Genomic DNA, 71257 nt, shown 5'->3' on the forward strand with positions numbered 1-71257 from the left:
GCCCTGTCCTGCTGACCTCTCTCTGTCTCAGCAGAGCCTTATAATAACGATGGCCATAAATCTTTAAGTGGGCTCCATCCTCCATCTCTTTCTGCAAAAAGCCCTGCACACATTTATCAGGTCCTTAAAGATGCTCAGGGACCATGGACTTGTCCTTGATCCACCCCATCATGGGCCTTGGGCATCCCGCTTAGCTATCCTGGGCTTCCTTCGAATCATGTCACCAGTGGCATCACATGGCAGAGTGTGCGCGGGGCACAAAAGCGTGTGGTTGAAATGGGAGGGGAGATGGGTGTCATTTGGGGCTCAGATTTGGACTGGAATGATCCCCCATTCCCACTCAAGGACCACCCAACTTTTTGTTGCCACATCTCATCCTCCATGGAAGAGGAAGCTCACTCTTTTCATCTAGGTTTCGCGGTGTATCAATGAGGGGTAAATAAAGAGTCACAGAGAAATGCCAGAGTGGGTTTAACAGGCAGCTATGTCACCTGTTTTTCATAATCTGCTGAGAATTAAATGAAGCTCGCATTTTTCTGGCCACTCTCACACTTTGATATCTGTGGGCAAGCGTTCCTTTACAGGCACGGAATACATTATATGATGTCAATAACAAATTGTATATGAAGAAAAATGGAATGCTTTCAGAACATTTTCTTTTGGCTTTGTCCATGATTAGATTATACTAAATTATAGAGTACGGGTATCAAGCAATTACTCTTTGCTTTTAACTATTCAATTTCACGGCAAATCCACGTAGCTCAGTAATTATAAAATCACACGGATGTGGTTACTGAGAAAATACCTCATCATCTCTATCTTCTGAAGCTAAGTTCAGGTTGCCCTATAATTTACCTGTGGTCCTGTTAAGTGCAAAGTACATTCCAGATGAAGACAGCGTAATCTGTAGGTCTCCCTAATTGCCAGGTATCTGGAGAGAGCCTTGCAGGTTTTACTAGATAAACCTCAGCAAGAAGTGAGGAGGCATGGTGTCCTCGCCCTGCTGGCTACTCCAGGTCTCTGATTCCGGTTGGTTTCTGCTCAGGTCATTCTAGAGCTTTAACCAGGATCGTATCTCTCTTTTCTTCTGCTTTATGAAAACTTGGACTTTTCCTCTTGGCTCACTTCACAGAGTCCTCCCAACCCCCTGATTTTAATTTCTTCCAAGTCTGTGCATGTCCTGTAAGCAATTGAGGCCACAGTCCAGGAAACTAGAGAAGCTCATTGGTGAAAAAGAATTATTTGAACTGACTGTGAGAAATCGAACAGTGGCAGAAGGAGGAAAACCAAAGAAAGGAGCCGACATATCTAAACACCCAGCGGGGACACTGTGCATACAGATGTAGGTGGTAGCTGGGGCCCTGTTGCAACTCATTACGGAGGAGCACATCAGAGGCTGCGGGGTGAGGGCAGGGGAAGCTGGGCTGCAGTGTGGGCTTTGAATAGGTGTTCTCTGCAGAACGGACAGCGCCCTCACCCTTCCCAGGCACTGTAGTCGCTGAACCAACTCCCATTTTAAGAAATGCATGTCACCTGGGATGAAATCTCCTAGGGGTCCTAGTTCCCTCCATGCCACCTCTTTCAACGCTGGTATTTAACTCCTGGAGTTCCTGGCTTGTGCAAACGGTTAATGCTCTTGGCTGCTAACTGAAAGATTGGAGGTTCAAGTCTACCCCGAGGTACCTCAGAAGAAAGATTTGGAGATCTACTTCCCAAAAATTAGCTATTGAAAACTCTGTGGGGCACAATTCTATTCTGGCACACACGGGGGTAGCTGGGTAGACGCAACAGCAACTGGGAAGAGGGCAGTGGTGGTTCAGTGGTGGAATCCTCGCCTTCCCTGCGGGAGAGCTGGGTTCCATCCCTGACCAACACACCTCGTGCACAGCTACCACCTGTCTATTAGCGGAGGCTTGCATGTTGTTATGATGCTGAATAGATTTCAGTGGAGCTTCCAGACTAAAGCAGACTAGGAAGAAAGGCCTGGCGATCTACTTCCGAAAATCAACCAACAGAAACCCCGTGGATCACAGCAGTCTGATCTGCAAATGATCGTGGGGATAGCGCAGGATCAAATAGCATTTCATTTTGTGCATGGGGTCTCCATTAGTCAGGGGCCAACTCGGCTCCCAGGATCTTAGGGCAAATTCCCCAGACAGTGCCAGGGCGCAAGCCTCAGATATACGCACCCCCTGCTGCTGATAGGGGAAGGTAGTCACACTATGAGGGAACATTGGGCCAAGGGTGAGAGGAGGACACAAAATCTGTATTTGCCACGTGGAAAGGGGCTGTTTTTCTGCTCCTTGGTGTGTGTTACAGAGAGTGGAATGGACTGGCATGGTAGAACTTACAAGGGTGAGGAGAAGTCTTGGATTCAGGGCCTCCCAATCGCACACGTCATAGATTCTGTTTTTGCCTCTTTGGCTCCCCAGGTGCCTCGCTGCAGCCCTCTCCATTTATTACCCGGCGTCTTGGCAGTGTTTCCCAAGAACCTGCAGCTGTGCTTGGGCTTATCGGTATGTGCATGGGGAACACATGTGACCGTGCAGCGGGTCAGGCTGGGTGTTCCTCAGGAGCAGCCACAGCACCCCAAAAGGGGGTTCTTACTAAGGGTTAGGGTCTTGTCCCGATAACTCCTTCCTGTGACTAAGTCCTCACAGTGGTTGGGGTGGGTGGAAAGACAAAATGGCCATGGTGTCTAATTGTTAGTAACCTATGGATGGAGGAAGCCATGGTTCCTATATGGCTGCAGTTTATAAATAAATAAACATTCATTAATGTTAAATTAAATTAGAATGAAATCTCCCATCCAGTTTTGTTTAGAAGGCAGAAACAAGTGGGTTGGCTAGGTAATTTTGCTGCGGATGCTGGAGCATGTAGTCACAAGGTGATAATGATAATTGTAATTTACTCTTTGCTGGTGCCACTGTCCCCAGCTCTCCAGGCGGATATTACCACCTTGCTTTTGCAAAGGCTCATTGAGGTTAAAGGGCTGGTTGGAAGTTACTCAGTAAGGGGCTGAGTGCAGAGGCCTTAAAAATCCTCTGGCCCGTTGGACCTAGAGCTTGTCAGTAGACAGAGAATGGACCAGGATGCAGGAGACCTGAATTTCAGTCCTTACTCTACCTCTGACTCAGAGTGTGGAAAAAAAAATCCATCACTCTGGTCCTCTGTTTTCTCACCTGCAGTGAGAACTCTTCCAATTTGATGGGTCTAACATAGTACTTATAGGTGCCCTGGTGGTGCAGTGGTTAAGTGCTCGGCTGCTAACCTAAAGGTTGGCAGTTTGAACCTACCCAGAAAGATCTGGCAATCCGCTTCTGTAAAGATTACAGCCAAGAAAACTCTTTGGGGCAGTTCTATTCTGTCACATGGGGTCGCTACAAGTTGGAATCGACCTGACGGCACCCGACAATGACAACAATGTAATATTTGAACTTAGAACTTACAAAAGGCTCTCGTTTGGTTAATATATGCACCATTGATGACCAGCTCCCTCTGTGCTTTTTTTCCCTTTTTCTTGTGACCGGAGCTTACTCTTGGGAAATTAACATATTAAATGAAAGAATCCTTTCTGTACATTTCGTGCTTTATTTACTGCAGGGGGATTGGCTTTGGAGAGGGTGTTTTCCTTCCCAGTTGAGCTGATGGGCTGTGCAGATATCTGGGCAGGGGCTCCCAGTTCAGTCCACCTTCTTCCTGGAGCAGGGTTCGTCACTCAGCTGCTGGGGAAGAAAAAGCAAAGGTTTGGAGATCAGTGGTGTCAGCTGCCCGCTTATGAAAAAAAAAAAAAAACCTCCCCCTAAAACCTGCCCGCGGATCCGAGGGAGGAGGGGGCACGCAGGGCAGGCTGTGGGGTGGGGAAGGCAGGAGTTTCTGTTAGGCTTCTAGAAGCTCTACCTCTGGCTTTCTCTGTAGCCTGGGGCAAGTCATTTAACCTCCCGGTTCCTCCATCTCCAACACTCTCTCTGTGTCTCTCTCCTCTCCTCCTGGGACTGTGAGAAGTAATTAGTGGCTGTTTGTCAGACAAGATCTAGCTTTGCACAGTAATTCGGGCAGACCTTGAACGGGGCAAGGCCAGCTGGGGCTCAGGACTTTGGTCTGCAGGATGGGATGGAAGAACAGAGGCTTTTGTGGCTGGATTGCAGTAAAGGCAACCACTCAGTCATGGTGATGCTTAGGGAGGGATGGAAATATCTGGAGCTTGGAGGGAGGGAGGCTGGAGGGTAGTCATTGATTTTGTTGTGGCCCTCTGCCAGAGGCATTTGGGGGTCAGACGTGAGCCATTGAGGCAGGGACTTATGAGACGCCCGTTGCTGGCCATTAGAGCCAGCGGTGCTCTGTGACTAGGCTCCCCTCAGAGGAGGGAAGGGTGCCCCACTGGAGAAGACGGCTTAATGTTCTCAAATGTAAAGCAGAAAAACAAATCGCTGTCCCTAAACCCTGCTCAGATGGCGCTCCTAGAATATCAATACCAGGGTGGGCAGAGGACACCCCACCCCCATACCATTTGGGTAGACAGCAGCATCTCACTCAGCAGCCCTTCCAGGGCGGCCTGGTACTTTTCCAGCTGCCTGGAGTCCATCCTCATTCCAATTTCCACAGGAGCAGTCAGCTGTGAAATAAGGCAGAGTTAAAGAAGAAGGGAGAGGCACAGAGAGGGCTTTTAACCCCTGGTGGCAAAAGGGGCCCGCTGGCCACACTACCCTGCCTACCCCACTCTTCTGGCTCCTCCGGGGATCCTGGCACCTCCCCTCAGTTCTAACCAGAAGGCCAGACCTTGGCCATCCAGAGGGAGCCTCTGAGACCTGCTGGGAGGATAAACAAGCCTCTCCTGTGGAGGAAGCTGTGTCTGAAGGGGTGCACTCACCACAATATCAGCTAACGTTGTGGAGCCTTATTACGTGCCAGGCATCCTTCTAAGTGCTTTACATATATGAAGCCTCTCAATGACCCTACGTGGTAGGGACAATTAGTGTCCCCATTTTGCAGATAAGGAAACTGAGGCACAACAAGATCAAGTAACTTGCTCAAGGTCACACTGGTAGTAAGTAGAAGAGGGAGTAGATGCTAAACCCAGAGGGCTTGACCCCAGGGTCTGTGCTGACGACCATCAGGCTATACTATCTCTTGCACTGAGGGGACGCTGTCGAGACCCTAGAGGAGCTGAGCTGTCTGGATGCTCCACACCAAGGGAGTTTGCTGCAGCCTTGAGGCAGAGCCAGGTGGGGCTGACTGGTGTTGCAGTCACCCCGCCAGAGCCTCCCAGGGCAAATGTCTTGCTGTACAATACGGATGGCTGACTGTGTCAGAGGAGCCCCAGCTCCCACTCCTCCACCTCCCACCAGTTCCCTGCATGTGGGAAATGGGCCTGGGCCTGTACACTAGACCTGAAGGGGCTAGGGATGCCTGAAGAGCAAGCAGCTGCAGAGGTGTTCTCAGCTGGATGTTGTGGCTGGTTCGAGTCCTGGCTGTGCCATTCCCTTGGTGTGGCAATGCCTCAGTCTCCTCACTTTGAAATGAGGCTGCGTCACTGGATGGCCCCTAAGGGACCTCCCAGCCCTGTTCTAGGTTCATGGTCCTGGGGAGGTCCAAGCTTCCCGGAGACGGATGCTGTATCATGTGCCATTGAGACCTTGGCATTAGTGACGCAAACTCTATCTCTGGTACATCTAGAGGATAGTTCTGAGTAAGCGCCACTCTTGCCAACTGTATGACTCACTACCAGCTCTCTCCTGGTGAGCCTGAGGAGGCCTTAGTGGATGTGAGGAAGAAAAAGAACCCCACACTGCTAAGGTTACCCTCTGGGCTGTACACCTGACCTCTGACCTTGCTATATTTATAGACAGCAGTAGCCACCTGAAGAGGGTGGGGGAAGATCCCTGGCCCGGGTGTAGATGGCAGGTGGGAATCATGGAATCCAGGCTCGGTTCTGCTGTGACTACTGTGTGACCTTGGGCAAGGCCCTGGCCCTCTCTGATGTCAGTCTCCTTACCTCCCCTGCCCTTGACGTGGAAGTGTCTGCTCTCAGTCCTGGGGCCTCTCCTCTTATACACCCACACCCACCCCCCCCCAGGGATCTCACCCAGTCTTGTCTTTAAATTCCATCTAATCACTGGTGACTCCCACACTTATGTCCCTGGCCCCAACCTCTCTTAACTCCAGATTTGTGTATTTGCCTGCCTGTGCAATGTCTTCATGTGGGTGCCCAATAGGCATCTCCCAGTTCATGGGTCCAGTCTGACCTCCCGATCGTCTTCCCACTGATCTGCTCCCACTGCAGTCTTCACTGTCTCAGTGAAGAGAAAATTCATCCCGGCAGGTGTTCCAGCCAAAAATCCTAAAGTCATTTTTCACTTTTCTCTACACCCAATCTTTCCACAAATTCTGTGGGCTTCTCTATTTCTAAAAAGAGTTTCAGATTCTGACCGCTTCGCCCGCCTCCACCATGACAACCCTGGGCCAAGCCACTGTCTCTCTGTCTTGGATGATGCAGCAGTCTCCTCAGGGGTCCCCCTAACCCTGCCTTTGCCTTTTCAATCTGTTCTAGATACAGCAGCTGGGGAACTCCCTTTAAAATGTGAATCAGATCATGTTTCTCCTTTTCAAAAGCCTCCAAAGGCTCCCACCTCAGCAGAGTGGAAGTAAAGTCTTGGCAGTGACCTATGAAGTCCATAGTCTGGCCTCAACCCCCCACCCCCCACTCTTTCCCTGTGGTATCCTCTGCTCCAGCCACTCCAGCCCCTGCACTGTTCACTGAATATACAAGGCCTCTTCTGCCTCAGGGCCTTCGTACTGGCAGTTCTTTCCCCTGGGACTGTCTTCCCCAGACACCCTGTGGTCACTCCTTCTCTCTCTTTAGGTCTTTGTGTGAATACTGTTTTCTTATAATGACTCTCCGATAACCCTATTTAAAATTCTGATCAATCCCATCTCCTTTCCTTGCTTTATTTTCCTCCATAACCTCTATCATATATATACCCCGTGGCTGTTGCTGTCAAGTCGATTCCGACTCATAGCGACCGTATAGGACAGAGGAGAAATGTGCCATAGAGTTTCCAAAGAGCACCTGATGGATTTGAACTGCCGACCTTTTGGTTAGTAGCCGTAGCACTTAACTGCTACACCACCAGGGTTTCCATATATATATATATAATTTTTTTAAATATATATTTATATATATATACAGAGTTTGCTTATTGACCTTATTTGCGATCTGTCTCTCCCACCAGAGTGTGAGCAGGAGTTTTTTTTTGTTCACTGCTCTATCCCCAGTGCCTTGCACGCAGTAATCAGTTGCCATCTAGTCAATTCTGACTCATGGCAGCCCCACATGTGTCAGAGTAGAACTGTGCTCCATAGGGCTTTCAATGGCTGATTTTTCGGAAGTGGATCTCCAGGCTTTTCTTCTGAGATGCCTCTGGGTGGACTCAAACCTCCAGCCTTTGCGTTAGCAGCTGAGCATGCTAATCATCTGCATACTCAGGGACTCCTTTGCACATGGTAGGAGCTCAATAAATATTCGGTGTGGATAAATGAGTCTGTGAAATTAAAGGGCTGGATTGGATGACCTCAACCTCCCTCCAGAGCTGACAATCTATGCCTCCTAACCCTCAATGGATGACCCATTCCCTGAGTCTTGACACCTGTAGGTGTCTCCCTGGGTTCCTATTTTGGAGGAGAGGAACTGGCAGCTCTCTCTCCTGGAGGGCTGCAGCTGCCTCCTGATTGGTCTGCCTCCACTTTGTGCTGCTTGAGATTGTTCTAAGTCAGATCAGGTCACTTTCCAGATGTCTTGCCTAACCCCCCGGCCCTGCCTGAAGTGGGCCTGCTGACCTCCCCTCACCCTTTCTCAATACACCCTAGCCACTAGGGCCTCAAACCCCCAGGTGCATCCTGGGCAGGCCCTTTGGTTTGCTCTCCTTCTTTCCTCCAGCACTTGCATGGATGGCTCCTTCTCACCATCAGGTTTCAAATCCAATATCACCTCTTCCTAGAGGCCTTCCCTGACCCCTCCCCAGCCAAAGTGGCACCTGCCCCCCGCCCCCCCAACAATCACTCTGTATTGACTGCCCTACTTGGGGCCTGCAATAATCTACTTGTCTTCTCATTGGTGCTCATCTCTCCCTTCTAGGATAGAGCTCGTTGCCTGAATGCCTTGTTCATTGCTATATTCTAGAACATTCCATGGCTGCAGTTGGCAGGCCCTGCCTCCTTGCTTGGTAGGGAGAACCAACCTTCCACCGAGTTTTTCTGCACTGTTCCCAGGATGGCTGCTTACCTTGATAACTTTGCTTTCTTCTTCCTGCATGGACTCTGCCGGGTCCAGAGACCTCGCCTTCTCAGACCTCTGCTGCACACTCAGCAATTTCTTTTGCCCATTGTTCCGCTCCCTTTCCTAGGGGTGTATCATAAAACCAAAACCAAAACCAAAACAAACAAAACACCGCAACAAAAGAAAAAAACAAACTTGTTGCCATCAAGTTCATTCCAACTCATATTACGCCCATGTGTTATACAGCAGAACTGAGCTCCATAGTGTTTTCTTGGCTGTAATCCTTACAGAAGCTGATTGCCAGACCTGTTTTCTGTGGCACCACTAGGTGGGTTCTAACTGCCAATCTTAGTTGAGTGCAAACCAATAAAACTGCACAAAACCTACCTTCCCTCGACCTGCCCAGTTGGCTCCAGTCCATCTCTACCAGGGGTGTTAAGTATCTGAGCATCTCACAGACCAAAACAGCCCCTCCTCCCCAGCTGCCTCTTCCATGAGGAGGCTCAGAGCCCTGGTGGCTTAGGAGTGGCCCTTGGAATTGTCCACCAAGAGGTCAACTTGAAGAGGAATCCATTCCTCTGTAGTTAAAACATCACACTCAGATCGTTACTGTTAATTAAGTTAAAATGCTAAAAATATCGGCCGCCCTTCATGCATATAAAGTATGAAAATGTGTTTTTCTTAGCAGAGAGCCTATAAAAAAGGTGGCAAGACAGCATAGCCTGTGAGGGCGCCATGGGGTGGCCCGGGAACTTGGAGTTCCCAGGAGGTGATTTATAACAGGTGAGACAGGGAGATGAATTATGGAGGAAGGAGTTTGCAGCTTTGTAAAAATCCTGGTGCCTGGCAATTATGAGGAGAAAAAGCTTACAGCAGATTAATGCAAAGTGTCCTCTGGTTGCCGTTTTGTTAGTTTACATTCTACTGAGTTTGACTGTTGCTGTCCAGCCCTGAAACTCGCCTGGTATCCTGCTTGCAGGTCTCCTGCGATCACACACACCCAATGTCTTTGGTTTCTCAACGACACTCTTGGGATTGGGCTCTTGGCAGGCCCCGATACATGGTGATTCTAGAACAATCGGTCATCTCCTTGGAAGAACGTAGGGTGGGGGTACATCTAGAAGGCCTGCTGCAGCATCACCTCTATCAGTTTCCATTTCTGCCCCTGAAGAAGGCAAGCTGGGTTCATCCTGGCCTCTGCTAAGGGTTCTGTTCCTGGGTATCTGGAAACCTTCCCTGTGCATAGAGTGGGCAGATAGGGAGAGGCTCTATCCAGGGGCCACGGTAGAGCCTCCCAGCAGAGCCAATTTAGTGTATTTGTCCCTATTGGAGCCTTGGTCTCAGATAGATCAGGAAAGTCCTGTTTCCTCATTGCCTTGTGTTAGAGAGAACTGAATGTCTGCACAGACTCTCCGAATCCCTTGAAGTCCAGCATTAAAGGCACCAGGAAGGCAGATCTGGTAGTCCAGTTTTAGCTAGGCCCCACTGCCTGAGTTCCATTAAACCTGTTGCCGTCAAGTCATTCCAACTCATGATGACCGCATGTGTTACAGAGGAGAACTGCTCCGTAGAGTTTTCTTGACTATAATGTTTATGAAGCAAATTGCCAGGGCTTTCTTCTGTGGAGCAGCTGGGTGAGTTCCAACCACCAACCTTTAGGTTAGTAGTTGAGCGCAAACCGTTTGTGCCACCCAGGGACCTTTGTTGTTGTTGTTAGTTGCTGCCTAGTCAATTTCAACTCGTGGCGATCCCATGTGTGACAGAGCAGAACTGCTCTGAGGGTTTTTTTTTTTTTTTTTTGCCTGTAATCTTAACAGAAGCAAATCGCCAGGCCTTTTCTTCTGAGGTACTGCTGGGTGGGTTCGAACCAACAACCTTTCAGTTAACAGTCCAGTTCAAACTCTTAGTGTTGCCTAAGAACCTCCAGGGACCTTCCAAACCCACACCAAACCTATTGCCATCAAGTCAGTTCCGACTCAAGGTGACTCGATAGGACAGAGTAGAACTGCCCCATGGGGTTTCCAAGGAGCACCTTGGTGAGTTAGAACTGCCATCCTTTCGGTTGGCAGCCATAGCTCTGAACCACTATGCCACCTTAGGCCCATCTTATTTCCTTTCGGTCTCAAAAGAGGGTGGCTATGCCACTACTGCGTGAAAACCACTTTCTTTCCCACTTCGCAGGGTTTGCTCCCATCACTTCCTCCCACCTTGTCCCTTGAGGCCCCCAGCTCAAGTTTCACCTTTTCCCTGAGGGCTTCTAAACAAGCTCCAGCTCACAATGATTTACCCCTCCTCTGAGCCCAGAGCTTATGATCGGCATCCCTTAAAAAAACTTATTGGGCAATTAATCATGTCCTGCCTTGTGACGTCTTTCTTTTGTCTCCTATTGTTGGTTAATTCTTCCAATGTTTGTGTCTGCTCGCTGAACGCAAGAGGAGGGTCTTAGATTTCTGTGTATGCTGTGGCCCAGGGTGGCACCTTCTACAGCAGAAATGCTCAGTAATAAATATTTATGTGCTTGTTAATTGAAAATTTCCTCCAAAGGATGGGCAGGGGTGGGGAAAAGCTGACACTTAATGGGAGCCACTGACATCTTTGAGTGGTGCTAGGGAAGGAGTGGAGGTGGCTACAGAGATGGCTGGAGCTCAGGGTTACCCTGGGCCCTGGCTTTTTCATGCTGCCCTTGGTGTTGCTGGCACCATTAATTAAATGTGGTTTTACTGAGATAACCCTTTTGCTTGAGTGAGACCAGCACCACGTCAGTGCTGAGCAGGGCTGTGAGTCACATCTGCCATGTCTGGGAAGGTGGACAGCCGGGGTGGTTTCTTACCTGCATCCTCCGGATTTCGCTGTAGGTGAAGATAGGAACAAAGGCTTCCATCTGGGAGGCGAGCATGGCAACCACGTGCACCACCAGCAGGGCAGCCACAGCCTTTTGGGACACCATCCTGGAGCTGGACAATGACAAGGGGCCCTGTCACCAAGTTTAGGGTGCCGAGATGGACAGCGATGCACTCAGAGGCAGGAAGGAGCCCTCAGTTCTGGTCCACGCCCCACCTGAAGCTGTGTGGTCTTGATCAAGCCACCGAGCCTCTCTGACTTGAGCCTGGTGTTGGGCTTTCCCAGGTAAACGCCACGTACCCTCTGCCCTGAACTGTGACAGTGGGTCGCTACCCTGGGGCAGGCCACCCAGCACTCTGCCACACACCAGAGGAGGATTGTTCTACTTGTCGGTCCTTCTCTTTGTTATAGGTGAGGTTTTCTGGGGTCAGATGGACTCATGAGGCTGCAGGGACCTCATTTCTCAAAGAACTCCTAGATTATTAGCAGAATCTTGACCCAAGAGCTAGGGAACCCTCCCTGCTCCCTGAGCCAATTAGGACATTGAAAGGGAGTGGGCCAGGCCCAGGTGACCCCCAGTTCTACCTGGGAGCATCAGGCCAAGACCCTGGGAGTATAGAGGAAAAGGCTGAGACTCTGCCCATTTGGAGGCAGATCCAGTGGAAAAACTCAGCTTGGAGCAGCATCCAAGAGCTGATAGCGGGGTCCCACCCCTGGGGAGGGGGCTCACTGGCCCTGGAACAAGCCCCGCCTCCCCTCCCCCCAAGCTCCAGCATGTCTACCTGCCTGTTGGCTGCCTTTCAGAAATAACTGGGATGGTGCATCTTCCCTACCAGCCCATGAGACCTGGAAATACTGTAAGTGCTGGCAGGGAGCCAGCGTACGTGGGGCTCTCCTGCATCCTGAGAAGTGTGGTGTCTCTGAAAAGGCCAGCAGGAAGGTGGGCTACAGAGGGCTTTTGGGGCTCAGGTCCTGCGAGGGACCAGGTGGGCATGGTGACTGCAGGGAGGCAGAGACTTGAAGAGGGGGTCAGTTGGGTGGGCTTTGGGACAGGATCGGGATGGCTCTGTGGGGGGTCATAGCCTGGCTAGGTGCTAGCCTTGGTTAATCCCTTACATTGCTGTAGGACATTCTATTCCTAGGTCCTCTCCCATGCCATTCTCATGCCCACCTGGGAGCAAGTGACATCTGGGGAGAGGAGAAACCTGAGGCAGGGAAGGGACTCATTGAAGGAACTGGGGTCTGGAACCCTGGCCTTCTGAGGTGCTTTCCCAGTACCCCACACTATGTTGCATCTGCCCACCTCCCCTCCCAAGATGGAGGAGGGTGTAGCAGGGGAACCAACATTCCTGCATCACACTGGGCGGACTTCTGAGCACAGGGGCCTGGACCCCTGAGCGGGGAGGAGAGGCCAGGGGTGGCCTCTGCTGCCTGGGGCTAGGGGTGATTACAGGGTCTTCAGATAAAGAGCTTCCCTCAGGCGGCCTGGATGTTGTTGGTGAGAAAGGGTCCTGTTCTGGCCTGGCACCCTAGTTTCTCTGCAGGCCCAGCCCCAGCCCCTGCTTTGGAACGAATCTTCTAGGGCTGTGTGCTTGTGTTCTGCCTCTCTGCCAGGCCTGCTTCCTCGGCCACCTCTGCCTTCCTCAGAAACCACCTCAGCCAGGCAGGATGCTCACTCTGCCTTCTTGCTGCTCTTGTTCTCTCTCTCTCACCCACTCTCTCTTCCTCCTCTCTTCCTGCTTTCTCTCTCCATCTCCATGGACAAGAGCACAACAGCTTAGACAGCCAAAGCTCCAGCAGGCCTGGAAGGATAACCCGCCCACCGAAGACCACCTCCCAGGAAGCCTAGGACCTGTACAGGCCCCTGGGAGGATCTTGAGCTGAACAGAGGATGGGGTGGGTGAGCCCCGAATCCCCGTGCTTCCCCTCTTGCTCCCATCTCTCCCCAGCAGTCTTTGGGGCCCCACTTTCCCTCTCAGCGGTGGCGGATATGTCATATTTACGGTGTCCCATTTCCTTCACGGAGATGCTATAGATCTCTTTTCATTCTGGGGTTCACGTTTAATTCACTCCACAAGAATCAATAAAAACTTTAAATAAAAAAGGGCAAAATCCAATTGCAGCTCATTTTCTTGATCCGACTGGCAGTTGGTGTATCACCTACACACATTTGTGTCTGGTGAGCTCGGAGTGGGAGAGGGGCTTTTCATCGTGCGAGGAGGCACTACCCTCCCTCTTTCATTATCGGGGATGGGGCTACAGCCCTCAAGTGCTCAGCTCTGGATAAGGTGCCATCTCTCTGTCCTTCTTTGCCATGTATGTCTCTAGGGACCAGGTTTTTCTTCTTAACTTTCTGGAGCAAAGCCATCATGCCCGCGGGGGTCCTGCATGGATACTGAACCCTGGCTTGGGTTCCTGGCCTGCAGTCCACAGCACCAGACCCACCCCAAATAGCCTCCCCTTTGCCAGGAACTACACCCGCCTCCTCCTCTCTGCAGCCTCCATGCCTCAGGGCAGCCCTGCGTTGCTGAATACATACAGCTTTAGAATAGGCAGCTTCCACTGCACTATTAACCTGAAGGTTGGCAGTAAGAACTCACCCAGAGGCACCACAGACCATTAGGCCTGGTGATCTCCTTCTGTAAAAGATTACAGCAGAGAAAACTGTATGGAGCAGTTCTACTCCGTAACATATGGGGTCGCCATGAGTTAGAAATGACTTGACAGCGACGGCTTTGGTTTTAACCTACCACCACCGATAGCTGATTCTGACTCATGTTGACCCCATGTGTGTTCCATAGGCTTTCCAGTGGCTGATTTTTTGGAAGCAGGTTGCCAGGCCTTTCTTCCCAGGTGTTAGCCATTTGCACCACCCACAGACTCCAGCTTTAACCTAAAAAACCTGTTCCTGTAGAGTAGCTTCAGACTCATGGTGACCCCATGTGTTACAGAGTAGAACAGCTCCACAGGGTTTTCTTGGCTGTAACCTTTACAGAAGCACATTGCCAGACCTTTCTTCTGTGGTGCTACTGGCTGAGTTTGAAACCACAAACCTTTAGGCAGTAGTCAAGGCCAAATGGTTTGGACCACCCAGGGATCCCAGTTTTAACTTACTCCTCTGGAATCAACTTGGGGCTATCAGTCTGGGCCCAGCCATGTATTTGCAAGTGGCAGAGGGGGACAGGAGCAGGCCAACTCACCCCAGAGATCTCTGGACCCCAGTGCTCAGGCTTGCACCCTTGTTCTGCTTCCGGGGTCATGCTAACAATCCCCCCCGCCCCCCGCCCCCTTCTTCAGCTACTTACAGTGTAAGCGTGGTTTGAGAGGGCCTGGAGAATATTCTCTCTCTGCTTCTCTGCAGGTATCTGGCTAGTCTAATGGGCCCTTATATATCTCCCATCCTCACTTTGGAGCCCATTAACCTTTGGCCGCACGTTTGTGGGCTCTGGGTGGGGGAGCTTGGATTCTTGGAGCTCACGGAAACAGCTGTGGACCAAGCTGTGGGCTTCTAGGGCTTTCCTGGAAGGCCTCCATGTGCGACAGCCAGGTTTCGGTGGAAGCCAGACCCCACTCAGAGAGCACCTTCTTGTCCACTTAAAACCCCGCTGCTGCTCAGAAGATCTTTTTTTAAAAAAATTTTTTATTGTACTTTATTATTAATACTATTTTCATTGTGCTTTAAGTTAAAGTTTACAATTCAAGTTAGTTTCTCATACAAAAATTTATATACACATTGTCATGTCAGCCTAGTTGCTCTCCCTATGACAGCACACTCCTTTCCACCCTGAATTTTCCGTGGAACCAGCTCCTGTCCCTTTTTGCTTTCTCAGAGGATCTTTTTAACAAAACACTTTTCTTTTTTGTTACTTAAATATATGATGTTGTTGAGTGTCTCTGAGGCCAACTCTTCAGTGATCAAATTCTCTGTCAGCCTGTCACAGCGCTGTGTTAGGAAGATAACTTCTCTTCAGCCTTCCCCCTGAAGCCCCTCTCAAAAAAGACTCAGGAGTGTGGCAGTGTTTCAATTGTTTAATGAAAAGATGAGTGAGTCCAGACCCAGAGCTGTGCAACTCTGGAGGGAGGGAGCCAAGGAAGTACACCAGGTGTGGCGGTGTATAAGGTCCTAAATAGCTGACGGGACAGTTATCCAGGAACCATTTCATGGTAATTGTGTGATTTAAACAGTACATTTAAAAGATCTGAAGAGGGAAGAGGTGGCTGTGACCGGGAGTCTAATGGCTTGCTGCTACTGCTGGTGGCTGCTGTTCAGGGTGCTTGTCCGTGTCTCAGATATCACCCAGATGCTTGGTGCACATGGTCTAATCCAATCTCAGCAACACCATGAGGATGGTACTGTCCTTCCCCCATTTTTCAGTTAAGGAAATTGAGGTGTGACTCTACAGGAAGGCTTCTTCATATGAGGGTCAAGGTTGGACATGGTCAGGTGTGGTGGAGAGTGGGGATGTTGCCAGGTTTGCAGAGAATGGCACAGAGGATGTGAGATGCCACAGAAGGCCACCTGCGTGGGATGGGAGCTGGCCAGCATCCTAGTCTCCTAGAGCTGCTGTGACAAAATGCCACAGAATGGGTGGATTCTAGGAACAGGAATGTATTGTTCCATAGTTCTAGAGGCTGGGAGTCTAAGATCCAGGTGTTGGCTGGGTTGATTGCTTCTGGGGCTTTGAGGGAGAATCTGTTCCATGCCTCTCTCTCAGCTTCTTTTGGCCCCTGGAATTCCTTGACTTGCAGTTGCAATGCCACTTAAAGTCCTTCCTCTGTCTCTCTGTCTCTTCTCGTTTATAAGGACACCAGTTGTCTTAGTCACCTAGTGCTGCTGTAACAGAAATACCACAAGTGGATGGCTTCAATAAACATAAGTTTATTCTCTCACAGTCTAGTAGGCTGGAAGTCTGAATTCTGGGCATCAGCTCCAGGGGAAGGCTTTCTCTTTCTGTTGGATCTGGAGGAAGGTCCTTGTCATCAGTCTTCCTCTTGTCTAGGGGATTTTCCTTGCAGGAACCCTGGGTCCAAAGGATGCGCTCTGCTCCCGGTGCTACTTTCTTGGTGGTGTGAGGTCCTCTTGACTCTCTGCTTGCTTCTCTGTTTTATATCTCAAAAGAGATTGACTTAAAATACAGTCTAATCTTGTAGGTTGAGTCCTGCCTCATTAACATAACTGCCTTTAATCCTGCCTCATTAATATCATAGAGGTAGGATTTACAACACATAGGAAAATCACATCAGATGACAAAATGGTGGACAATCACACAATACTGGGAATCATGGCCTAGCTAAGTTGACACACATTTTTGGAGGGCACAATTCAGTCCAAAACACCAGTCATATAGGATTAGGACTTACCCTACTCTTGTATAACCTTCATGTTAACCTAACTGGTAACGTCTTCAAAGGCCCTATCTCCAAGCAGGGTCACATTCACAGGTACAGGGATTAGGACTTCAATATACCTTTTTGTGGGACACAATTCAATCTATAAAAGAGGCAGTGGTAGAATTCTTGCCTTCCGTGTGGGAGATCTGGATTCTATTCCTGGCCAATGCACCTAACACACAGCTGCCACCTGTCTGTCAGTGGAGGCTGGGTGTTGCTATGATGCTGAATAGGTGTCAGCAGAGCTTCCAGACTAAGATGGACTAGGAAGGAAGGCCTGGTCATCTACTTCCAAAAATCAACCAATGAAAACCCTATGGATCACGATGGTCCAATCTACAACCGATCATGAGGATGGCTCAGGTTTCATCCTGTTGTGCATGGGGTTGCCATGAGTCAGGGGCTGACTCAACAGTAGCTCACAGCAACAATGATTCAATCCATAAGAGTGAGTCTGTGACCTAAGTGTGGGAGCCCTTAGAAATCAAGCAGGACGATTACATTTCATGTGGGAGGAGATCGAGGGTCTTCATGGTACCTTGAAGGGAATAATATGATGAAAGTGCTAGCCTGAAAGGTCCCTCAATGGCAGGGTGCAGGCACTGGGGCAGGGAGAGGCTGGGGGCTGGGAAACCAGTGAGAAGGCAGCTGGGGCAGTCCAAGTGTGGAGTCAGTAGGGTCTGGGCTGTGTAGCGGCCATTTCCCCAGGTCAACCATGTTGACCAATAGTGCCTTCCACAAAAGTGGCCCCAAACATCCACATGGGGACTGTATCTTGCCCAGGAACCCCTTCCCTGTCAGTCGATTGGTCTTCCCTGGCTTTTTCCCTCAGAAAGAAACAAATGCTTGCAGTGTTTCAAACCAAACACAAATAACCTCTCAGGTCCCTACTCAGCAAGGCGTAAGGGCAACAGCCGGCTGCTCAGTGTCCTCACTTCCTACCAGCAGGGTCTCTATGCTCAACTCTCCACTCTCCGATCCCGAGGTTAGAACACTTCCAGGAGACTGGGTCAGTGACTGCTATTTAGATATGCATGTTGTGTCTCTGCGGTCCTCGAGATCTATCTCAGAGGAATTAGAGCTTGAAAAGCCAGGGTTTGGAGCTCATTGCCTTCCCTTAACCTTGGGCTGGATTCACTCAACATCTTGGAGTCTCATTGCCCCAGTTACAGGCCTAGAAAAGGACAAGTTCGGTAAAGTAGAGGGTTAGCAAAAATGAGGGAATCCGTCCCTCAGATGGACTGACACCATAGCTGCAACAATGGGCTCAACCATACCAAAGATCATGAAGATGGTGTAGGAACAGGCAATGTTTTGCTCTGTTGCACATAAGGTCACCATGAGTTGGAGCCGACTTGATTGCAACTAACAATAACCTTGGGCCTGAGTCACTCAACATCTTGGAGTCTCATTGCCCCAGTTTCAAGAAGGGATTTTGAGGCGAGGTCATAGACCTTATACTACCATATACTCATTGCTGTCGAGTCGATTCCAACTCATAACAACCTCATAGGACAGAGTAGAGCTGCCCCATAGGGTTTCCAAGGAGTGACTGGTGGATTTGAACTGCTGACCTTTTGGTTAGCAGCCATACCTCACCATAGTTTTTAACCACCAGGGCTCTCTTAGCAGGGGCAAAATAGTGCGAGGGTCGTGAAGCAGCCCACTGGCTTCCAAGGCTCCTGTGAGGCTCCATTCACACCGTGGACTAGTACAGCCTGCGTGGTTAACATCTGCATCTTCAACACCAAGACCAGGGCAGGCAAAACATGGCCTGTAGACCAAATTCAGAACGCCGTCTGTTTTTGTATGGCCCATGAGTAAAGAACAAGTTTTTATATTTTTTAATGGATGAAAAAAAATCAAAAGAAGAATATTTAGTGATATGGATTTATATGAAATTCGAATTTTTGTGTCTATAAATAAAGTTTTATCAGCACACAACCATGCTCATTCATTTACATATTATCTATGGCTGCTTTCAGGCTACAATGGCAGAGCTGAGTAGTTGTGGTAGTTGTGACAGAGACTTGATAGCCTATAAAGCCAAAAATATTATCTGAACTTTTATAGAAAAAGTTTGCTGACTCCTGACATTGACAGTGTCTAGAGCATGGTAGGTACTCAATATGTAATAAATGACAGTCAGACGCCACACACATCAGCTTCTTTAAATCTCACAACAACCCTACGAAGTCAGTATAGTTATTACCCCATTTTACATGTGGTAAAACCGAGGCCCAGAGAGGTGAAACAACTGGTTCAAGGCCACACAACTATTGAAATACCCAGATCAAACTCAGGCAGCCTGGCTTCAGAATCCAAGCTTTTAACTACTACCCTTTTTTTTTTTTTTGGTCTCTCAACATTTGATGTGTGAACATATGGATGTCTGCAGCTGGGAAAGGTACAGATTCTACAGAGCAGCCTTTCTGCCCCTAAGCCATTGCTAGGTGAGTTGTCTGAGCATGCCACAGTCTGAGCTGACCAGTTGGGGTAACTGCAGTTTGTCTCGTGTGTTCTTAGGTTTGGAGAAGCCAAGCCTGGACTGAGAGGAGGACTGCAGATGGCGGACCAGCTCTATCTGAGCACAAGAGGAAATGCCAAGCTGCTCCCTGGTCCCCAGGGCCCCTTCCACATCAGGGCTCTGAGCTCCGTGCCCTGCCTCTGATGGGCTAGCCTGGGCTCTGGTCCAGAGACGCCTTCAAGACATTCCATCTGAGAAATGATTAGGAGTCTCTGAACCCAAGACAGGCTGCAGTGAGGGATGGGGAGACAGGAAGTGCTGGAAACAGTAAATAACCCGGGATCAATTTTCTGGGCGTGAATAACATTATCCTGAGTCTCTCCCATGATTCTGTATTTCTGATCCAAGCAATTTACAGTATTGGAGTCTCATATCTGCAGTTTGGTGTGGAAAGAAGGCAAATCAGACTTCACAATGAGCTATTCCTTGTAATGAGGGGAATTTAGACCAGTGGGGGCTGCCAGGCCTGCTGTTGGGAAAACAAACAGCTTAGCCACTGTAAAAATGGTGTGGCGGGGGTGTCTGACCTCCTCTCTCTTCACGAGGGGAAGGAGAATCAAGATCAACAGCCCAAAGCTGATTCCTATGAGGTGGAAGTCAGACATGCCTCCTCTCTCCAACCTTTTTACCAGTTCTGACACTAGCCACTCCATCCACGACACTCTCTACATCTCTGCTGTGTTTGAAAATTTGTTGCAGTGGCCACGCAGAACTCACAGACCATGCTCACAGTTATGGGGTTTATTAGTGAAGTACCAGCTTACAATTCAGGATCAGGAAGGACTCAGGATACAGTTCTTCAATTAGGACAGCCTCTTCTCAGCCCCTTCTCTGGCCCTTGGCCCCTCAGCCCCTCGGGTCTCTTGGGTTGGCCTGGCCTCTGCCCTGCTCAGGCAGGTGTTACAAAGCTCTTTAACTCCACTGATAAGCGCTCAGAGGCACCTCACTCTGCCTGTAAGTCCTGGCCAGGAGGTGCTCAGCTTTCTCTTTTTTGTGGGTCCACTGACACACCCACTGTAACTACCTTGCTCTGTGGGCCGGGAAGTCCACTGCGTCATCTTGTGCCTATCTACTGGTTCTGCTACTGCTGCTTCTCACCATCTCCTGGGTCTAGGAGGCTCTTAGCTCAGGGATCCTGGGTCCAAAGGACGTGCTCAACTCCCATTTCTTCTTCTTGGTGGTAGTTATATCCCCCCTTTCTGCCTCTGGGATGACTCATTTTAAGCCTAGCAGAATGGTAAAACTGACCAATCCCTTCATTAGGGTTCCATACACCTTATTTGTATGGTCTCATCAAGTCACTTGGTGGGAGTTACAAGACCATGGCAAGGAAGTCCATATAAAAGCGATTCATCAGATGGTAGCAGCCCAAACCACTAGGATGGAAAGGCATCCCCTTCGTCCCCTCTTGGCTACAGGTCTTGTAGGTTGGCCATTTAGGAAACCTCCTGCCAGGAACATATCTTCTCTTCCATTTTCGTCAGGCTGCTTTGGTCCTCGATGTGCGTTTGCCATAGTCACTGTCCGTACTTCAGAAATGGGGAGATAGGTGGATAACAAGCCTAATAACAACTGCTTTGTCTTTACCATGTACTTTGTCTATCCCTACAAATGCTCAATTAGTGGCTGCTTCTCCTGCTAGAAACTGGATAAAAATAAAAGGAAGGCCTGCCCTAATGTTCTTTATTTTCCAAATGAGAATTGTCCACGGATATGCGGCGGCTGAGGCAGAAGGGAGGAATAAACACCTCACCGAAGTCTGGGAGTAGTTCACAAAACCCAGAGGAAATGGCTCAAACCACACGTAGGCACTTGATTGCCTCTTTCCCCCGTGTTGGGCAGAGGTATTAGCGGTTTAGCTCTCTTTTCCTTGCGACCTTGAAAATATTGTTTGCTGGGGCACTGCCATAACGTCTTCATTAATGGCCTGGAACAGGGAGGCAACGGCGTGTTAATTAAATTTGCAGATGATACTAAATTGGGAGATGTAGCCAACATCAGAGAGGACAGAGACCTAACACTTAGAAGACATGGGGAGGTTAGAACTACCAGCTGGAAATGGGCAGGTGAAGCTGCTAGACACGTGTCACTGAGGCCCTGAGGACACAGGGTGGAGGAGGTGGGTGGGAAGGAGGGGGCCATGAAGAAGGAAAGCTGCAACTGGGGGCACTGTGCACCTGGGGGAGGCATGGCAGCTCAGACACTGCCTTGTTTTCCAGATGATTCCACAAAGAGGAGGAGGATGGGGGCTAAAGAAAGGCAGAGTTCAGACAAGCCAAAATAGCCCAAGGATTGCTGGGGATGCCAAAGCCGAAAGTAGAAAAATGAAAAATGAAAGGTTTCAAAAGGTTGGCTTGCCCAGAACGCTGGTAAGGATGAAACGTACATCACTCATGTTAAGCGAAGGCCAAGGAGAGGCAAAGAGCCCAGCTTCTCAAGTGTGGGGGGCGGGGATAGTTGTTGCTAGGCCTTCATGTTTAAGGTCCCTGACGTCTGTCACTGAGCTGGAGGTGTGTGGCTGGGCTCGTGATCAAAAATACCAGTTGATGATGATGACATTTAAAAGTAGGTCAAGCGGAGCACTGAGAAAGGTATTTTAGGCAACAATTGTGCCCTGGCCCTGGGGACACAAGCTTTGTTGACCCACGAGGTATTTTTATTCTTTTCCTTCTATGGCTCAGGGTCTTTTTTTTAACTCACAAATGATTCAGTGAAAAGTGATACACAGCAGAAGTCATACACCCAGAGCCCCAAGATGTAGAAATAGCACAAGTGGAGAGGAAAACACAGAGAGACACAGGGTCTGTCGTGGGTTGAATTGTGTCCCCCCAAAATATGTGTCAACTTGGTTACACCATGATTCCCGGTATCGAGTGATGGTCTACCATTTTGTCATTTGATGAGATTTCCCTATGTGTTGCAAATCCTATTACTATGATGTAATGAGATGGACTAATGGCAGTTACATGATGAGACCTACAAGATTAGGTAGTGTCTTAAGCCAATCTCTTTTGAGTTATAAAAGAGAGAAGTGAGCAGAGAGACATAGAGACCTCATACCACCAAGAAAGCAGTGCCGGGAGCAGAGCACGTCCTTTGGACCTGAGGTTCCTGTGCTGAGATGCTCCCAGACCAAGGGAAGACTGATGCATCACAAGGACCTTTCTCCAGAGCCGACAGAGAGAGAAAGCCTTCCCCTGGAGCTGGTGCCCTGAATTCAGACTTCTAGCCTACTGGACTGTGAGAGAATAAACTTCTGTTTGTTAAAGCCATCCACTTGTGGTGTTTCTGTTAGAGCAGCACTAGGTGACTAAGACGGGGCCCATCCAGAATTAATTTCCAGTTTGTTGAGCTTCTTGTTTTTGTGTTATATCTGCTCCTCAAATTAACGTTCCCACATCTCCAATCTCCTGTTGAGCCCACTCAGTGAGTGCAGCAACCTGGACCTGAAACAATCCGATAAAATGCTTTCCTTTTCATTTCAGCCTCATAGACTATTGACAGTGCACATGCAATTTGGGGGCTCCGCTGAGTTTTATAATCGCATCCCTGCCGACTTCCTGGTTGATATTTCTCTGGGCGGTTCAAATACTCCTAGAAATGTCCCAGGCACCGACTTGTTTCTGGGTTCCCTTTCTATTTATGGGGGTTTATCACAAAAGCTGCTGCTATAAAACTTCAAGAAGAGGCCACATAACTTTTCTTCCAGGGACCAGGTGCCGGTGCTAAGAGCAGGGTTTATGTGTTCATCTTCTGTGTTCACTGTTCCTTCTGTGAGCTGGGTTGGTGACACTAGGTCTCCTTTTAATTAAGTTTTAAAGATACATATTTATATTTTTGTGGTGATGATGGATGTGTGTGAAGAGGAAGCAGGTGGCTTTGGAAGTGACAAGTTAATTATAAGGAAATGTTGGCATCTCACAAGCCAGAGTATCTCCTTCCTCTTCTACCCCTTCAGGGCAGGCAGCTCCAGGTCCTGGACATGAGGGCATGAGGCGCTAGAACAAGGAGGCAGGGACAGCTGACGCATTTTCATAAATGATGAAGGAAGTCTGCAGTTGAAAAAAGTTTGGCCTTTCATGTTTAAGAAGGAGAGAAGTCTTGGTAGAAGTTTTACGCCGTGTGGATGGGAGCCAAAGTCATTTCAAATGTCAGCCTAACCCAGGATAGATTCAGGTAAAGGACGCTAGCTGTCCAAACTTTTCTCTTCCATTGCATCAGTGAGCCTCTCTCGTTGACTTCCCTACATCTCCTGGGATGAAGGCTTTGGATTTGGGGGGCTGCCAGCAGCTGCTAATGGGGTCATCTGGCTGTATGCAGCCTCTGGGGCTGTGGCAGTTACACAGGCCTCCTCCCACCAGTGGTCCAAGGCTAGGACTGAGTGCCGGGTGGGTCTGGGGAAATGTGAGGGCTGGTGGAGGGAGGAAGGCGAGTCCACCCATGAATTGAACTGGATTATTTGCTACTAGTCTGGAGTTCAGGGGCCATCTATAGCTCCAGCTCCCTGGGAAGCTCAGACCCCAACTCCTTTATAGATGCCTGGTTTGCTACCATAAGTGAACATGTCCCTCATTTCCTGAATCCTTGTGGTCCTTCATGTGCCACATTAAGTGAAATATGTGGAAAATGGGGAGGCCCACCATGAGTCAGAGCCAATTCAACAGCAATTTACAACAATAACCAGGTCTCAGGTAAGACAGTAGGGTGAACAGGAGGCATGATCTTGTTCACACCACAGAATCAAGGACGTGGGCAGGGTGGATTTGAAGAGAGTGGTTTAGATAGTGGCAAGCCTCGGCTTACTCTTACCTAGAACCAAAACAAGGAGGAGCCTTGTGGTGGTGCAAATGATTAAAGTGCTCGACTGCTAACTGAAAGTTTGGAGGTTCAAGTCCACCCAGATGTACCTCTGAAGAAAGGCCTGGAGATCTACTTCAGAAAAATCAGCCACTGAAAACCCCGTGGAGCATAGTTTTACTCTGACACACATGGGGTTGCCATGCATGGAAATCCACTCCATGGTAACTTAAAAAAAAAAAAAAACAACTACCCAAAACAAACAAACAAAAAAAACCCAAGGGAGAACTGCCCAGAGCAGCTCTGAAGACAGGGGGCACTAGAGCTCACCCTCGCCTCCCTTGGCAGCATTCATCCCTTTTTTTTCTTCTTTGCTTCTTAGAATGAGGTTTTTCTTGAAAGAGCAAACACGTTATTTGGAAACTGCAGCCAAAAAACACTGCAGGACTTTGAGAGAATATCCCCAGCTCTCAGGCAAGACCCAATCAAAGAGATAATTCGTTTAATCATTATTCACCTGGGCCCCATCTCATGAATGTTTCACTGTCAGAACGGAATCCCACCCCAAAGAAAAGCTCTCTTCAGAGAAGATTTGCAGTTGCTCTTTGTAATAAGGAGAGAAAAAAGCGGAATTTATTTAAGATAGACACGTGTAAGCTCCCAAGGGACAGGAGGCATAAACTGCAAGAACAGCTCCAATCAAACTTGAATCCTCCTGGTTTAGGATTTTACTAAGGAGGATGAAAAAGGAAAGGGAACTGAGTCTCCCCACTCACTTCCAAGTCACATTAAAGCAGTCAGCTTGTGACAGGAAGATTACCTGCAAGAGGGCTTTATTTGATGTACAAAGGGTTAACGTCATTTTAGCAGATTAGAATTTCTTTGGATCTCTTAGGAGTGGGAAGCAAATCTGGGGATTTCACATGAAGGAATGTGCACGAACCCTTTTGAAACACTGGAAACAAAAATGGCCAGATTTGCTTTGTGTTGAACACAACTGGCTTCCACGTGAGTTTTATTGTTCTCATTTTGGGGATGGTTTTGCTGGGCTGTAGAAAGGTAATGGGTTGGGGGGCAGGTAGGACTGACTATGTTTAGTTCAGGTCAGTGTGTAGAAGCAACATCCAATGAACCAATCAATGACTAATTAATGATCACCTACCAATTTTTTTTTTACCCAGTGTTCAAGGTGCCTGGGTGGCACAAATAATTTGTGCTTGACTATTCACCTAAAGGTTGGTGGTTCAAATCCAGCCAGCAGTGTTGCAGAAGAAAGGCCTGGCGATCTGCTTCCATAAAGATTACAGCCAAGAAAACCCTATGGAGCAGTTCCAGTCTGTAACACATGCATGTGGGGCTGCCCTGAGTTGAAATAGACTCAATGGCAATGGTTTTTTGTTTGTTTGTTTGTTTACTCAGTGTTCAGCTCTGTGCTAGACGGTGGGCAGGAGGCAGGGTAGACACTGATGTTTTAAGGCTGATCCATCCTGGCTTGAGCACATGCTCTGGTTGAGAATGAAGGATGAACAGCCAGGAATCAAGGCTGAATACCATGCTCTGGAGGACTCCAGAGAAGAGAACATCCTTCAGTTCAGAGTCATCAGGCAGGGCTTCCGAGAGGCGCATGGATAAGCAGAATTTGGCTACGTGGCGGGAAGGCATGAAAGCCTCAGAAACTTTCTCCACCCCTCAGCCCCCCCTTCTCCCTTTCTTCCTCTTTCTCTTCCTTTGGTGCCACGTCCCTTTTTCCTCAGCACCTCCCCACGCCCCTCCTCTGCCCTTCCCAGAGACTGAGGACACATTTCAGGCCAGCTTAAAAAAAAAAAAAAATTTTTTTTTTAAATTCTTGCTTCAATTGCCTTTCCATGCAGGGCACTGAGAATGGTTGATTACCAGGCAACTGGGCCTGGCAGTGACATTCCTTTTCCCATGCCTCTTCAAACTGCAGTAAAAGGGACGTGTCCTTTGGCCCTGTAGAGTGAGGTTTTCTTAGGCTGGGCACACCGCTCTCCAGCTTCCAGCCTGCAGGCGCATGGTGTTCTTTGAGCCAGTGTGCGCTGTCCGCGGTGCTGAAGGCCGCCGGCTGCTCTGGTTGACCAGGCTCCCTGGCCACCTTGGGCGCTCATTCCTGCAGCTTTGGAATTTGGAGGGCTGAATAATTTAAACGAATAGACTTGGACATATCTCCCTTTCCTCTCAGGTTAGCAAAACATCCCCTGCTGCGTCTCTGGAATGATTGCCCCTCATTCAAGTGTACTCAGCTTCTTGGGGTTGGGCAGTCCTGCTGGGATCCGGGAGGACAAGGCATTTGGGAAGATGGGAGGAGAGTGGGGCCGACTCTGCAGTGGGTGGGCTTCTATTAGCCCTCAACAGAGGGAGTCCTGAAAAGAAGGATTCAGCCCTAGCAGCTACTCCCAGCCCTTCTCCTCCTCCTCTAAGCCTCTGACCTTCTCAGGCCTATATGGGGGAGGGGATGTTCAATCCACTTGGCCAGCATTTTACCTCAAAGCTTATGATGGTGGGCCCAGCACTGTGCCAAGGAGAAGGCCCAGGTTTGCACTTTGTCCTAAAAGAATCTCAACGCTGGCTCAGTGAGGCCAGACTCCCCCAGATAAAAGCTTCACACGGGAAGCTACAAGGGCAAACACTGTGGTGGGAAGAGAACTCACTGAAGGATGAAACAGCCTGGGTACGTGTTAGCCAGGCAGGAGGTCATCAAGGGCTTCCTTTGTCCTCCAGTGCACAAGCTGCCTTCCCGAGGTCCTGCAAGACTCCTTCAGGCCTGTGTCTGGCTCAGGTACCAGAGGGGCACCACTGCCTCGCCTTTCCTGCCACTACTTAGCTCCACCTGGCTGGCTGCCTCTCCAGGTTTCTACCAGCCTCTCTAAACAGCCTTTGCTCAGACCTCATCTCACAGCCTAGCATTGAGTAGGTGCATCAGATGGGCCCCTCTCCCCAGACATCAGCCACCTCTTTCTTTCTCCTGGGTACTTAGTCCCCTTGGGTTCCTCCTTTGTCTTGCAGATCCATGGTCATAAGTCAACGACCAGGGGACTGAGTGATGGTGCCTTGGGACACAAAAATATAGTCCACATCCTGGAGGGCTAAAGTCTCTCTAGGGAAAGTAGGGCAGGAGGGCCACTTCCCCTCCAGAAGGCCACATCTCGTTGACAAATTCCCTGAGACCACCACTAGAGGTCTTATTGAATGGTGGGTGGGGTTGGGGAAGTAAATGCAATTTTGATGGTGGGGGGGGTGTTGAGACAACAGAGTTTCCTCCCGAGCCATACCGTATAAGCTGGAGGGGGAGAGACTATGGGAGCCCAGGGGCCAGAGGAGGGTTCAGAGGGAGCTATGCGGGGAATAGAAACTCAGGAGCCAGAAGAATGGGAGTGCTGATGGTAAAACTCACAGCCCGGCATTGCTGTGAGGGACCTGCTCCCTGCTCCAGGAAAGTGGGGCCTGGCTGGGGGGGCCCATCACTACAATGCCATTGTCAGAGCAGGTGTGACAAGCTCCACCCGGCCCTCCTGATTTCATCTCTGGCATTTCAATTTGCTGATTTAACATTTCCCCACAATGCAGGATTGGTTCCCCCCACCCCCAACATGGTTTCCTAGGTTTTGTCTCTTCATTGTTTTTCTTCTTGAAAGAATAAAGCCAAAGACAGGCACCTGTCTTTTATGCTCTTGGCTGTAATTTTGCAGCTGTTGGTGGTGAAGGAGGTAGAGGAGGAGCACAGAGGTGCGTTTGGGAGATGGGACACAGAGGAATAGGGTTCCTGTGCCTGTGAGGATGAGTCCTGCCTCTGGGAGAACCCCTCCTTCACAGATGCTAAGCCTGGGGAAGGGTGCTCCCTGAGGTGGGAACATCCTCACCCCAAGCCCCTCCGACAACATCTGGGGCTCCGTGGATGTCCTGGCCCAGAGCCTGGGTTGGGGTCACCCACCTTGGCTAACGGGAGCGTGATCCAGGCAGTGGCCATATGTGAGTGGCCACCCTCACCTCCTCTCGCCCCTCCCTCAGGGAAAGTGGATGCAGCAGAAAGATTATGGCCAGCTAGGTTCAGGGTGCACTGGTCCTCTTTGAGAGGCACTACCCAATGGAAGACTACAGAGGCAGGAAAGAGTTTGGCCATGTTCTAGAAACTGACAAGTCAGCATGGTATGGAATGAGCAGTGGGCACAGAAGGTAAGGAAGGCCAGTGGAGGAGGTAAGGTTGAAAAGGAGAAGGGAGCTGAATAACACAAGGCTCTGAAGGCCATGTGAGGATATTTATCATGCTTTTGGCTGCCCAGCATTCACACTTGCTCCCAAGTGGGGCCCAGATCCCCTTTCCCTCCTTCTGCCTTGGCTAGGGTATGGCACATGACCTGGCTTGACTGATTGCTCACTCCCACCCTGGATTTTGAATCTCAAGGGGTCAAAGATGGAAGGAACATCAGGCTCAACCTCAGTGGCAATGAGAGGTGCGGGGTCTAGCAGCCTTGGCATCTCCTGCCCAGGAAGTTCCTGCTGAAAGACACTTCTTGCCTGTTTTCCAAGCCTCGTGTTCCCTGCCATCAATTCTGAGGGCCTCAGCATCCTCTAGCAGAGCCCTCTTTTGTTCAAGACAGCCAGAAGCAGATGCTCTACACACAAATTAGTGCATTCTGATTAACCCTGGGAAGGATTTTTAGATACTGAAGGAATGTCATTGAAGCCTTCAAGGCAGAAAAGGGCATGAGCTGAATTATGTTTTTAAAAGATTGCTCAGAGTGCTGTGTGGACAGTGGATTGTGGGAAACCAAGAAAAGAAGCAGGGACACCAGTTGGGAGGCCATTAGCAAGATGAGAGATGATGGTGGCAATGGAAAGCGAGGATCCAAGGTATACTCTTGGAAATGGGCTTGGTGATAAATTGGACGCATGGAAAAACACATCAAGATGGTGCTTGGGTTTCTGGCTTGGGCACTGTGTGTGTGGACAGTGAGGGTATGTACTGAGCTGGAGAAGACAGAGGAAGGGACAGGTATATGCTGAGCCCATTGCCGTCAAGTCGATTCTGACTCATAGCGACCCAAAACGACAGAGTAGAACTGCCCGGTAGGGTTTCCAAGGCTGTAAATCTTTACAGCAGCAGACTGCCGCATCCTTCTCCTGTGGAGCAGCTGGTGAGTTTGAACCGCCAACATTTTGGTTAGCAGCTGAGGGCTTAACCACCGTACCACCAGGGCTCCTGGTATATATCGAAGGAGATAGAACCGACAGTTCAATTTTTGGCATTTTAAAATGTGAACTGTTGTATCAGTGAGGGTCTGTCATGGATTGAATTATCTCCCCCCCCCAAATGTGTGTATCAATTTGATTGGGCCATGATTCTCAGTATTGTGTGATCCTGCCTCTATGATGTTAATGAGGGAGGATAGGCAGCAGTTGTGTTAATGAGGCAGGACTCAGTCTACAAGATTGGATTGTGTTTTGAGGCAACTTCTTGAGATATAAAAGAAAAAAGTGAGCAGAGAGACAGAGGGAGCTCATACCACCAAGAAAGCAGTCCCAGGAGCAGAGGTCCTTTGGACCTGGGCTCCCTGTGCAGACAAGCTCCTAGCCTGGGGGAAGACTGATGAGAAGGCCAACAGAGAGAGAAAGTCTTCCCCTGGAGCTGACACCCTGAATTTGGACTTTTAGCCTACTTTACTGTGAAGAAATAAATTTCTCTTTGTTAAAGCTATCCACTTGTGTTATTTCTGTTATAGCAGCACTAGGTGACTAAGACAGGGTCTGAGCAGAAAAACAGAACTTTTGCCAGGTGGTTCAACAGAAGGAATATAACACATAGAACCCAGCTAGGGAGGGCCTGGAGGAGCTAAAACAGGAGATGGAGAAACAATTCAGAAATTGCCAGTGGCAGGAATTTCCTCTCATGCTAGGATGGAGCTATAAAGGAAAGAGGCAGTGTTATCAGAGCCCAGAAGCGGGGCAGCTCAGTGGGACCTGGGATATGGAGAGGGGGCTGCCCAAGGGGTTATGTGGCCAACTGCCCGCCTGAAAACTGAAACTCTGGAGGATGAACAATCCCTGCGGGAGCTGAGGCCACAGCAGAGATGTGGCCACTGCCAGATAAATAGCCATTGCCAGTGATACTATCTAAAACAGAGACAGAGAGAGAGGAAGAAATACCCTGGCTTCTCTTCTTCTCCCTCCCACCAGTCTCCAGCCAGTGGCTCCCATTGGCTGAACCTGACAGGAAGCCAGTAGGCAAGGAGCCTGGGAAATGAAATTTGCAGAGGGAAGCCACTGTGATACAGAACAGAGTAGGGAAAGGTCAGAGAAGCAGGCAGGGGTCATCCTGGAGGTCTACTAGATGAGAACCACTGTAACAGCTTCCTCCAGGATCACTTACACTTTTAACATGTGACAATGTCCTAATCCTAAGGGATATATCTCTAATGTGGAAGGGTCTGGCATCACGGACAGGTGAGTGGGGCAGGGGGTGGCATGAGGTCATGAAGGTCTTTCCTACACAGTCCCCTGCAGAGAGACTAGATGTGACCTTCTGTTCCATCTAGGGGGGTCCACCCCTGAAGTTGGAACTGACCTTATTCATATTCTAAGGAAGTCACCACCACCCCCCTGCCACCCCAGCATTAGTCTCCAACATCCTTCTGCCTTTTTTGCAGGGAAATGGAAACAGCGAACTTGTCAGAAAGCTGCCTCCAGGATAAAGAGGGGAGAAGTGTAGTTAGGGGTGCCATGAAGTGGTGATGACAGCAGCTTCTTAATATGGAGAAAGGGATCCTAATCATTGCTTGGACAGGCAGGGAAGTGAAAAGTCAATCAGAGCTGAGGCAGAGGGCAGATGAATGTGTCAGTGCGGGCTCCCCCGTGCTGGGAACTCTGGGTCCTTTTGCAAGTGGAGGAACTTCAGGATGGAGAGGCAAGGAGATGGGGACCAAAGGGAACTCAATCAATCAATCAGCATCAGCCCCAGGGAGAAACTCTGGTTGCAATGAGACATGGGGAGGCTGAGGCAGGAGAGCTGCATTCTTGTGTCTGCTGGGAGAACAGGGACTTGGGGGAGCCTTGGGCAACCCACCTTGCCTCTCTGGGCCTCTGCTTTCTCATCTGTAGTGGCCCAGTTGGCTTCAGCTTCTCCAGGCTAGGGGCTGGGCTCCTCTCCATGCCCACACACAGTACTCTGAGTGCTTTCTGTGGGTGCAGGAAGTCCAGTCTTTTTCAGGTTCCCCTCCAAAGTTGTTCTAGGGATCTCCAAGGAATTCTTGCCATCCTTAAATCAATGATGGCAGCTCAGCCAGTGCTCTTGCTCCAGATGGCAGCTGTTCCCACACTCTGTGGGCCACCTCCTCACTGCAAGCATCTTCAGGCCAATCCCATCCTCCTCAAACCCCTTCCCTCCCAGCTTGGACACAGGCCTAATTCCCTTCATTCTCAAAGCCTGGCTAAGACCAGGGTCTGGGGTTTAAGCAAGCTTTACTTAGGGGTTACCCAGCAGAAAAGTAAAATTGGTGAGTAGGTGCTAGCCTCCTGGGGTCTGAAGGCCCTGTGCGTCTATCCCCCTCCCGCACCCCTCCCCCCCGCTGCTCTCACCTGAACTTGGACTTGACGCCAAGGGACTCAGTTCCTCTCTCTAATGAGAGCGCCTCTGGCCATGACCCTCTGACCTAGAGTCTAGACCCCCAATCTCTGCTGGGCTGAGAAAGATGGGGGAGGGAGGAGGAAGAGAGAGATGAACCCTACAATTCTCAGCAACGCCTCACTCACTGCCTACAAAATCATGTGCTTTTCATCAGATCCATCCCCTCCAGTCCAGAAGAGTTTGGCTGCGCTTTTTGACAAAAAGCCTGCTAAATTATTTTCCCTAGAACAAAAGAGATGTCTTTGCACACCATGAATCACAGAATTGCTGACAGCTTTGATGTGAAGTTTGCTCCCACTTCTAGCCATTGGGATTGCAAATGTATTGGGGCAGCTGGGTTGGAGCCCCTTTTCATGTGAATAGTGGGACTCATAAAGCCTGCCCCTGCTTGGGCACTATGGGCATTAAATGAGATCATGGCTTTAAAGGGTCTTGTGTATACAGTAAGTCCTTAAATGATGAGGCATTTTCCTCATTTTGGCTCAGTTATTTCAACTGTAATGTAAGGGTAGGATGGGGAAAGTTATACTAGGAGGTGTCGGGGAGTTTGGGTGGTGCAAACAGTTAACACAATCAGCTGCTAACAAAAAGGTTGGAGTTTTGAACCAAGCCAGAGGTGCCTTGGATGAAAGTCCTGGCCACCTACTTCTGAAAAACCAGCCATTGAAAACCCTATGGAGCACAGTTCTACTCTGCACACGTGGAATCGTCATGAGTTGGAAATAACTTGATGACAACTGCTTTGGTTTGTTTTTGGTTTAGTTTCTCCCAGCTCTGTGTACTAGACCCAGGAGGAGGAAGACGTTTCCTGGGTGATGGCACGGGTACTTGGAAAGGGTCCAGAGCAAGCATTGCGAATGTGGGGCTTGGTCTTTGCTCAGTGCAAGTCCCTGGAGGTTGGCTCTGTGGGCCACAAAGGCATACACATCTGGACTCAGGTCCAGACTCTCTCCCTCCCCGCCTAGCTGTGTGCCATCGGTAAGGCCCAACCTCCCTGTGTCTCACTTCCACCAACTGACAACTGGGCATGTTAATCACATTCAACCCCATCCCTGTGCCCTCCTGCCCTGGGTTAGTCGGAGAATTTAATGAGATGTGGATCTGAAAATATTTTACCAACTTAAATGTTGTCTCCACCGAGGATGGGCCTGAGTATCTGACTTGGGTTCAGTTGCCAATGCCTAGACATGGGCCAAGTACCTGTCAGTTTGTCGTGCTGTGGGGGCTTGTGTGTTGCTGTGATGCTGGAAGCTATGCCACCGGTATTTAGATACCAGCAGGGTCACCCACAGAGGACAGGTTTCAGCTGAGCTTCCAGACTAAGACAGACTAGGAAGAATGACCCAGCAGTCTTCTTCTGAAAAGCATTAGCCAGTGAAAACCTTATGAATAACAGCAGAACATTGTCTGATATAGTGCTGGAAGGGGAACCCCCCAGATTGGAAGGCACTCAAAAGATGACTGAGGAAGAGCTGCCTCCTCAAAACAGAGTTGACCTTAATGACGTGGATGGAGTAAAGCTTTCGGGACCTTCATTTGCTGATGTGGCAGGACTCAAAATGAAAAGAAACAGTTGCAAACATCCATTAATAATCGGAACCTGGGATGTATGAGGTATGAATCTAGGAAAATTGGAAATCGTCAAAAATGAAATGGAATGCATAAACATCAATATCCTAGGCATTAGTGAGCTGAAATGGACTGGTATTGGCCATTTTGAATCAGACGATCATACAGTCTACTATGCTGGGAATGACAACTTGAAGACGAATGGTGTTGCATTCATTGTCAAAAAGAACGTTTCAAGATCTATCCTGAAGTGCAACGCTGTCAGTGATAGGATAATATCCATACGCTTACAAGGAAGACCAGTTAATATGACTATTATTCAAATATACGCACCAACCACTAGGGCCAAAGATGAAGGAATAGAAGATTTTCATCAGCTGTTGGGGTCTGAAATTGATCGAACGTAATCAAGATTCATTGATAATTACTGGCGATTGGAATGTGAAAGTTGGAAACAAAGAAGAAGGATCAGTAGTTGCAAAATATGGCCTTGGTGATAGAAACAATGCCGGAGATCGAATGACAGAATTTTGCAAGACCAACGACTTCTTCATTGCAAATACCTTCTTTCACCAACATAAACAGCGACCATACACATGGACCTCGCCAGATGGAACATGCAGAAGTCAAATCGGCTACATCTGTGGAAAGAGATGACGGAAAAGCTCAATATCATCAGTCAGAACAAGGCCAGTGGCCGACTGTGGAATAGACCATCAATTGCTCGTATGCAAGTTCAAGCTGAAACTGAAGAAAATCAGAGCAAGTCCACGAGAGACAAAATATGACCTTGAGTATATCCCACCTGAATTTGAGACCACCTGAAGAATAAATTTGACACATTGAACACTAGTGACCAAAGACCAGACGAGTTGTGGAATGACATCAAGGACATCATCTATGAAGAAAGCAAGAGGTCATTGAAAAGAAAAGGAAAGAAAGAAAAGACCAAGATGGATGTCACAGGAGACTCTGAAACTTGCCCTTGAGCATTGAGCAACTAAAGCAAAAGGAAGAATTCATGAAGTAAAAGAACTGAACAGAAGACTTCAAAGGGCCTCTTGAGAAGACAAAGTAAATTATTTTAATGACATGTGCAAAGAGCTGGAGATGGAAAACCAAAAGGGAAGAACACACTCAGCGTTTCTCAAGCTGAAAGAACTGAAGAAAAAATTCAAGCCTCGAGTTCCAACAGTGAAGGATTCTATGGGGAAAATATTAAATGATGCAGGAAGCATCAAAAGAAGATGGAAGGAATACACAGAGTCATTATACCAAAAAGAATTAGTCGATATTCAACCATTTCAAGAGGAGGCATATGATCAGGAACCGATGGTACTGAAGGAAGAAGTCCAAGCTGCTCTGAAGGCATTGGCGAAAAACAAGGCTCCAGGAATTGATGGAATATCAATTGAGATGTTTCAACAAACAGATGCAGTGCTGGAGGTGCTCACTCATCTATGCCAAGAAATATGGAAGACAGCTTCCTGGCCAACTGACTGGAAGAGATCCATATTTATGCCTATTCCCAAGAAAGGTGACCCAATCGAATGTGGAAATTATAGAACAATATCATTAATATCACATGCAAGCAAAATTTTGCTGAAGATCATTCAAAAACGGCTGCAGCAGTATATCAACAGGGAACTGCCCGAAATTCAGGCCAGTTTCAGAAGAGGACGTGGAACCAGGGATATCATTGCTGATGTCAGATGGAGCCTGGCCGAAAGCAGAGAATACCAGAAGGATTTTTACCTGGGTTTGATTGACTACGCAAAGGCATTCGACTGTGTGGATCATAACAAATTATGGATAACATTGTGAAGAATGGGAATTCCAGAACACTTAATAGTGCTCATGAGGAGCCTTTACATAGATCAAGAGGCAGTTGTTCGGGCAGAACAAGGGGATACTGATTGGTTTAAAGTTAGGAAAGCTGTGCGTCAGGGTTGTATTCTTTCACCATACCTATTCAATCTGTATGCTGAGCAAATAATCTGAGAAGCTGGACTATATGAAGAAGAACAAGGCATCAGGATTGGTGTTAATGATAACAACCTGTGTTATGCAGATGATACAAGCTTGCTTGCTGAAAGTGAAGAGGACTTGAAGCACTTACTAATGAAGATCAAAGACCACAGCCTTCATTATGGGTTGCACCTCAACATAAAGAAAACAAAAATCCTCACAACTGGACCAGTGAGCAACATCATGATAAAAGGAGAAAAGATTGAAGTTGTCAAGGATTTCATTTTACTTGGATCCACAGTCAAAAGCCATGGAAGCAGCAGTCAAGAAATAAAAAGATGCATTGCAGTGGGCAAATCTGCTGCAAAGAACCTCTTGAAAGTGTTGAAGAGCAAAGATGTCACCCTGAAGACTAAGGTGCACCTGACCCAAGCCATGGTATTTTCAATCACATCGTATGCCTGTGAAAGCTGGACAATGAATAAGGAAGACCGAAGAAGAGTTGACGCCTTTGAATTGTGGTGTTGGTGAAGAATATTGAATATACCACGGACTGCCAAAGAACGAACAAATCTGTCTTAGAAGTACAGCCAGAATGTTCTTTAGAAGCAAGGATGGCGAGACTGCACCTTACATACTTTGGACATGTTGTCCGGACGGATCAGTCCCTGGAGAAGGACATCATGCGTGGAAGAGTACATGGTCAGCAGAAAAGAGGAAGACCCTCAACGAGGTGGATTGACACAGTGACCGCAACAATGAGCTCAAGCATAACAACGATTGTAAGGATGGCTCAGGACCGGGCAGTGTTTCGTTCTATTGTGTCTAGGGTTGCTATGAGTCGGAACTGACTCAACGGCACCTAACAACAACAACAACAACAGACAAGGGGCAGAGCCAGGCCTTGTTAGCTGTGTGGACTGAGAGGCCGTAGGGCCCAATCTTTGTGTGGAGGGTTTGGAGAAGCTGTACAGATGCCTGGCACTGTCCTTATGACCTGAGACCCCGCTCGCCCTATCCTCTCTCTATCTCCCAAATGTTTAGCCCTGTACCTGGCACACAGTGACACTTAATAAGTTTTTGTGAAATAAGTTTTGGGTTTGTGAGCAAAAAGTTTAAAAAGGAAGGTGAGGGTGGGAGGGAGAAGGGATCTCAGGATAGAAAAATGTTCTGCTATTTGTTCATCTGCAAACAGTTACTGAGAGCTTACAGTGGGGAGATACAAAGATGGATATGTCCCTGCTCTTGAGGACCTCAAAGCTACATTAAAGGGAGGCAAATGATCCACAGCCCCAGTAGAGGGTAGACCAGGCAAAGTTCAGAGGACAGGGAAGGCAAAGATGAGCCTTCAATGGGGGGTGAGCTCCAGGAGGGCTTCTTGGAGGAGGTGGCATTTAGACACAGAGTGAAGAGTAGGGTGCTTCTCACAGAGCCTGATGTAGTTGGGAAGATGTTAGGCAGGTATGGCCCTGCAGGGGTGTGGCCAGGGATGGGGACTCTTCTCTGGGCAGCTAAAGGGTGGAGCCAGCTGCCCTGCTCCATGTCCAGACCCGGACCCTTTCTTGGTGGGTCTGCTTTTGCTGGGCGTGATTGCTCACTACTTTTCACTACCCTTCAGGCTTTGAGGTCTTCAGCCTACACCTGCAGCCCTGGCATAAAAATGCGGCTCGATTTAACTGAATGAAGGTTTATGAAACATCCACCACGGAGCCCACAAGTAGCGGTCATGACTCGCTTCTCCAGCGGCGGAGGTTTGGGGAAGAAAGAGGATGCTGGCCCCATCTCTGTCCTGAGATTTTTCCTACCTGTTGTGTTAGGATAGGACTTGGGGTGGGGACTAAGACACATGCCCAAACTGGTACAATCAAATGTGAGGAAAACACGAAGGCAATGGTTCCTGCCTTTTCAAATATAAGGGTTCATGTTTGACATTTAAAAAAAAAAAAAACTTTCAACAGCTTTGAACACTGTCAGGCTGGATATTAAGAAATTACCTTTAAGCTTTTTTTGAAGCATGGTAATGGTATTTTGACTCTGTTTAAAAACAAAGAGTTTTTATCTTTTAGAGATAGTGAAATATTGTCAGATGAAATGATGTGACAACTGGGAATTGCTTCAGAATAATGGGACAGTGGTGTGGCTAGGGGTGTGGAAGGGACAAGGCTGGCCATGAGTTGACCATGGTTGAATGGGTGATGGGCCCCTGGTGGTTCATTAGACAATCCTCTCTACTTTTGTGGAGTTTTGCAATTCTCCATAATGAAAATGTTAAAAAACAATAATAATAATAATAATAATAAACAGCACCACTTTGTTTGAAAACAAACAAACAAAAAATTTCAGCTGCACGTTTAGTATCTGTCACTGTGTAGGAAATTTACAGTGTCTACTATGGATTCTGGGACACTTTGGTGAGTTTGCATTTTAGTAATCACGATAGTATCTTGAGACATTTGAAAAATGTCAGCGCCAGCACGTGGGACAATATGTTCAGTGTGTAGACTGTGTTTGGTTGGTATGTGATGCGGGGCATCTTTGACATAATTCTAAAGCTGTCTGGAGCTCGGGGTGTGCAGGTTGGGGACAGGCTTTGGGGATGGATGTTGGTGACCTGAGGCTCCCCAGGAGGGGGCAGGGACCCAGAAGGCTTAGGGGCCTCCCCTGGAGCCTGGGCTGGAGGGGCGGTGGGCCGGCCCCTGCTGCAGGCCTGCCACATCTGGTTACTGTGCATGGTGTGTGATGGGAAATGGCCCCATTTGCACCTTGTAACCTAATTCCACCTGCTGCATCACACTAGGCAGGCGGCAAGTATTCTTTCAGGCTTCAGGGGAGAGCCAGGGATGGGGAGGAAGACAGCTCTCCTGGCTTCCTGGCCCTGCCTGGAGCACTTCCGGGGGTAAGCCTTTGGATCAGCTGAGTTTTCTCCCTGCCTATCCAAACTCTCCCGTTGGCAGGAGCTCACACTTTCTCAGCTTCCCAGCCTTCTCTTCCTTTGTCCAGCTTCTCTTCCAGTCACGGCAGTTCCCAAGGCAGGTTCCAAGGAGCCACTTGGTCTCCTACCCACCTGCTGAGGACTGGAGGTGGGGGGTGGGGGGTGCTCTTCACCTACCCCTTTTTGTTCTCATTTTCTTCTTTCTAGTCATTTAGTCATTAAAGGGTCAGTCACTCATATACTCTGAAACCTTCCTGGAGGTATTTAAAAAGAGAACACAGGAAGAGGGCAATGCTTAACCCAAAGGAATAACATTCATGGAGGAGGAGGGAGGGGAGGTAGGAAAAAGGGAGGCGGAGGGATGGGAAAGAAGGCATGAGGGAGTGGGGTAGGGGGGAGAGAACAGAGTTTGGTAGGGAGGGAGGTGGCAGCGGAGGAGCTGGCAACGTTTCCTGCTGTTACTGGGCCGGGAGCAGTTACCAGACTGGGGTTAATCCTGATTGGAGGAGACCGCAGTTGTAAACGTATTCACATCCTACTTCTGCTGCAGCACACACTGACATCCATCTGATCCCCTGGTGGATTGGTCTGCAGGTCTGACACCTGGCACTGTCAATGTTGTCACTTCTACTTGGATCTCGGCCGCCAGAATGTCTACAGGCACCTGGTCTGGCACCAGCAGGGCCTCTTTTCCTCCCCCCTCAGCACTTTCCGCCAGGACCTGGAAGTTTGTGGTTGAAGCTCTGGAAGAAGGGTTTAGAGACCCCTTCCCTCATGCCCGGTGGGTGGTGCCTAGAATGGGTGGGGGGCAGGGAGGCAACAGTCTGAGGTTACTGAGCCTCTTGATCCCCAAAGCCTTTTGTCCAGCCCCCCCTTCCTTGCCCCTAGGCCCAGCCTCCTCCACCAAAGGAGCTGGAAGAGGTTCTGGGCTGGTTCACACCAGGTCTCTGCAGCTTCGGAGATTCAAGTTCCACAGAAGTCAGCGCTCAGCTCGAGGCCCCTGACTCAGCACTTCACCCAGCCCTGGTGTCCCATACAGGCTGGGAGAGCTTGCCACGTGGAGGTCTGGCCAGCCACGGCCACCTCCCTGGGGAAACATTGCCAGGATTTGGGGTCTTGCAGCTGGTTGTGTGGCCTCAGGTCGATCGCTGCTCCTCCGTCAGCTCATTTCCTCATCTGCCAGGCTCAGGGTATCCAGGCCAGGGAGCGGGGAAGTACCAGAGCCTCTTCTCAGAGGTTCAGGGCTGCACTGGGACTTCCCCCAAAAGAGGGCTGGAGAGGGGGAGATGGCCCTCAAGGATTTGCCTGGTTCTGAGCTCCTGCCATCTGCGACTGCCCTTCAATCTGCCCATCCAAAGCCCACTGTCTCCTCCAGGAAGCCCTCCCTGATTGCACCAGCCCTTTCTGACCTCCTTTTCTCTGAACACCAGGCTAAGAGTCCAGCCCTGGGCTGAGATGAGGAGGGTGGAGTGTTATCAGGGGTGAACCCTTAATCATACATATTTTTGCAAAGAATCCTCCAGGGCAGGTTCCAGCTTGGAAGCACCTCCATCTGATTGGATCACGTGACAATCAGCTGTGGCTGAGGAAATAGGGTGAGGTCACATGACACTGATCCTGTGGAACCCTACCCTGTGGTCAAGCTGGGAACTTCAGTGCATATCTGCCCTTTCCGGTCCTTTCCCCAGGCACGGCTTCAGCTCTGCTCATTCTCTGTGTCCCCACCCTTAGGGCCTCCTAATCCAAGGCCCCCCATCACACCCTTCTCCGGGACATCTGCACCCACCTCCTCCCAGGTCTCCAGTCTCCCTCCTTGGCCTTGTCCCATCCAATCCACATTCACGGCCACTGGGTTGTGCTTCTGAAGTGTACACGTGAGGGGTCATCTTCCTGTTTCAGAACTTTGAGGGCTGTCTGAGAAGTCACAGTTACTTAGCTCTATAGACAGGGACTGTCACCACCGGTCTGCCACCTGCTTTTCCTGGCCTGCCTCCAGTGCCTTCTCACCATCCTGGAGGCCACCCAACACCCCAGGCTCTTAGTCTAATTCCTTAAAAATGCAGCTACGGCATTTCTGCAGGCTCTGTTTATGCCGTTCCCCTTGGCTAGGGTCCTTCAAGGCTGAGCAAAAATGCCGCCTTCACTCTGGCAGCTTTTCTTGACTCCTCAGGTGGAATTAATTGCCACCTGTGTTCCCTTTGTACCCATAAACACTTCCAGTGGTAGTCCTCCTTCTTTCTATTAATGCTGCTTTATCCGTCTCACCTCCACCTTGACTCTTTAGTATCCAGACAATGGGCACTGTGTCTTATTTAAAATTTTGCTCTGCACACAGTACTAAAAAAAAAAAAAAAAAAGCTTGTTGCCTTTGAGTCAATTCCGACTCATAGCAACCCTGTAGGACAGAATAGAACTGCCCCATAGAGTTTCTAAGAAGCACCTGGTAGATTTGAACTGCCAACCTTTTGGTTAGCAGCTATAACACTTAACCACTACACTACACAGTAGGCACACACTAGATGCCTGTTAGGTTGAATAGATAATAGCCATTCAGATTGTGCATGAATTGCTCGTTTTCTTTTAAAACCTTAATAATTATTATTAAGAAAGTAATCCCTACATTTTTAAAAGGTTCATAACAATACCGAAGTGGATAAATAAAAAGTGACAGCTCCCTCCCACCCACATACTGCTCCTTTTCCCAGTCTAAATCCCGAGTCTGAGCCTATGGAAGGTTGGGGGCATATTCTCTAGGACAGTGGATCTCAAAGCTGGTCCCTGAAGGAGCAGCCTCAGCATTTGTTAGAAATGCAGATTCTTGAGGCCCACTTCAGACCTACTGAATCAGCAGCTCTGTGGGTGGGGCCCAGCAATCTGCATTAACCAGCCCTCTAGGAGAGCCACCTAGGTGTCACAAAGGGTAAGTCCTTGCTTGGCTACTCACTGAAAGGCTAATGGTGCAAATTCACCTCCAGAGGTTCCTTGGAAGAAAGGGCTGGCGATTTACTTCCAAAAAATGAGCCACTGAAAACCCTATGGAGCACAGTTTTACTCTGACACACATGGGGTTGCCATGAGTTGGAGTTGATGGCAACTGGTTTGGTTTTTGGATTAGGGGAGAACCACTGATATGGGCCATCTGGAGCATTCAAGTTCTCAGCCTCAGAATCAGCATGATTAGTGCTGAAGAGCTCACAGGCCCAGGGCCTCCCCAAACCCATGTCCCAGACAGGAGTGGAGGTGAGGCAGGCACTGACCCCACCACAGACCCTAGGACTGTATTTTGGAACAAAACTCCAAGTCAGGTCATTTCCTAGACTTTGCCTCTTTTAGGCCTAAGTGGTCGGCAGAAGAAAGGCAGTGTGGACGGGTGACAAGGACCCTCTGCCTGGGATCGGTGGCGGGGCTCTGGCTCAATTGCCAATCACCACACAAGTCTCTGTACTTCTCTCATCTCAAAAAAGTGGGTTGTTCTCTAGATGTTCTTCAACGTGTCAAGCCCTTGGTGCAAAATACACGAAGCAAAAACATTTGTGCTTTGAGCTCTCTGAGGGCTTTTGTTGGGGATAAAGGGGATTTCATGAGGAGACACAGCCAGTTTCCAGATTTTCAAGGGGAAACTATGAGTCCCCGAAATGGTAAAAAAAGACTTAACTCCCCCCTGTACATTTGCAAGGCAGAACAAACCACTTCCTACCAGCTGCCCATGTGACCTGTGTTTCTGGACAAAGGTAAGGAAAAATTCCATTGCATAAATTCACTTTTAAGAAAAAAAAATTTTATTTGTTGTCGTTGTTGAGAATATACACAGCAAAATGTACACCAATTCGGCAGTTTCTACATGTACAAGTTAGTGACATTGATTACATTCTTCGAGTTGTGCAACCATTCTCGTTCTCTTTTTCTGAGTTGTTCCTCCCCCATTACCATAATACATTCACTGCCCCTAAGGTCCCTGTCTGATCTTTCCAGTTGCTGTTGTCAATTTGATCCCATATAGATAGTTCTTAAAAGAGCATAATGCTCAGGCAGACATTTTTTTTACTAGTTAAGCTAAACTATTGTTTGGTTTTAAGAAGACTTCAGGGGATATTTTTGGTTTAAGGTTTAAAGACTACTCAGGGCAATAAATAGCATCAGGGGTTCATCCAAACGTAATGTCCCTGGGAAATCTGGAGTTCCTGAGCATTTGAAATTCTGCTCTACATTTTCCCCCTTTTGATCAGGATTCTGCTATAGAATCTTTGCTCAAAATGTTCAGTAATGGTGGCCAAGGCACTATCCAGTTCTTCTGGTCTCATGGCAAAGGAGGCATTTGTTCATGGAGGCAATCAGCCACACATTCCATATCCTCCTCCTACTCCTGACTCTTCTTCCTCTGTTGCTCCAGGCAAATGGAGACCAATTGTTGTGCCTTGGATGGTCACGTGCAAGCTTTTAAGACCCCAGGCTCTACACAACAAACTAAGAGATAGAACAGAAGCACTAAACATGTTATTAGGCCAATTTGCTGGGATGACATCATGACCCTAAACCTCCAAACCCAGGAACCAAATCCCATGAGGTTTTTTGTTATACGTAAGCAGCCTTAGCAACTGCTTTTTTTTTTTTTGGCGTTATAAATACATCTATCACACAACTTTCACCAAATCAACTTTTTACAGGTGTACAACTTATTGACAGCAATTAGAATAATCAACTGTGCAATCCTACCCTTAATCAATGTGATATTTCCATCACTGTTAATCCCTCTTTTCCCTCCCTCCCACCCCTGGTAGCCATTAAAAAACTTTGTTCTCTATACATTTGCCTTTTCTTTTCTTTTTATATGAGTGAGGTCTTACAGCATTTGTCCTTTTGTAATTGACTTATTTTCACTCAGCCTAATGTCTTCCAGCTCCATCCACATTGCAGTGTGTATCAAGACTTCATTTCTCCTATTGGCTGAGTAGTATTCCATTGTATGTATGTGCTTTCAATTCTTTTGGGTATATACCGATGAGTAGAATTGCTGGGTCATATGGTAGTTCTATTTTTAGTTTTCTGAGGAACCACCACACTGTTTTCCGCAATGGCTATACCATTTTGCGCTCTCATCAGCAATGCATAAGTGTTCCAATTTCCCCACATCCTCACCAATTGTTATTTTCTTTTTTTTTAATCTTAGCCATTCTAGTACGAGTGAAATGGTATCACACTGTCATTTTGATTTGCAACTCTCTGATGGCTAATGATGTTGAGTGTCTTTTCATATGTTTGGTGGCCATTTGAATGTCTTCTATGGTGAAATGTCTATTCAAGTCCTTTGCCCAACTTATGATTGGATTATTTGTCTTTTTGTTGTTAAGTTGTAGAAGTTTTATACGTATATTGTCGGATACATGGTTTCTGAAGATATTCTCCCAGTTGGTAGCTTGTCTTTTCACTTTTTTGGTAAAAGTCTTTTTTTATTTTATTTTAATAACAGGATTTATTTTCACAGTTTTATAAATGACCTTAGTCCTGCACTGTAGAATCATTCAGGATCCTTTTTTTTTTCTTTGTACTTTAGATGAACGAAGGTTTACAGAACAAACTAGCTTCTCATTAAGCAATAAGTACACATACTGTTTTGTAACATTGGTTGCCAACCCACGACATATCAACACTCTCCCCCTCTTGATCTGGGATTCCCTATTACCAGCTTTCCTGTTCCCTCCTGCCTTCTCATCCTTGCCCCTAGGCTGGTGTGCTCCTTTAGTCTCATTTTGTTTTATGGGCCCGTCTAATCTTTGGCTGAAGGGTGAACCTCAGGAGTTTTGGTAAAGTCTTTTGATGAAGAAAAGTTTTAAATTTTTATGAGGTCCCATTTATTTATTTTGTCTTTTGCTGTTTGTGCTTTTGTTATTATATTAGAGGTCCTAGTTATCTAGTGCTGCTGTGACAGAAATACCACAAGTGGAGAGCTTTAACAAACAAATTTATTTTCTCACAGTCTAGGAAGCTACAAGTCCGAATTCAGAGTGCCAGCTCCTGGGGAATGCTTTCTCTGTCTGCTGGTTCTGGGGAAAAGTCCTTGTTATCCATCTTCCCCTGGCCTAGGAGCTTCTTAGTGCAGGGATCTCTGGGTCCCAGTGCTTCTTGGTGGCATGAGGTCCCTCTCCTATCTGCTTCACCTTCTCTTTTATATCTCAGGAGAAATTGGCTCAAGATACAAGCTAATCTTGTAGATTGAGTCCTGCTTCATTAACATAACTGCTTCTAATCTTGCCTCATTAACATCATAGAGGTTAGGATTTACAACACATAGAATAATCATATCAGCTCACTAAACGGTGGACAGCCACACAATACTGAGAATCATGGCCTAGCCAAGTTGATACACAATTTTGGGGGACACAATTCAATCCCTAACATTAGATAATCCATTGTTAAAAGCTAGGCCTGATAGCATCGCCCCTGCTTTTTCTTTTAAGAATTTTATGGTTTTAGTTTGCACATTTAGGTCCTTAATCCATTTCGAATTTTTTTGTGTGTGTGTGTATACTGTGAGGTTTCTGTGTATACTGTTTCATTTTTCTGTGTGCAAAAATCCAATTTTCCCAGCACCATTTATTGAAGAGACTGTTCTTTCCCCATCGAATGGACTTAGCACCCTTTGTCAAAAATCAGTTGACCATAGATGTGTAGGTTTATTTCTGGACTCTCAATTTTATTCCGTCGGTCTATGTGTCTATTGTTATACTAGTACCAGTCTGTTTGGATTACTGTGGCTATACCCAAAAAACCCATTCAGTAGGTTTTAAAACCAGGAAGTGTAAGTCCTCCTACTTTGTTCTTCTCTTTCAACATTGCTTTAGCTATTCAGGGCCTTTTGCCATTCCATATAAAGCTGGGGATTGGTTTTCTATTTCTGTAAAGAAGACTGTTGGAATTTTGATCGGGATTACATTGAATCTATAGATTGCTTTGGGTAGTATTGAGATCTTAACAACATTAAGTCTTCCAATCCATGAACATAGAACTTCTTTCCATTTATTTAAGTCTTTAATCTCTTTCAGCAGTGTTTTATAATTTTCGTTGTATAAGTCCTTCATGTCCCTGGTTAGATTTATTCCTATAGGTATTTTATTCTCTTAGATGCTATTGTAAATGGCATCATTTTCCTATTTTCCCTTTCAGATTTCTCATTGCTGGTGTATAGAAACCCAACTGATTTTTGTTTGTTGACCTAGTATCCTGCAACTTTGCTAAATTCCTCTATTAGCTCTAGAAGTTTTCTTGTAGACTCTTTGGTATTTTCTATATATAGGATGGTATCATCTGCAAATAGAGATAATTTTACTTCTTTTCCAATCTGGATACCTTGTATTTCTTTTTCTTGTCTTATTGCCCTGGCTAGTACTTCTAATACAATATTGAACAGAAGTGCCGAGAGCAGGCACCCTTGTCTTATTCCCGATTTCTTTTCTTGTTCCCGATTTCAAGGGGAAAGTTCTCAGTCTTTCTCCATTAAGTATAACATTGGCTGTTGGCTTTCCATATATGCCCTGAATCATATTGAGGGATTTCCCTTCTATTCCAACCTTCTTTAGAGTTTTCATCAAGAAAGGGTGTTGGATTTTATCAAATGCTTTTTCTGCATTGATAGAGATGATCATGTGGTTCTTCCCTTTGTTCTATTGATGTGGTGTATTACATTGATTGAGTTTCTAATGTTGAACCATCCTGCATTCCTGGAACAAATTCCACATGGTCGTGGTGTATGGCTCTTTTAATATGCTGTCGGATTCTTTTGGCCAGTATTTGGTGGGGGATTTTTGCATCTATGTTCATAAGAGATATTGGGTTATAGTTTTCCTTTCTTGCGCTGTCTTTGATTTTGGTATCAGCGTTATGTTTGTTTTATAGAATGAATTAGGGAGTATGCCTTCCTTCTCTATCTTTTGGAAGAGTTTAAACAGGATTGGTGTCAATTCTTCTCTAAATGTTTGGTAGAATTCTTCAGTGAAGCCATCTAGTTCAGGACTTTTTTGTTGTTGTTGGGAGATTTTTGAGCACTGATTCTATCTCTTCATTTATTACGAGTCTGTTGAGACTTTCTACTTCCTCTTGAGTCAGTTTGGGTAGGCTGTGTGCTTCTAAGAATTTTTCTATTTCATCTAGGTTATCCAGTTTTTGCTGTAGAATTTTTTATAGTAGTCTGTCATAATTGTCTTTACTTCTATTGGGTCAGTTGTAATATTCCCTCTTTCATTTCTTATTTTGGTTATTTGCATCTTTTCTCTTTTTTCTTTGTCAGTCTAGCTAAAGGTTTGTCAATTTTATTGATATTTTCAAAGAACCAACTTCTAGCTTTATAAGTTCTCTTTATTGTTTTTCTGTTTCCAACTTTATTTACTTCTGTTCTGATCTTTGTTATTTCCTTTCTTCTGGTAAGTTTAGGCTTAGTTCGCTCTTCTCTTTCTGGTTCCTGGAGTTGTTGAGTTAGGCTGTTAATTTGAGATCTTTCTTCTTCTTTCATGTAGGCATTTATTGCTATAAGTTTTACTCTAAGTACTGCCTTCACTGCATCCTGTAAGTTTTGGTATGTCGTGTTTTCATTTGACTCTAAAAATTTTGTAATTTCTCTTTTGATTTCTTTCTTGACCCACTAGTAATTTAATAGTGTGTTGTTTAATTTCCATATGTTTGTGAATTTTTCAGTTTTTTTTTTTTCCTGTTACTAATTTCTAGCTTCACTCCACTGGGATTAGAGAAAATACCTTGTATAATTTCAAAGTATTTGAAAGTTAGCCTTTATCAAGACTTGCTTTGTGCCATAACATGTGGTCTATCCTGGAGAATGATCCAGGTACACTGGAGTAGAATGTATATTGTGCAGTTTTGGGTGGAGCGTTCCACATATGACTGTTAAGATAAAATCATTTTTTGAAAAGAACTGGATATAATAAATATTAAGTACCTACTATGTGTCAGGTAGAGTCCCTGGGTGGTCCAAAAGGTAAACATGCTCAGTTGTTAATCAAAAGATTGGAGTCCACCCAGGCGCACCTTTGAAGAAAGGCCTGGAGATCTACTTCTGAGAAATCAGCCATTAAAAACCCTATGGAGTACGGTTCTACTGTGAAACACATGGGGTCTCCACGAGTTAGAATCCACTCAATGGCAACTGATTTTTTGGTAAAGAAAATAGCAGTAAAGAAAACAGGCAAAACCAACCAACGCCATGGAATTTACAGTCTAGTCAAGAGGAATAGATAATAAATAAAAAACTAAAACATATAGTGTGTCCAATCGGGACAAGGAGTATGGAGAGAAATAAATCAGGGTCGGGTGGGTCAGGTGGGAGTGACTCTAAGCACAGACCAGGGGCCCCTCAGGGAGAGTTCACATCCACTGCTTTTGCCTCCGGGAGAGTGAGCTGTATTCCTCCCCAGGCAGTCCCACCTGCGTAGACCCACAGGTGGTGACCCCATCGCAGACCCTTGAATTGTATTTTGTACAGGGTAGTAAGTCAACCAGGACTGAGGACAGAGACTACTGAGGATCAGGCTTCACTCTTAAGGGACTTCTCCTGTGTTTAGAGAAAGAGAAAGAGACAGATTGTGCCACAGTGCACTGTGAGCTTCTCCCACAGGCACAATTTCATGCATGTGGTGACTTCAGACAGGGGCCAGGGAAGGTGGGAGACTGTAGATTGGTGGGTTCAGAGCAGGCTTCCTAGAAGTGGTAGTGTCTGGGCTGAGCCTTGGAGGCTTAGTGAGTTCATAACTGCAGAGGAGGAAGAAGGCACTCCAGGCCAAGGCACACTGTGAACCAACATGTGGCAGGGGGTTCTCTCCTTCCCCAACATGTTCCTCAACTTACTCCAGCCTGCATGGAAGAGGGGATGGGCTGCCCCAACCCTTCCCCTTCCACTCAAAGCTCAGACCCCAGCCTGAGCATGGTAGGCATTGCCCTGTTCTGAGTCTTTATTAATTATACCCTCAACAAATGCAGAGCCCTTATGGCCCTGACACCTTTTAAAGGTCCATGATGTCAACCTCTACTCTTGGCAGTGCATTGATGCCATTCCTTTGTTTCCTCTATGGCTGCTCCGGCCCCTCCTCACTGCCAGTCTTGTCCAACAAAGAACTATTTCCTGCAAAAATGAAAAAAGAAAGTTTCCATTTGGGGGGTGGGCTACAGGGAAGCATAGATATCCATTTTTCTTTTCCCCAAGAAGGTCCTGAAACTATCAAGAGCCGAGGGGGCAGGCCTGGATCTCCTGCAGGCCCCTGAGAGTGGGTGGGGAAAGCCAGTACAAATTAACAGGCCTGGTCGTCCAAAAAGGGTCTGGAGCAGTGCCTCGGTTTCCCTATTTTGGGCTGCATTGTGGAGCCGGGGTGGGACAGTCAAGGCCTTGCGAGTTCTGGGTCCTGCATCAGAAGGGCCAGGCTTGCCAGTGAGGTGACCGATGGTGGGGTTTTACATCCGTCCTGGAGCTCATCATGGAATTATAGACAAGTCTGGGCCACAGGGCCCTTGGGATGAAATATGGCCCGGGAAGGGGAGGCTTGCGGGGTGGGCAGTTGCCTGATGAAGGTGGCCAGGCCATTACTTAACCATCCTGATGGGCTTTACATTCCCAGTGGTGACATTTTCCCTGTGATTGCTTAAAAAAACAGTAGTGGCGCCTCCCTTGGCCATTTTTCTACTTATTCCCTGTAAATGAAAAGGCAGGACGTTTCCCAGAAGGGCTGCAGCTAGAATCTCATTTCTCCCAAGTGCCTCAGAGCTTAGAGGAGATGAGAGATGCTGCTGCCCCCTGGGCCCACGCTCCCCTGCACCCCTGCTCTGTCTTACATCCTGGCCTCTCCTCACACACACACCCTAGTCCATCCCCCTCCTCACACCCACCCCCTAGTCCATCCCCCTCCTCACACTCTCTTCCTTGGTGCCCTCTCCCAGTTACCAACTCCCCCTAAATCCCTTTGTCTTCAAGGTTCCTTGACTACCTCTCATTCACCTTGCCTCGTCTTCCTCCCCTCATTTTCCTTCTCCCCCTCCCCCCACCTCTTCTACTTTTCTGTGCTTCCCCCCCTCCTCTAGGAAACTCTTCCCAAATCTCTTCTCTCCCTCCATCTTTCCTTCTCTCTCCTACTTTCCAGGCCTTGCTCTCATTTTGCAGATGTGCAGACGGAGAGAGACCCAGAGCAATGAAGGAACCTACCCAAGGTCACAGAGCTCATCTGCCTGGGCATCTGGCTCCAGAGGCTTTTAACCTTGGCTTTATAGGTGCTCAATATGCTATGGGTATTGAATCTGGAGTACAAGGCCGTTGCCAGTGGTCTGTCCACCCAGATTATGTGCGTTGCAGTCCCCAAGGGCGTCCACCTGGGAGGCCACAGGTCTGGCTAGATTAGATCCTTGCTCTGTAGACCAGTAGCATCAGCATCACCTGGGAACTGGGTAGAAATGCAGAATCTTAGGCCCCTTTTCAGATCCAGCATGTTAACAATATCCTCCAAATGATTCGTGAGCACAGAAGAGCGTGTGCTGGAGTGCTTTCAGGGGACCTCAGTCCACATCTGCTAGTCTTGCCTCCAGGAGGGGGAACTGTATTCCTCTCAGTCAGTCTCACCTGTGCGTACAGGCTACAGGGTGATGGGTCAGCCTGGGCCACAGCTGCATACTCACAGCCCCCGGCAGCAGCCCCCCTCCTGCCCTGCCTCTTCTGTGTCACCACAGTGGGGGCAGCAGTGGGCAGGGGCTTGGCTGATTGCTTCCGAGTCTCCAGATGCTTGATTATGGCCTTAATAAATAAGGGCTTGGAGACTTCCAGAAACACAACTTGGCACTAGTGGGCTGGGCCTGTCCACCTCTTTCCTGACTGCAGGCCATCGTGGGCAGCTCTGGCCAGGTGCCAGGCCCACTAAGGCAGGGGAGGGGTGTATCTGAGCCGGGCCAGGAGGCAGAGGCAGAGACAAGGAAGAGGGCTGAGGGCTGGGTCCCTGCTCAGGGTGCCTCCACGTGCAGCTGCCCTTGCCCCTGCCTCAGGCCTCCTGCCCGAGGTCCTGAGAGAAACCCCTGGGAGGAGAGGGGCATTTGTCTTCTGGGAACCCACAGGGAAGGCTGCTTCCTGCCCTTGTGGTTAGTGTACCAGGGCAGGAAAGGTCAGCTGTCTTCTAATCCAAACACATTATTTGACAGGCAGAAACAGGCCCAGCAAGGGGAAGGGACTTGAACAAGGTCACACAGCTTTGTCTCTGGAGGATAAGATATCACCAGTCCAAACGTAAATGGCTCAGGCCAAAAGCTCTGAAGTCACTCTTGACTGGCCTTTTTCTTTCACATCCTGTGGCAGATTAATGATGGCAGAAAATTCTCTGCTACTCCTCCCACTGAGAGGCCAAAGTGGGGTCTAATTCTCCTGCCCTGAATTTGGGCTAGCCTTGGTGACTCGCTTGACCAATAGAAAACAGTGCAGGCAACGTTCCAGGACTTCCAGGGCTAGACCATAAGAAGCTTTGCAGCTTCCGCCTTGGATTCCTAGAACAATTGCTCTTGGAACCCAGTTGCCATACACAGAAACCCAAGCAGCCCTGCGGGAGTCCCATGTGAGAGGGACCAAGAGCTTGGGCCAATAGCCAGGCTGAGCTCCCAGCCAATGTCACCACATACCTGCCAGCCATGGGAAAAGACCATCTTGCAGTGGATCCTCCAGTTCCAGCTGAGCTGCCCAGCTAACGTCACGTGGAACAGAGATGAACCTTCCCCGTTGAGTCCTGCTCAAATTGCAGATTCATAAGCAAAATAAATGATTTTGGTTGTTTCAAGCCACCAGGTTTTGGGGGTGGTTTGTTATGAAGCAATAGATAATTGGGACACACCCCACATCCAATCTGTCAGCAAATTTTGTCAACTTTGCTGCAGTGCACTGGATCGCTTTAGTGTGGCCTTCCTTGCTGTGGTTTTGTAACTCCCACTGTGATTGGGTGGGACCATGCAAATAGGGTAATTGTGGCACCAAGGGGATTGGTCAATTTTGCTATCCCACTGGGCTTGAAATGAGCCATACCAGAAGCAGGAAGGAGATGATCCCACCACCGCAACGGAAGAACAGCTAAGAGTAGAACTCACCCTTTAGATCCAGGATTCCTGTGCTGAGAAGCTCCTGGAGCCAGGAGACAGAGAGGCAAGCTGTAACACTGAAGATGGCAAGAAGTGGTGGCAGAGAAACAGTGGCAGGAGAGACCACCAGGAGACCGAGTGGTGGGCTTCCCAGCCTACGGAGCAAGAAAGCTGAGAGGCTTTGGGCAGGAGGCTTACTGGCAGAGTAGGGTACCTCCGGGCACTTATCGGCAGAGCTGAAAGAGCTTTGTAACACTTGCCTGAGCAGGGCAGAAGCCGAGGGCCAGGGAGAGTCCTCCCTGTGAGCACAGCTGAAAAGAGGCTGTCCTGATGGAAGAACTGTATCCTGAGCATTCCTGAGCCTGAGTTATAACCTGTTACTTCCCTAATAAACCACATAATTCTGAGTATGGTCTGTGAGTTCTGTGTGGCCACTGCAGTGAGTTATTGAACCCAGCAGAGAAGTAGAGGGTGCCATGGGAGGGACGGTTGGTGTCAGAATTGGTAAAGATGGTGGAGAGAGGAGTCATGTCTGAACTCTGCCTCATGGTAATCAGCCTTGGGCTGTTGATCTTGATTCTCCTTCCCTCTTGTAAAGTTAGAGGAGGTCAGAAGCTGCCGCCACACTGTTTTTACATTTGCCTTCTAAATACATCTAGAATCCAACAACAATCATCTCTTGCTTGACACATTACAATAGGCTCCTTCCTAGCTGGCCTCCCTGCCTCTGTTCTCCTGTTACAACCTATATCAGATTACGCCCGCCCTCTGCTTAAGTCCTCTGTTGTTGCTGTTAGCTGTCGTTGAGGCAGCCCCTGACTCATGGTACATATTTGTGGGTACATAATTGTGAGTGGGAGGATGAATGAGAGAGCTGGCCCCAGGTGGCCAGAAGCCCTTTTGCCTTCCTCTGTTACCGGAATAAGGTTCTTGCCTCCCACTGGTCAAGAATGAGCAGGTAGGGCATGTAGTCTTCCACATGAGCAAAGATTTATTGAAGAGGCTTGTAAGCAGAGACTGAGACGAGGAGGGCCTAGAGCAATGCTTACCCTCATCTCACAGAACAAAAGAGGGGCCCGAGTTTTTAAAAGATCTTCAGTGGGAAAAGATTCATGTTTATTCATAGGCACAGGCAGGGATGTTAACTAAGGTGTGCACACAGCAGCTTTCCAAGATGGCTCCTGTCCTGGAGGCCTCTGGGATTCGTAGCAGGACTTATTATGGGGTGTCACGCCTGCGAAGTCTCCTGTTCCCTGGGTTCGATTCCCCGGCTGGGGCTGTAGCCCCTCACTGCCCCTGGTGGAAGGTCACACAGCGGTCACAGGTGGATGTTCTTCGCATGTCCCTGGGCCTGGTTTTCTCCAGCTGCTTCTGAAAGGCAACTTTAAAGAAGTTTGCAGGCTATTTTTAGATCCCCTGCCCCATTGTTCTGGGGAATGGCTTTGTTTCTGTGCCCTGGCCCATTTCTTGTTACTTTGTTTGCAGATTTTGGGGCCCCTCAGTTCCTTGTCTTACTAAGTCTCTAGGTTCCACACTCAAGCCCCATTACCTCCTTGATAGTATAGTCTGTTTCTCTTTCACTCGCTTCTCTTCTAACCACACCAGTTTCTTTGCTATTTTTCAAACAGGCACCCTCTGATCTCAGGGCCTTTGCTCCCCATCTCACCTCCTCAAACTACTCTTCCCAAGCCCCTTGTCGTGGGCTTCTGGCTTGGGCTGGAGGGTGAGGAGGGAGCACGGTGCCTGGTCCAGCAGGGCTCTTAGCCCACACCGAGGTCCTCCAGCCTCCTCAGCACCTAGTGTCTCCCTCTGGGCGGAGGTCACACCTGCCCCTGCCCCTGCCTCTGGGCCGGCTTCCTGTACTCTCTGACAGCTTATTGAAATCCTGCCTCAAGGTCAAGGCTCAGAGCTCAATGTCCCCCTCTTGCTAAGACAGGGAGCAAAGGCCCTGAGATCAGAGGGTGCCTGCTGGAGAAATAGCAAAGAGACTGGTGTGGTTAGAGGAGAAGCATATAAAAGAGAAATAGGCTATACCATAAGGGAGGTAATAAGGGGTTGAGTGTGGAACCTAGAGACTTAGTAAGACAAGGAACAGAGGGGCCCCAAAATGTGCAAACAAAGTAACAAGAAATGGGCCAGGGCACAGAAACAAAGCCATTCCCCAGAACAATGGGGGCAGGGTATCTAAAAATAGCCTGTAAACTTCTTTAAAGCTGTCTTTCAGAAGCAGCTGGAGAAGACCAGGCCCAGGGACATGCGCAGAAAGAACACCCACCTGTGACCGCTGTGTGACCTTCCACCAGGGGCAGTGAGGGGCTACAGCCCCAGCCGGGGAATCGAACCCAGGGAGCAGGAGACTTCGCAGGCGTGACACCCCATAATAGGTCCTGCTACGAATCCCAGAGGCCTCCAGTACAGGAGCCATCTTGGAAAGCTGCTGCGCATGTACCTTAGTCAACATATCCCTGCCTGTGCCTATGAATAAACATGAATCTTTTCCCCGCCCAAGAACTTTTAAAAACTCGGGCCCCTCTTTTGTTCTGTGAGATGAGGATATGCCTTGCTTGTCTCAGTCTCTTCAATAAATCTTTGCTCGTGTTGAAAACTACGTGCCTTACCTGCTCATTCTTGACCAGTGAGAGGCAAGAACCTTATTCTGGTAACATTGCCACCTCTCCTCCAGCAGTTTGCTCAGACGCCATGTGGGAGTTCACCAAGACCCTTTAGGTAGCAGTAAGAGTCAGTGCGGGCATAGGGAGGGGGCGAGCGGTAGAGTGTGGCCAGGGCAGAGAGCTGTCCCCAGGGAGCCTGGCTTAGCGGACTCCCTGGCTGTGGCTCAGCTCCCCCACCCTTGCCTCTCCTCCAGTGCAGCATTTTCTTTCTAAATTCCCAGGCTTTTTATACCTGGCCGCCCCACCTAGCTAATTCTCTCATACCTAGAGACAGCACCAGGTCCATTAACACTTTAAAAAGAATGAGTGGCTCCACAGCCCCCAGCCTTCTTCTCCAGAAAGTTGTCAGCGTCCTCCACACCTGCATTTACTTCTCTCACCTCCTCTTCCCGCTGCAGTGGCTGGACCACCTTCCAACCCCTTTTGTTTTGGTTTTAGAAGGAGGGTTGTGGCCGTTGGCAGGTCCCGCCTTGCTGCTAGTGAACCGAGATGAGGCCTGCGGGGCACAGGAGGTAAACCTCTGCCCTGCTTCTCCAAAAATAATTTTGTTTGGTTCCAGAACATGGTTCTGTTCTTCATCTGCCTGCGGGAAGCCCTGGGAGTGCCCAGCTACTGAAATTGCACAGTGAAAACCTGATGCTGGAGGCACTGAAAAGCTCTCCAGCCCCGGCCTCCTTCCCCTCACTTCCCTCACCTCCCTTGGTAGAAAGGCGGCATCGTCTCTCAGGCTGATGCAAAGTACCAGTTTGATCAAGTCTGAGATACTCTGATTTTACAAGCGACCATGGTTTTGGTCACCAACAAGGAAAAAATGCTGCTGATTTTACCGGAGACATCATTGATTGGTAGACATATCCCAATTTCAAGAGTACTAAAAAGGTGAAAAAAAAATGTGTATTTTAGAATAGATGTAATATGGTCCTAGTGTAGGTGGGGTTGCCTCTCCCTCTCCAACTAGCCTTGCTCTGGCTCACACCTTTCCTGGAAAAGAGGAGATAAAAGGTTTGCTTTGGATCCAAAGGCTCTCAGCTCCCACTCCGACCAGGGCTGCCTGTGTAAAAGCAAATGGAGGTGATGGTGACATCAACAGAGGACAGAGGTCCTCAGAGAAGGGGATCTATCTGCCACCCACAGAATCTGCTGAATAATAAAGTCACAAGCCCACGCCAAGTCTTGTCAATGCAGAGCAAAATGGATGACCTCAGCCCCTTCCCCAAAGATGAGTCACCTAGGCTTAGCAAATGGGGGGATTGTCCTAACCTGGCCCAGGATTACTCAGCTCCCTGTATTCAGAGATGATCTCAGCCCCTAAGAGAGAAGGGAGCCTGTCCTCTGGTTTTCTGAGAAGAGAACAGAAGCTTGCAGCCTGGGGCTGTAAACATCAGCCCAAGGAGATGGAATGAGTGAGGTGGGAGGGATGGAAAAGACAGCAGGTCCCAGAAAAACTCAAGAGCAGAGCGTCCAACTGCTGCAGGAGGGACTCAAGTGAGACCTGCAGTGGGAAGGGGATTGGGTGTCTCAGTCTTTGGAGACTATAGTGAACTCAGAGGTGTGCCACTCACATACCCCTCTTTAGGACTCAAGTTCTTCTGGCCGTGGGAGATGTTGGCAGCTGACAGTGCCAAACAGAGCCCCTGCTCCCTGGGACTGCTCTGGGCTGAAGAGAACCTCCTGGCTCAAGGTTGTACCACTTCCTGGGGGTAGCCCCCATCCAAAGACTGGTAAATGCCCAAGTATAAAGAACAGGCTGCCTGGCCCAATGTGGGCAGCCCTGCAGGGCCATCCTGGCTCCGCAGCTCCCGTGGGGACAGCTGAGGCCTTTGCTGTGGCTGAGTCGTGGCCCAGCTTCTCCCTCGGCCCAGTCTTGCCGTCTTCTCTCTCCCACAGGTGGTGTTCCTAAGAGGTCTTCCCAATAAACCTCCTGTACACATCTCTGCTTCAGAGTCTGTTTTGCAGGAAACTGGCCTGTCACAGAGACCGGAAGAGAAAACAAAGGAGGCAGCAACGGGCTGCTGAGGGAACCAGGCAAGTCCTGCTCAGAGGCTGAGGGATGGCCTAGACAATGTCTGTAGACTCCTTCCCAGCCCTGGGGTCCTCTGGGCAGGTGTCAGCTCTTGAGGGCTCTCCAGGGAGTGTTCACCAGGACAGCCCATAGTTCCCTGCCCACCCACAGCTCCGGGGAGAAACAGCTGATACATCAGGGAGCTGGACCATGGCTTGGGACAGGGGATGCAGATGGAGTCCAGGCAGGGAACTTGGGGACTTGTGACAGACATTACAGCTGCTGGGGGACTCCAAGTATGGCAGGGGCAGTACAAGTTGCTTACCTACATGCGGAGCAGATTTGAGTTACATACAAAGCTCAGGCTTGGCAGTGTGTCGGTCTGTAGACGATTGCATGTACAGGTATGTGTACATACATGTACATGTGCATACGTGTGTGTGTGCATGGATGCGTGAGAAAACTCTGCTTGTACATGGCATGTACGCGTGGTTATGTGTGTATGTGGATGAGTGTGTGCATGTAGGCAAGTGTGTGTGCACCCACACAGGCACAGGCTTATGTGTTTTAAGTGTGCCTATATGCCATCTAAGATGCATCAATTGGTCTCAACACACTTGGAGCAAAGAAGAATGAAGAACAACAAAGACACGAGGAAAATATTACCCCAAGACACAGGAAGGGCCACATAAACCAGAGACTCCAGCAGATTGAGACCAGAAGAACTAGTTGGTGCCCGGCTGTCACCAATGACCATCCTGACAGGGAACAAAACAGGGAGTCCCTGATGGAGCAGGAGAAAAGTGGGGTGCAGAACTCAAATTCTAGTAAAAAGACCAGACTTAATGGTCTGACTGAGACTGGAGGGACCCCGGAAGACATGGCTCCCAGACTGTTAACCCAGAACTGAAACCACTTCTGAAGCCAACTCTTCAGACAAAGATGAGACTGGACTATAAGACATAAAATGATACTTGTGAAAATTGTGGTTCTTAGCTCAAGTAGATACATGAGACTAAATGGGCAGCTCCTGTCTGGAGGTGAGATGAGAAGGCAAAAAGGTTGAATGGACACAGGAAATCCGGGGTGGAAAGGAGTGTGCTGTCACATTACAAGGAGAGCAACTAGGGTCACACAGTAATGACTGTATAAATTTTTGCATGAGAAACTAACTTGAACTGTAAACTTTCACTTAAAGCACAATTAAAAAAAAAAAAGTGTGCCCATATGGGTGCAGACAACTCGTCGAGGAAATTCATCAAACTCACCTACTCCACCCTCTCTCTGCCTCTCTCTGTAGCCGCAGACCCATTGCCTAAGCAGTCTTGAGACCATCCACCATTCCTCATGTCTCAGCCTCCTCCAGGAAGCCTTCCTTGGTGAAGCCCACACAAATTCAAAGCCACCCTTTCTTGTCATGGTGTTTTCTCACCAAAATAATTTATTTCTGGGCTTGTCCATCTGTATCTGACTTGTGTCCTCACCAGACTGGGAGCTTCCTGAGAGTAGGGTTGTGTCTCCATCGTCAAACTGAGAGGTTCCCAAGCATGGGAAGTACCTCTCCCACCAGGCCAGGATCTCCCAAAGATGGAGACTGTCACTCCTCCTAACTCTGTCCCCAGACTGAGCTCACCAAGCCCCACTGATCAGGCTCTCAGAGAAGGTAGAAGGCTAGGGACCACATGGTCTACACCAAGTTCAATCTCCTTCCTGCGATGACATTGTGGGTAGTCCATCAGAATGGGCTGTGGGTTGGGCTTCGGGAGCTCTGGGTTCCAATCTTGACTCTGGATGTGACTTGGGATACCCCTTTTGCAATGTACAGGGTCGGACAGATGGCCCCTGGGCACCTCCCTGCCCTGCCCTTTGCCCACCCAGCTCTGGTGGTGTCTAATATCCAGGCCCTGTGTGGCCCCTTGTTCTTCCTCCCAACCTGGTTCGCCCACCCACCCCATTTTCAGCTTGTCAGTTGGCCTGGCTGTTTGCAGTACCCTCCTCCTCAGCCGAGCGGAGGGAATGAGGAGGGTCAGTGGACCATGTGTCCCGGGTTATTACATTAAATAAGCTGACAAAAGCCATCAGAAAATACATCGTTTAATGAAAGATTAAAAACAAATGAGAGTGGCTGGTGTTCTGACCTGGAGTCTCTGTGTTTTTAATTTAATTTCTTTTGCTGCTCAAATCACAATATTCTAAAATGATAAAAAGTAGCTGTGTTTGCTCAAGGGCTTTTTGTTTTAAATCAATGTTGGTATTGCTGCTCCAGCGTTGGGAACAGGCTTCTCCACAGCCCTGGATCTAAAGAGTCAGAGGCTGCGTGGTCCCCCTGATCCTGGGTGGGTAGAGTCTGGGGGTCGCCCTGCAGATGGCTGGCAACCCTTGGCTAGGTTGGGGCAGTTTTGTGGCCAGGTCTTAACCCCAATCTGTGCGTTTCTGTGGTGGTCACAGCCTTTTTCTGGCCCCCTTTCCCGATAGACCTCACTTCCTCTCGTCCTTTCCACTCCGCATCTCCATCAAGACCCTTCCTAGCCGAGGAGCCCACAAAGACCCTTTAATCCCAACACCCCCACTAGGACTTCCGGGCTCCTGCCCCAACCTCCTCCACTCACTGTCCTCATTTCCCACAGTACCCTGGGTCAGACAATGACGCGTGGCAGCTGGTCAGAGCCTTTAACTGGGTGATGAGAAAAGCCCTTGTGGAAAGGGGCATTTTCATCTAGCCTCAAAGGATGGCGTAGATTTTTTTGAGCAATACTATAATAATGTTTATTAATTTTCTGATTATAAAAGTAATATATGTGCCTATTGTAGAAAACTTGAAAAATGCGGACAAGTATCGTGTTAGCCCAGGTCCCTGGGTGGCACAAATGGTTTGCACTCATCTAACCTAAAGGTTGGAGGTTGGAATCCGCTCAGAGGCTTTGCTGAAGAAAAGCTTGGCAATCTGCTTCCATAAAGATTACAGCCAAGAAAACCCTATGGAGCAGTTCTACTCTATGACACGTGGGGTCTCCCTGAGTCAGAATGGACTTGACAACACCATTTTTTTTTTTTAAATTGTGTTAGTCAGACCCCTTTTGGCTGGACATGAGGGGACACCAATCAGCCTGGGTGGGAGGGGAGTCATTGCCTAGTAACTGAGGGGCTGGGTGTATTTAGACCTGTCAGGCCTGGTTGCCCACGGGCCCCTCTCCACTCCCACTCCCTCCCTCTCACCCTCAGTTTTTATGTTTCTTTGTTCAGGCTGTTTGTCTCTACAAGGCTGGAATACCGGCTCCACTCTTCACATCTTCACCATCAAGAAAGAACGGCAATCTTCTAGCTCCAGAGCCAAAAACTACCAGGAGAGGGCTCTGATTGGCCTGGCTCGGGTCACATGCCTAACCCTGGGCCAATCACTGTGGCCTGTGTGGAGGCATCTGGTAAGAAGATCATATGCCTAGACGGGAGGACAGGCAGACGGGTTAGGTGGTGTTGCCCAGAGTGGGGATGGCAGACAGAGCCGCCTCCTCGAATTGAGCGCTCTATTACTTACTATGAAGAACAAAAGAAAAATTACTTCTTAAATCACTGTTAACATTTGGGCATGGTTCATGCTAATATATATTCTATTCGATAGGCAAATAGTAGGCAAATAGGCAAAGGCTTATACCAGACGAGGAAACTGAGTGGGATGTAAACATATGGAAGATGATGGGCAGCACAGTAAACGGGGGACCGCCCATCGGAACCACGCGAGACACAACGTCCTACTGCGGGATTGGCTCCCGTCGAGGACGTGGGCAAGAGAAGCTCTCCCTACGCTCTTGGCACCAGGGCTTTGGAGAGAATTTCAGCCGCATCTGCTAAGGTTGAAGCCATGCACAGCCTCGGCCCAGCAACTGCACTTTTGGGTATAAATCCCGAGAGACAATCTCACACGTGTGCACAAGGAAACATGAGTTGCAGCACTTTACAGTAAAAAATACTGGCAGTAATCTCAGTGTTCATTATCCAGAGAAAGGATAAATAAACCGTGGGGTACTCAGAAATGGCACACTCGAAAGCAGTTGAAATTAATGAGCTAGTGTTACATGTTATCAAGATGGATTAAACTCACAAGCATATTGTAGGTTGAAAACAAAGCGCATTGCAGAAAATCTCATATTTATGAAAGTGTAAAAACATGAACAAATATTATATATTACTTATGAATACATGCATAATTAGTTAGCCTTTAAAATCACGCATGGGAACGATCCCAACTTAGAGAAAGAGGCCACCTTTGGAGGGAAAAGGGGGCTACATAAAGAATCAGGGAGAGGGATAAAAAGGATTTGCTGTGTGTCTAATATTTTGTTTCTTTAAGGAAATGGTCCAAAGCAAAATAAAAATAAAATTGGGGTCATTCTGTATATGTATGTGTGTATATATATACACATACACATATAAGAGTGTGTGTGAATGGAGTCCCTGGGTGGTACGAACAGTTAACACACTTGACTGTTAACTGTAAGTTTGGAGGTTTGACTTCATCCAGAGGCACCTTGGAAGAAAGGTCTGGCAATCTACCTCCAAAAAATCAGCCACTGAAAAACCGTATGAAGCACAGTTCTACTCTGACACACATGGGGTCACCATGAGTTGGTGTTGCCGTGGCATCAACTGGTTATGTGTGTGTATGTATACATTTTAGTGTTCTATTTTTGACTTAGCGTTTTATAATGAGTGTGAAAACACGATTTTTAATGGCTGCACGATAGTCTTCCATATGAATGTACCATAATTTATAAACCCATCTCCTGCGGTTGCATGTATAGGTTGTTTCTATTTTTCACACTGCAGTGATTGTTCCTATACGGATTATTTTCTTTGGGGTAAAGCTGAGATTCCTGGGTCAGTGATATGAACTGTTCTTCAGACTTAATTATTCTGTGAGAGTGTTAATCAGAACTCTTTGGGTTGCAAGTGACAGAAAGCCAGTTCAAACAGGCTTAAGTAAAAGGGAAATGTATTGGCTCCCATTGCTGAAAAGGCCAGGGAAGGAAGGTTTGCCTTCAGGGTAGCCCAGTGTCCTCAGGGCTCTACCCAGCCCTCACCCGCACTGCATCCCTCACCTCTGCTTCCCTGTGCACTAGCTTCCCGCCCAGGCAGGCCTCCTTCCATGTGGCACAAGACGCTCCAGCAACTGCAGACACTCACCATCTGTATCAGTTTCCCATGGCTGCTGTAAGAAATAACCACAACTTGGTGCATTAAAATGACAGAAATTTATTCTCTTATAGTTTTGGAAGCCAGGAATCCAAAATCAAGTTGTAGGTAGGGCCTTGCTCTCCCTCGAGGCTCTAAGAGAGAACTTGTTCTTTGCTATTTCCGGCTTCTGGTGACTGTTGGCATTCCTTGGCTTGTGGCCATATCTCTCTGCTCTGTCTTCACATTGCCTTCCTCTCTGTATGTGTCTGATCTCCCCCAGCCTCTGTTATAAGAATGCTTGTGGATGGCATTCAGGGACCACCTAGATAATCCAAATAATCTGGATAAACGCTTCCTCTTAAGATCGTTAACTTAATCATATCTTTTGCCATATAAGGTAATATTCTTTTGCCACGTAAGGTAATATTCACAGGGTCTGGGGATTAGGAATTGAATCATCTTTGGGCGGCCATTTTTCCAGCCTACCACACTGTCCTTACAGCGCAGAATCCTGAGTACCAGCTCAGGCAGACGTCCAAGAGGAGAGCTCTAATTGGCTGTTGTTGCTGTTGTTAGGTGCCATCAAGTTGGTTCTGATTCATAGCGACCCTAGGTACAACAGAAAGAAACACTGCCCGGTCCTGTGCTATCCTCACAATTGTTGTTACGCTTGAACCCTTTGTTGCAGCCACTGTGTCAGTCCATCTTGTTGAGGGTCTTCCTCTTTTTCGCTGACCCTCTATCAAGCATGACGTCCTTCTCCAGAGTCTGGTCTCTCCTGATAAAATGCCAAAGTACATGAGACAAAGTCTTGCCATCCTTGCTCTGGCTAGGAGCTCCAGCACATGTGGAATAAGAGTAGTGATAAAGGGCATCCTTGTCTGGCTCCCATTCTCAAGGGGAATGCTTTCAGACTCTCTCCATTTGGGATGATGTTGGCTGTTGGTTTTGTATAAATGCCCTTTATTAGGTTGAGGAATGTCCTTTCTATCCCTATTTTGCTGAGAGTTTTTTTTTATCCTGAATGGGTGTTGGACTTTGTCAAATACTTTTTCTGCATCAATTGATAAGATCATGTGGTTCTTGTCTTTTGTTTTGTTTATGTGGTAGACTACGTTGATTGTTTTTCTAATGTTGAACCATCCCTGATACCTGGTATGAATCCCACTTGGTCATGGTGAATTATTATTATTATTTTTTAAATAATTTTTATTGTGCCTTAAGTGAAAGTTTACAAATCAAGTCAGTCTGTCACATATAAGCTTATATACACCTTACTACATACTCCCGTTTATTTTCCCCCTAATGAGTCAGCCCGCTCCCTTCTTCTAGTCTCTCCTTTCGTGACCGTTTTGCCAGTTTCTAACCTTCTCTACCCTCCCATCTCCCCTCCAGACAGGAGATGCCAATACAGTCTCAAGTGTCCACCTGATACAAGTAGCTCACTCTTCATCAGCATCTCTCTCCAACCCATTGTCTAGTCCAATCCATGTCTGATGAGTTGTCTTCAGGAATGGTTCCTGTCCTGGACCAACAGAAGGTTTGGGGACCATGACTGCCGGGATTCTTCTAGTGTCAGTCAGACCATTAAGTCTGGTCTTTTTATGAGAATTTGGGGTCTGCATCCCACTGTTCTCCTGCTCCCTCAGGAGTTCTCTGTCGTGCTCCCTGCCAGGGCAGTCATTGGTTGTGGCTGGGCACCATCTAGTTCTTCTGGTCTCAGGATGGTGTAAGTCTCTAGTTCATGTGGCCCTTTCTGTCTCGGGCTCATAGTTATTGTGTGACCTTGGTGTTCTTCATTCTCCTTTGATCCAGGTGGGTTGAGACCAATTGATGCATCTTAGATGGCCGCTTGCTAGCGTTTAAGACCCAAGATGCCACAGTTCAAAGTGGAATGCAGAATGTTTTCATAATAGAGTTTATTATGCCAATTGACTTAGAAGTCCCCTTAAGCCATAGTCCCCAAACCCCCGCCCTTGCTCCACTGACCTTTGAAGCATTCAGTTTATCCTGGAAGTGAATTATTTTTTTGATATGTTGTTGAATTCTATTGGCTAGGATTTTGTTGAGGATTTTTGCATCTATATTGGTCTGTAATTTTCTTTTTGGGGGGTATCTTTACCTGGTTTTGGTGTCAGGGTTATGCTGGCTTCCTCTAATGAGTTTGGAAGTATTCTGTCCTTTCCTATGCTCTGAAATACCTTTAGTAGCGGTGGTGTTAACTCTTCTCTGAAAACTTGGTAGAATTGTCCAGTGAAGCTGTCAGGGCCAGGGCTTTTTTCTCTGTTGGGAATTTCTTGATTGCCTTTTCAATGTCTTCTTTTGTTATAGGTTTATTTAGTTCTTCTATCTCTGTTTGTGTTAGTTTAGGTAGGTAGTATGTTCTAGAAATTTGTCATTTCATCTAGGTTTTCAAATTTGTTAGAGTACAATTTTTTGTAGTATTCTGTTATGATTCTTTTAATTTCAGTTAGGTCTGTTGTGATACCACTCATCTCATTTCTTATTGGGGTTATTTGCTTCCTCTTCTGTTTTTTTTTTTGTCAGTTTGGCCAGTGGTTTATCGATTTTGTTGATCTTTTCAAAGAACAAGCTTTTGGTCTTGTTAATACTTTCAATTGTTTTTCTATTCTCTATTTCATTTAATTCTATTCAAATTTTTATTATTTTCTTTCTTCTGGTGCCTGAAGGCTATTTTGTCTCTATTTGTTCCAGTTGTAGGGTTGATGCTTTGATTTTGGCCTTTTCTTCTTTTTGGATATGTGCATTTATTGATATAAATTGACCTCTGAGCACTGCTTATGCTGTGTCCCAAAGGTTCTGGTAGGATTTTTCATTTTCATTGTATTCTATGAATTTCTTTATTCTGTCCTTAATTTCTTCTGTAACCCAGTAGTTTTTGAGCAAAGTGTTGTTCAGTTTCCATGTGTTTGTTTTTTTTTCCCTTGCTTTTTCTGTTATTGATTTCTACTTTATGGCTTTATGGTCAGAAAAAATGCTTTGTAATTTTTTGATGTTCTGGATTCTGTTATGGTTTGCTTTATGGCCTAATATGTGGTCTATTCTGGAGAATGTTCCATGTGCCTTGGAAAGGAAGGTATACTTGGCTACTGTTGGGTGGAGTGTTCTGTGTATGTCTATAAGGTCAAGTTGGTTTATTGTGGCATTTAGATATTCCCTGTCTTTTTTTAGCTTCTTTCTGGGTGTTCTGTCCTTCACCAAAAGTGGTGTGTTGAAGTCTCCTACTATTATTGTAGACTTCCATGGTATTTTCGATTGCATTATATGCATGTGAAAGCTGGACAATGAATAAGGAAGAGCGAAGAAGAATTGACGCCTTTGAATTGTGGTGTTGGCAAAGAATATTGAATATACCATGCACTGCCGAAAGAATGAACAAATCTGTCTTAGAGGAAGTACAACCAGAATGGTCCTTAGAAGCAAGGATGGCGAGACTGCGTCTTACATACTTTGGCCATGTTGTCAGGAGGGATCAGTCCCTGGAGAAGGACATCATGCGTGGAAGAGTACATGGTCAGCAGAAAAGAGGAAGACCCTCAACGAGGTGGATTGACACAGTGGCTGCAACAATGAGCTCAAGCATAGCAACGATTGTAAGGATGGTGCAAGACCGGGCAGTGTTTCATTCTGTTGTACCTAGGGTCACTATGAGTTGCAACCGACTCGACGGCACCTAACAACAACAACTATTATTGTGGAGCTGTCTATTTCTCTTTTCAGTGCTGTTACAGTTTGTTTTATGTATTTTGGAGCCCTGTTGTTGGGTGTGTAAATATTTATTATGGTTCTGTCTTCCTGGTATATTGACCCTTTATCCTTTGCAGTGGATTTTACTTTAAAGTCTGTTTGGTCAGAAATGAATATTGCCACTCCTGCTCTTTTTTGATTATCATTTGCTTGATACATATTTTTTCCATCCTTTCAGTTTTAGTTTGTTTGTGTTTTTAAGTCTAAGGTGTGTCTCTTGTAGGCAGCATATAGACGGATCTTTTTTTTTTTATGCATTCTGCCACTCTCTGTCTCTTTGGTGGTGCATTCAGTCCATTTACATTCAGCGTAATTATTGACAGGTGTGAGTTTAGTGCTGTCATTTTTTGGTGTGTTGTTGACAGTTTCTTTGTTCCACTTAATTTTCTATGCTGAGTCATTTTTCTTTATGTATTTTCTTTTCCTCTTTTTCGTCATTGATTTCATATCTGCTGAGTCTTTATGTTTTTCTTGCTTTTTATTTTGATGTGTAGGATTGTTAGTTTTCTTTGTGGTTACCTTAATATTTACCCCTATTTTCTAAGTTGAAACCAATCCTTTCTTTATATTGCCTTGACTTCCTCTCCATATGAAAGATCTGTGACTACATTTCTTAGTCCCTCTTTTTTTTTAAATGTCGTCATCTTTTACATAATGACGTCTCTGTTTTCCTGTTTTGAGCATTTTAGGTTTGATTTATTTTTGTGATTTCCCTATCTGGATTGATATCTGGTTGCTCTGTCCTGTGTTCAAGTCTTGGGTTGTTATCTGATGTTATTAATTTTCTAACCAGAGGACTCCCTTTAGTATTTCTTACAATTTTGATTTGGTTTTTGCAAATTCCCTAAACTCCCTAACCTCACCATCACATTTGAGGGACAGTTTTGCTGGATATATAATTCTTGTTGGCAATTCTTTTCCTTCAAGGATTTATATATGACATCCCATTGCCTTCTTGCTTGCATGGTTTCTGCTGAGTAGTCCAAGCTTAGTCTTATTGACTCTCCTTTGTAGGTAACTTTTCATTTATCCCTAGCTGCTCTTAAAGTTCTCTCTTTATCTTTGGTTTTGGCAAGTTTGATTATAATTTGTCTTGGTGACTTTCTTTTGGAATCTACCTTGCATGGGGTTCCATGAGCATCTTGGATAGATATCTTCTCGTCTTTCACATCAGGGAAGTTTTCTGTCAACAAATCTTCAAAAATTCTCTCTGTATTTTCTGTTATCCCCCCTGTTCTGGTACTCCAATCACTTGTAGGTTATTCCTCTTGATAGAGTTCCACATAATTCTTAGGGTTTATTCATTTTTTTAAATTCTTTTAGCTGATTTTTCCTCAAATTGGTTGATGTCAAGTGCTTTATCATCAATCTCACTAATTCTGACTTCCATTGCCTCAATTCTGCTCCTCTGACTTTCTATTGAGTTGTTTAATTTTGAAATTTTATTGTTAATCTTCTACATTTCTGTTTGCTGTCTCTCTATGGATTCTTGTAGCCTATTAAATTTGTCATTATGCTCTTCTCTAATCTTAAGTTCTTCTATTGCTTTGTCTGTGTGCTCCTTGGCTTGTTCTGCGTTTTGCCTGGTCTTCCTGATCTCTTGAAGAGTTCTGTATATTAATCTTTTGTATTCTGTCTCTGGTAATTCTAGGAAGTTCTCTTCCTCCAGAATATTCCTTGATTCTTTGTTTTGGGAGCTTGCTGAAGCCATCATGGCCTGCCTCTTTATTTGAGTTGTTATTGACTGCTGTCTCTGAGCCATCAATAAGTTATTGTATTTATTTATTTCATGTTTGCTTACTGTGTCCTAGCTTCTTGTTTTGTTTTATATGCCCAAATAGGCTGCTCAAGTGAACTGGGTTGATTATCGGTGTCTTTGAAGCTCTAATGTCCTATCACCAGGTGGTTAGAGCTGTTACTAGGCATGTGAGCCCAGGAGCCGATTTACTTTTCTTGTATGGATTCAGCTCAGGTGTCCGGGTAGTTGGTCACCAAGTGTGTGGTGCAGGCTCTCACCTGCAGTCGTAGACAAGGAGGGATGATTGGTGTAGGCGCAGGTATCTGGCTGCCATAGGGGGTCATGCACTCAGCAAGGCAGGGGGCTGACAACCTCCCCTGAATGTCTCTGAGGAAAGTGTGTCCCTGTTCCCTGGAACATGTAAGTGGGTGGGTTTTGCAGCCAGACTATGGGCACCCAATGCTGTTGGCTGTAAAGACTGGGAGGCAGCACTTATTCTTGGACACCTGTCATGGGTGGCTATGTCGCATGGGTGGAACTATCAGTCCTCAGGCCCCTGATGTGGGTAGGTGAGACCCTGCTTACTAGGCAGAGTGGTGTCAAATGTCACAAACCTGCCTCTCCATCATATAGCTGAAACAGTTGAAGTTAGACTTCAGGTATATACCCTGTCGTACTGTGATAATGGGGGCCTATGCTGTTGCAGTGGTTCCACACAGGTCTATATGGGGGTGAAAGGCATGCAAAGTCTGTGGACCCCTTATGCCTGTGCCTAGGCAAAGAAGCTGTTTCTGCCCTGAGTTCCTGGCTTAGGTAGCTGGCAGATTATTTTTCCGTGTGTGTTAATTAGTTCCCTCTCCAAGGTCGAGAGAATGGCTCATGGTGCATGATGGGTCCTACTTCTGGCCCAGGGGATGAGGCAATCTCTGAAGCTGGCTCAGACCAAGAGCAGACTGGGAAGGGGGCAGGCAAATGTGAGAGAAATTTTTCCCAAATGGGTGTTTTTTGATCCAAGCAGTAGGTTAGACGCCAAGTACTTATCTTTGCTGATTGATTGCCACTTTTTGCTGATCCTGGAGGTATGCGTAGACTCTTTGCTGCCCAGTCTCTCTCGATGTGGAAAACGAGACCTGAATGCCAATGTTTGCCTCACTGCTGGTGCCAGCCAATCTGACCTGCAGGGTGCCAATTCCTGCTGGGTCAGGTCTGGTAACTCCTCACTGCTTCTGAACCGTCTCTCAGTCCCCCTGCTGCTCGGTCCAATTCCTCAACTTTGCCTTTGATGTTCAGGGCTCCTAGATTATCATATATAATCAATTCACTTGTTTTTTTTCAGATCTTTATTATAATCGGGACCACAGGAAGCATCTGACTGTTCTGCCATCTTGGGCCTGCCTCCATTGTTTGATTCCTTGGCTGCTGCTTCCGTGGGCATTGATTGTGGATTCAAGTAAAATGAAATCCTTGGCAATGTCGATATTTTCTTGTTTATCATTATGTTGCTTATTGGTCCTGTTGTGAGGATTTTTGTTTCCTTTTTGTTGAAGTGTAATCCATACTGAGGGCTATAGTCCTTGATCTTCATCAATAAGTGCTTCAAGTCCCCTTCACTTTCAGCAAGCAAGGTTGTATCATCTGCATAATGCAGGTTGTTAATGAGTCTTCCTCGAATCCTTATGCCACATTCTTCTTCATATAGTCCAGTTTCTCAGATCATTTTCTCAGCATACAGAATTGAATAAGCACGGTGAACAGATACAACCCTGATGCACACCCTTCCTGATTTTAAATCATGCAGTATCCTCTGTTCTGTTCCAATGACTGCCTCTTGGTCTATGTACAGGTTCCTCATTGGCACGATTAAGTTGTTCTGGAATTCCCATTCTTCCCAATGTTACCCATAATTTATTATGATCCACACAGTTGAATGCCTTTGCATAGTCAATGAAACACAGGTAGACATCTTTCTGGTATTCTCTGCTTTCAGCCATGATCCATCAGACATCAGCAGTGACATCCTTGTCCCAGCTGGCTAGCCTGGGTTATATACCCATTCCCAAGCCAATCACTGTGGCCTGGGCACAGAGAGCCTCCGATGGGTCCACCTTGCAGATGGAGGGTGGGGCCAGTCCCACCTATCACATAGACTGAGTAGTGTTATCATAGGGTGGGGAGGGGCAGATCCCCATGAATGAAATGCTGGGCAGGCAAAGTACATGTCCCCTAGGAATGGGAAGGGATTTGATGGACATTCTAAACATTGAGCAACTTCTCAGGTATAACAAGAATAATAACAACCATCTACTTATATTTAGTACTTACTCTGTGTCAGACACTTTTCTCAGCATTTTGCACCTACTAACCCATTTATTTCTTACAAAACCCTGTGAAAGAGATGTACTATTGATATCCCCATTTTAGATGAGGAAATGAGGCACAGAAACATTAAGCAACTTCTCAAGTTCTCACAGCTAAGAAGAGGTGGAGGCAGGATTTGAGCCCGGGAGGTTGGTGCCAGAGTCTGTGCTCTTAACTGCTATTTCTTGGAATGATAAATAATATAGTTTGGTGAGACTGTAGGAGATGTGTGGGAGACAGCCTGGAATGGTTTGTTGGGGATGGGCTGTGGAAGGCCTCTGAGGTCAGGCAAGGCACTGGGGCTCTACCTGGGAGATCACAGGGAGCCCCTGGGGCATTAAAGCAGGGATTCACGTGACCCAGGTGGTGTTTGCAGTTTAGTCCGGGTACTAGAGAGAGGGGAGGCGGGGAGGGGGAGGGATGCAGGGTGGCTGTGTGCTGTTGTGGGCAGGGATGCGGAGAGCCTGCAAGATGGTCCAAGGGTGGGAGTGAAAGACATCTCAGGGGACAAAGTGGCAGGTCTCAGAGACTGACTGGACCTAGGGAACAAACGAGAAGGCACAGCCAAAAGGTGCGACACCTCTAGCTTAGAAAGCTGGAGACCTGGCCCCAGGGGCAGAGATAAGGAGGTTGGGAGAAGGTAGCAGTTTGGGTCAGAGGGAGCAGGAGTCATTCCATTTGGGACATACTGAGTTGAGATGATGGTGGCAAAGTCCTTAATTAACCTTGAGCCCATCCTTTGTGAAGCCCTGTGCCAGGAGGTGGGGACCTGGGGAGAAATAAAACAACTCTGCTGCCAGGAGGTCATTGGTCGTCTCTGAGGTCATGGCGGTTGAAGTCATGGGGCTGGAGCACTTCTTCAGGGGGAGGAGGGTGAAGAGAGAGTGTCTTGTCTTCCTGCTACACCCCAGAAAGGAGCAGGTCCTTTCCGAGGTTTGTCAGAGGGTTACAGTGCTGGGGTGCTGAGAACCCCAACTCTGTGGCCCCCTCCCTGCCCACTGGTGTCCTGGCACCCTCAGCTCAGCCTGCAGCACCCTTCCTCCTGCTTCTGCCTTGCTCCTGTGGAGCTGCGGCTCCTTCATTTTCCCAGGGAGCAGTGAGTGGCAGGCATATGAACTATTGAGTAAGAGAGCAGTTCAGGGGGGCTCCAGCAGAGAAGCCTCCACTGCAAGGCTGGGCTGCTCCTGGCTCTGGTATCACCGCACTCTTGCCCCTATTCTGGGCCAGCAGCCTGCAGACTGGCCCAGGCACTGTCAGGGCATCTGAGCACCAATGTTTCATGTCTCACCCCAGCAAAGTTTCCCTCAGGGAACCTGCAGCAATGCTGTTTGTATCAAAACTATAGTTTAAAGAGAGGGACACACTGGGTGCCCTGGTTTTGGAATCTGAGATGCTGGGACCCCCCAAAATGTGTAGCTCAGGGAAAGACAAAGACTTGGGACTTCCCAGAGAGCATATCAGAGGTGACTTTAATGACCCTGGGCTGGAGGGAGACTTGGAGGCTCATGGACTTCACTTGATGGTATCTGGCTTGGCTGCTCCTATTATCAGAGGCCCAGTGAGAAAGTGGGTAGAGCTGGGCTTGGATTCCCAGCCTCCAAGATCCCCTCTACTCCTCTTCCCCAGACAGGCACACGCACATACACACACACACACACACACACATGCATGCATGTACACACATGTGCACACTCATACACATGTACCTAACTCTCCAATCCACCCAACCCTCCACAGCCAGACAACCCCTCTGTGCTCACCCGGCTTCCCCAAGACCCAGCCTCAACACGGGTAGTAGGTCAGCCCACACTGACTTTACAAGATGGGCCAAGTAGGGGCTCTTGAGAACCTGGAGTTGGGCCCTGAGATGTGTTCTTGGACTCAGCATCCACTCCATTTCTCCTGGAGCTGCAGAGGGTGCAAAGCTAAAAGCTGTTTCCCAGTCTTCCTTGCACCTAGAGTTCTAGACCATGAATTAGGTTCTGCTAAATGGATGCATAGTGACCCTATAGGACAGAGTAGAACTGCCCCACAGGGTTTCCAAGGAGCACCTGGCGGATTCGAACTGCTGACCTTTTGGTTAGTATTCATAGCTCTTCACCCCTGCACCACCAAGGTTTCCTTAAATGGATGCGGTCACATGAGATTTGGAAGCGGAAATGAAATGGTCCTGTTGGCTGTCTGCTGGTGTCAGATTGGGTCAGGGGCACATGGACTTTCTTTCGGAAGTGTTCCCAGTGGGAGCCCAGAAGCAGGTACTGTGGTGTCGGCAGCTTCCCAACGCCTGGATCGCAGCTACAGCAGTATGTTCCAGTGGTGGCTCCTGATTCCCCACCTTGCTGAAGGGGCGAGGGTGGCACCTCCATTGGCGAGTCAGTTCATTTATGCTGTTCCTGGAGTCATTCCTGCAGGCCTGGCAATGAGCCGACTCCTATGACATTTTCAAAGACTTTGTAAGCACCTAATTCCCGATATTACTTCCCTCTCTGCTTAAAATCCCCACGTGGGTTCTA

The 71257-nt window shown here is 47.7% G+C and overlaps 1 protein-coding gene across 1 annotated transcript; it reads right to left on the minus strand.

Annotated features, from left to right (window-relative positions):
• Window positions 1-3683: 3683 nt before the first annotated feature.
• MLN (motilin) lies at window positions 3684-11222 on the minus strand. The gene is made up of 4 exons (XM_049870775.1): window positions 11106-11222; window positions 8282-8398; window positions 4508-4615; window positions 3684-3725 (listed from the first exon to the last, which is right to left on the minus strand). Exons 1-4 carry the CDS (start codon window positions 11220-11222, stop codon window positions 3684-3686), a joined length of 384 nt encoding a protein of 127 aa, XP_049726732.1.
• Window positions 11223-71257: the final 60035 nt, after the last annotated feature.

The sequence above is a fragment of the Elephas maximus genome, chromosome 1 (assembly GCF_024166365.1).
Source record: "Elephas maximus indicus isolate mEleMax1 chromosome 1, mEleMax1 primary haplotype, whole genome shotgun sequence".
In the NCBI taxonomy this organism is placed as follows: domain Eukaryota; kingdom Metazoa; phylum Chordata; class Mammalia; order Proboscidea; family Elephantidae; genus Elephas; species Elephas maximus.

What these genes read in the sequence shown, in the direction of transcription:
- MLN (XM_049870775.1), bottom strand. Translation starts at nt 11,222, where the DNA reads ATGGTGTCCCAAAAGGCTGTGGCTGCCCTGCTGGTGGTGCACGTGGTT. An exon ending in GCGAAATCCGGAGGATGCAG is followed by an intron (nt 8,399 to 11,105) that starts GTAAGAAACCAC and finishes ATACACCCCTAG; the next exon opens with GAAAGGGAGCGGAACAATGG. An exon ending in AAGAAAGCAAAGTTATCAAG is followed by an intron (nt 4,616 to 8,281) that starts GTAAGCAGCCAT and finishes CTTATTTCACAG; the next exon opens with CTGACTGCTCCTGTGGAAAT.